The sequence below is a fragment of the Tachypleus tridentatus genome, chromosome 7 (genome assembly GCF_004210375.1).
Source record: "Tachypleus tridentatus isolate NWPU-2018 chromosome 7, ASM421037v1, whole genome shotgun sequence".
In the NCBI taxonomy this organism is placed as follows: domain Eukaryota; kingdom Metazoa; phylum Arthropoda; class Merostomata; order Xiphosura; family Limulidae; genus Tachypleus; species Tachypleus tridentatus.
The window spans coordinates 96,045,633-96,117,721 of NC_134831.1; the positions used below are offsets into that span (position 1 = coordinate 96,045,633).

Genomic DNA, 72,089 nt, shown 5'->3' on the forward strand with positions numbered 1-72,089 from the left:
TCATATGATAAACTAATATAACTAACATTACTAGCACGTGGTATTTAACAGTTGTCGTTCGCTAACTAATATAACTAACAACACTAGCATGTAGTGTTTAACAATTGTCATATGCTAACTAATATAACTAACAACACTAGTATGTACTATTTAACAATTGTCATATGATAACCAATATAACTAACAACACTAGCGCGTAGTGGTTAACAATTGTCATATGCTAACTAATATAACTAACAACATTGGCGTGCGTTATTTAACAACTGTCATATGATAACTAATATAACTAACAACACCAGCGCGTGGTGTTTAACAATTGTCATATGCTAACTAATATAACTAACAACACTAGCACGTAGTATTTAACAACTGTCATATGATAACTAATATAACTAACAATACTAGCACGTAATAGTTAACAATTGTCATATGCTAACTTATATAACTAACAACACTAGTATGTACTATTTAACAATTGTCATATGATAACTAATATAACTAACAACACTAGCACGTAGTCTCTACCAGTTGTCATATGTTAACTAATATAACTAACAACACTGGCACGTAGTATTTAACAATTGTCGTATGCTAACTTATATAACTAACAACACTAGCACGTAGTATTTAACAATTGTCATATGCTAACTAATATAACTAACAACACCAGCACGTAGTATTTAACAATTGTCATATGATAACTAATATAACTAACAACACCAGCACGTAGTGTTTAACAACTGTCGTGTGCTAACTAATATAAGTAACAACACTAACACGTAGTAGTTAACAATTGTCATATGGTAACTAATATAACTGACAATACTAGCACCTAATATTTAACAATTGTCATATGATAACTAATATAATTAACAACACTAGCACGTTGTATTTAACAATTGTCATACGCTAACTAATATAACTAACAACACTAGTATGTAGTATTTAACAATTGTCATATGATAACTAATATAACTAACAACACTAGCACGTAGTATTTAACAGTTGTTATACGCTAACTAATATAACTAACAACACTAGCACGTAGTGTTTAACAATTGTCATATGATAACTAATATAACTAACAACACTAGCACGTGGTGTTTAACAATTGTCATTCGCTAACTAATATAACTAACAACACTAGCATGTAGTGTTTAACAATTGTCATATGCTAACTAATATAACTAACAACACTAGCACGTAGTATTTAACAACCGTCATATGATAACTAATATAACTAACAGTACTGGCGCGTAATAGTTAACAGTTGTCATATGCTAACTTATATAACTAACAACACTGGCATGTACTATTTAACAATTGTCGTATGATAACTAATATAACTAACAACACTAGCACGTAGTCTCTACCAATTGTCATATGCTAACTAATATAACTAACAACACCAGCACGTAGTATTTAACAATTGTCATATGCTAACTTATATAACTAACAACACTAGCACGTAGTATTTAACAATTGTCATATGCTAACTAATATAACTAACAACACCAGCACGTGGTATTTAACAGTTGTCATATGATAACTAATATAACTAACAACACCAGCGCGTAGTATTTAACAAGCTGTCATGTGCTAACTAATATAAGTAACAACACTAACACGTGGTGGTTAACAATTGTCATATGGTAACTAACATAACTGACAATACTAGCACCTAATATTTAACAATTGTCATATGATAACTAATATAACTAACAACACTAGCACGTAGTATTTAACAATTGTCATATGCTAACTAATATAACTAACAACATTAGCATGCATTATTTAACAACTGTCATATGATAACTAATATAACTAACAACACCAGCACGTAGTATTTAGCAATTGTCATATGCTATCTAATATAACTAACAATACTAGCACGTAATATTTAACAATTGTCATATGCTAACTAATATAACTAACAACACTAGCACGTAGTATTTAACAACTGTCATATGATAACTAATATAACTAACAATACTAGCACGTAATATTTAACAATTGTCATATGCTAACTTATATAACTAACAACACTAGCATGTACTATTTAACAATTGTCATATGATAACTAATATAACTAACAACACTAGCACGTAGTCTCTACCAATTGTCATATGCTAACTAATATAACTAACAACACCAGCACGTAGTATTTAACAATTGTCATATGCTAACTTATATAACTAACAACACTAGCACGTAGTATTTAACAATTGTCATATGCTAACTAATATAACTAACAACACCAGCACGTAGTATTTAACAATTGTCATATGATAACTAATATAACTAACAACACCAGCACGTAGTATTTAACAACTGTCATGTGCTAACTAATATAAGTAACAACACTAACACGTAGTAGTTAACAATTGTCATATGGTAACTAATATAACTGACAATACTAGCACCTAATATTTAACAATTGTCATATGATAACTAATATAATTAACAACACTAGCACGTAGTATTTAACAATTGTCATACGCTAACTAATATAACTAACAACACTAGCACGTAGTATTTAACAATTGTCATATGCTAACTAATATAACTAACAACACTAGCATGTACTATTTAACAATTGTCATATGATAACTAATATAACTAACAACACTAGTATGTAGTATTTAACAATTGTCGTATGATAACTAATATAACTAACAACACTAGCACGTAGTAGTTAACAATTGTTATACGCTAACTAATATAACTAACAACACTAGCACGTAGTATTTAACAATTGTCATATGATAACTAATATAACTAACAACACTAGCACGTAGTATTTAACAATTGTCATTCGCTAACTAATATAACTAACAACACTAGCATGTAGTATTTAACAATTGTCATATGCTAACTAATATAACTAACAACACTAGCATGTACTATTTAACAATTGTCATATGATAACTAATATAACTAACAACACTAGCACGTAGTATTTAACAATTGTCATTCGCTAACTAATATAACTAACAACACTAGCATGTAGTATTTAACAATTGTCATATGCTAACTAATATAACTAACAACACTAGCATGTACTATTTAACAATTGTCATATGATAACTAATATAATTAACAACACTAGCACGTAGTATTTAACAATTGTCATACGCTAACTAATATAACTAACAACATTAGCACGTAGTATTTAACAATTGTCACATGCTAACTAATATAACTAACAACACTAGCATGTACTATTTAACAATTGTCATACGATAACCAATATAACTAACAACACTAGTATGTAGTATTTAACAATTGTCATATGATAACTAATATAACTGACAACACTAGCACGTAGTATTTAACAATTGTTATACGCTAACTAATATAACTAACAACACTAGCACGTAGTATTTAACAATTGTCATATGATAACTAATATAACTAACAACACTAGCACGTAGTATTTAACAATTGTCATTCGCTAACTAATACAACTAACAACACTAGCATGTAGTATTTAACAATTGTCATATGATAACTAATATAACTAACATTACTAGCACGTAGTATTTAACAATTGTCATTCGCTAACTAATATAACTAACAACACTAGCATGTAGTATTTAACAATTGTCATATGCTAACTAATATAACTAACAACACTAGCATGTACTATTTAACAATTGTCATATGATAACTAATATAACTAACAACACTAGCACGTAGTAGTTAACAATTGTCATATGCTAACTAATATAACTAACAACATTAGCATGCATTATTTAACAACTGTCATATGATAACTAATATAACTAACAACACCAGCACGTAGTATTTAACAATTGTCATATGCTAACTAATATAACTAACAACACTAGCACGTAGTATTTAACAACTGTCATATGATAACTAATATAACTAACAATACTAGCACGTAATAGTTAACAATTGTCATATGCTAACTAATATAACTAACAACACTAGCACGTAGTCTCTACCAATTGTCATATGCTAACTAATATAACTAACAACACCAGCACGTAGTATTTAACAATTGTCATATGCTAACTTATATAACTAACAACACTAGCACGTAGTATTTAACAATTGTCATATGCTAACTAATATAACTAACAACACCAGCACGTAGTATTTAACAATTGTCATATGATAACTAATATAACTAACAACACCAGCACGTAGTATTTAACAACTGTCATGTGCTAACTAATATAAGTAACAACACTAACACGTAGTAGTTAACAATTGTCATATGGTAACTAATATAACTGACAATACTAGCACCTAATATTTAACAATTGTCATATGATAACTAATATAATTAACAACACTAGCACGTTGTATTTAACAATTGTCATACGCTAACTAATATAACTAACAACACTAGTATGTAGTATTTAACAATTGTCATATGATAACTAATATAACTAACAACACTAGCACGTAGTATTTAACAATTGTTATACGCTAACTAATATAACTAACAACACTAGCACGTAGTATTTAACAATTGTCATATGATAACTAATATAACTAACAACACTAGCACGTAGTATTTAACAATTGTCATTCGCTAACTAATATAACTAACAACACTAGCATGTAGTATTTAACAATTGTCATATGCTAACTAATATAACTAACAACACTAGCATGTACTATTTAACAATTGTCATATGATAACTAATATAACTAACAACACTAGCACGTAGTATTTAACAATTGTCATTCGCTAACTAATATAACTAACAACACTAGCATGTAGTATTTAACAATTGTCATATGCTAACTAATATAACTAACAACACTAGCATGTACTATTTAACAATTGTCATATGATAACTAATATAACTAACAACACTAGCATGTAGTATTTAACAATTGTCATATGATAACTAATATAACTAACAACAGCAGCACGTAGTATTTAACAACTGTCATGTGCTAACTAATATAAGTAACAACACTAACACGTAGTAGTTAACAATTGTCATATGGTAACTAATATAACTGACAATACTAGCACGTAATATTTAACAATTGTCATATGATAACTAATATAATTAACAACACTAGCACGTAGTATTTAACAATTGTCATACGCTAACTAATATAACTAACAACATTAGCACGTAGTATTTAACAATTGTCATATGCTAACTAATATAACTAACAACACTAGCATGTACTATTTAACAATTGTCATATGATAACTAATATAACTAACAACACTAGTATGTAGTATTTAACAATTGTCATATGATAACTAATATAACTAACAACACTAGCACGTAGTATTTAACAATTGTTATACGCTAACTAATATAACTAACAACACTAGCACGTAGTATTTAACAATTGTCATATGATAACTAATATAACTAACAACACTAGCACGTAGTATTTAACAATTGTCATTCGCTAACTAATATAACTAACAACACTAGCATGTAGTATTTAACAATTGTCATATGCTAACTAATATAACTAACAACACTAGCATGTAGTATTTAACAATTGTCATATGATAACTAATATAACTAACAACACTAGCACGTAGTATTTAACAATTGTCATTCGCTAACTAATATAACTAACAACACTAGCATGTACTATTTAACAATTGTCATATGATAACTAATATAACTAACAACACTAGCATGTAGTATTTAACAATTGTCATATGATAACTAATATAACTAACAACACTAGCACGTAGTATTTAACAATTGTTATACGCTAACTAATATAACTAACAACACTAGCACGTAGTATTTAACAATTGTCATACGCTAACTAATATAACTAACAACACTAGCACGTAGTATTTAACAATTGTCATATGCTAACTAATATAACTAACAACAATAACACGTGGTCTGTGACAAATATCAGTTGCTAACTAATACATTTATCACCACTAGCACACATCCAGATAGTTCTATAAATCACAATATTCCGGTTCTACTGTTATTGTTTCATCCCTACAAAGTCCATCCTTTAATATTTTATATATATTTTGGGACAATAGTTCTAAACCTACTGAGATAGTTTAACGATTTCGATTCTTTTCTTTGTGTAAATATTAATACTTTTATCTTGAACGTTTTTATAACTACGTCATTCTTTATTTTTTTCTACTGTTCTTATTAAATAAAAAATAAGATAAATGAACCTAAGATTTTGAAGTTGAGTGTGAAAATAACATGTAGCAACAATAGAAAGTTTATAGAAAATCGATTACTTCTATTTTTAACAGCAAATTATTTAAAAAGTTACTCTGTTGACAGTTTACACTAGATTTGTAATCGATTTTAAATCGGTCTGGGCCAAAATTTTATAACTATATTGTAATGAGTATGTTTTAATATATTTAAATAAACATCTACATTAATTTTTTAAGTTCTTTGTTAAACGCAAAAAAGTTACACGAAGGGCTTTGCTCTGACTGACAGGAGTATTGAAACCTAAAATTTAGTGTTAAGAGAACCCCGACGTAGCACTGAGCTACTGTAAACTTGATTATTCACCCATAATTATTATTTATAAGTAAGTCTCAATACTTATAACGAATTCACATATAAAGAAACCAATACGCGATACAGCAGTGTTTTGTGCTGCCATCTAGTAGCAAAATATCGTAAAGTGATGATGTTTGAATTATATTGTAACTCAATTCGTTTTAGAAAACAGTGCTGAGCACAAATTCATCGAACATGAAAATTCGCACATTTTTACTGGTAAAAAAATGACTTGTAAATTACCCACAGTTTTGAACAAATGTTCTAACAGGATAAATTATACGAATACGTAAAACAGGTTGTTTTTTTTCGTGTTCAAGAAACAAAGTTGAAACGTACAGCTGTTGACTGATTCAGAGTGACACTTGAGAAAGAAGTGTTTCTGAGCTGTTTTTGTAGATTAGTTCTTCAAAAGTTTCTCTTCGAGTATCATTCTGAATTAGTCAGTTGTTGTCTTTTACAGGTTTGTTTGTTCGTCTAACAGCTGTCGTGTGAATTTTATTACATACCTTCAATGTAGATTAGATACCTTTGATAAAATCTGCAGGTCTTACCCTTGTAGTATTGGAAAGGGTGTCTTCTGTAGTACACTTACCTCATTACTTTTACCTAGTCTCGGAAAGTGTTCACCTTCTAAAGTCAAGAATCGCTCAGTTTATCTGTTTGACATAAAAAGCTACTTTGACATCCACAAATACTTAATGTTCATCACAGTACCGTTGTGACTTGGGTTTGAAACCCACAAACATGATTACAGTACCATTATTACATGGTTTAAAACCCATAAACATGAATACGATACCAATGAGCAGCTAGTATCGCGTAAGGCAGCTCAGTGATTAGCATAACAAAGTTAAAGGGTAAAGTCCAGATTTCGATCCCTTCACTTAGCACACTGCAGCTTCATGAGAATTAAAGTTTCAAGAAATACGTAATTCTTGAACATGCAATTTCTCTTGTTACCTCCCGACTGGTTGGCGGAAATAACTTTACGAAATAAATTCAAAGTAATAAACACAAGTTATATTATGAACAACTGAAACGCTACATAAATTGTGTAGTGTAGCCAATGAAACAAAATATGCTATTGGTATACCTAACCATAAACATACAAAGATCTAACGAGAGCACCATAATACAAAACTTGAATCTTCTTCATGGTCAACCAGATCTTCAAACAATAACAACCACCATTAGAACTAACCATAAACATATGAAGATCTAACGAGAGCACCGTGATACAAAACTTGAATCTTCTTCATGGTCAACCAGATCTTCAAACAACAACAACCACCATTAGAACTAACCATAAACATATGAAGATCTAACGAGAGCACCGTGATACAAAACTTGAATCTTCTTCATGGTTGACCAGATCTTCAAACAACAATAACAACCATTGGAACTTCCTTTACCAAGATAAAAGTTTGCCCAGTGCCACCACCATCACCATGTCAGTGTGGTTGAGCCATCTGGATCAAGGAGAACCAATCTCTTCTACCACTACCATCACCGCTTCAGGGTGGTTGAGCCATGTGGATCAAAGAGAACCAATCTCTTCTACCACTACCGTCACCGCTTTAGTGTGGTTGAGCCATCTGAGTAGAGGAGAAACAATCCCTTCTGTTACCACCTACACCATGTCAAGTTTATGACTTATCTGGGTCAAAGAGACCTACTCTCTTGTACTACAACCATCAATATGTCATTGTGGATGACGCATCTGTGTCAAAAAGAATCAATCTCTTTTGTTACCACCTTCACCGCATCAGTGTGGATGAGTCATCTAGGTCAAGGAGAACCAGTCTGTTCTGTTACCATCTTCACTTTGTCTTGTGGGTGATTCATCTAGGTCAAGGAGAACCAGTCTGTTCTGTTACCATCTTCACCCTGTCTTGTGAATGAGTCATCTAGGTCAAGGAGAACCAGTCTGTTCTGTTACCATCTTCACCCTGTCTTGTGGATGAGTCATCTAGGTCAAGGAGAACCAGTCTCTTCTGTTACCATCTTCACCCTGTCTTGTGGATGAGTCATCTAGGCCAAGGAGAACCAGTCTCTTCTGTTACCATCTTCACCCTGTCTTGTGGATGAGTCATCTAGGCCAAGGAGAACCAGTCTCTTCTGTTACCATCTTTACCCTGTCTTGTGGATGAGTCATCTAGGCCAAGAAGAACCAGTCTGTTCTGTTACCATCTTCACCCTGTCTTGTGGATGAGTCATCTAGGCCAAGAAGAACCAGTCTCTTCTGTTACCACCATCACCATGTCAAGAATCAAAAGATTTTGTTTCCATCGTCAAGAATCTAAGCTGTTGACGAAGAAGCACCAGTTACGTTCTTAGAACTAAATTGTGTTAGTGGAAAACAAAGAGATAAAAAATATTTATATTGAACGTTTTTCAGATACAGTCTCTCGGTTCCAGTGCTTGAAATTGGTTTATATGCCTCACACATGAAATTGACACGTGGAAATCGAGAACAGATTTTTTTTATTCTCTCGGCGTACCAGCAATTTGTAAAATGGTTTTCAAAAAGTTTCTGGAGAAATGCCAGATAAATAGTTACTCGGCTGTGATATTAGTCCTAGAAAAGCTCAGACACATAATTTACTTTCCGAATGGTAAAAAAAAATAAGTATTTGAGAAGCTGCTGAAGGAAATATCTCTATAAATAAAAAAAAACCTTCTTCAACAATTTATATTAGTCAACCACTGGTTATCAATACATTACTACAAACATCTTACGTTAGTCAACCACTGGTTATCAATACATTACTACAAACATCTTACGTTAGTCAACCACTGGTTATCAATACGTTACTACAAACATCTTACATTAGTCAACCACTGGTTATCAATACGTTACTACAAACATCTTACATTAGTCAACCACTGGTTATCAATACGTTACTACAAACATCTTACGTTAGTCAACCACTGGTTATCAATACGTTACTACAAACATCTTACATTAGTCAACCACTGGTTATCAATACGTTACTACAAACATCTTACGTTAGTCAACCACTGGTTATCAATACGTTACTACAAACACCTTGCATTAGTCAACCACTGGTTATCAATACATTACTACAAACATCTTACGTTAGTCAACCACTGGTTATCAATACGTTACTACAAACACCTTACATTAGTCAACCACTGGTTATCAATACATTACTACAAACATCTTACGTTAGTCAACTACTGGTTATCAATACGTTACTACAAACACCTTACGTTAGTCAACCACTGGTTATCAATACGTTACTACAAACACCTTACGTTAGTCAACCACTAGTTATCAATACGTTACTACAAACATCTTACGTTAGGCAACCACTGGTTATCAATACGTTACTACAAACATCTTACATTAGTCAAAAACTGGTTATCAATACGTTACTACAAACATCTTACGTTAGTCAACCACTGGTTATCAATACGTTACTACAAACACCTTACATTAGTCAACCACTGGTTATCAATACATTACTACAAACATCTTACGTTAGTCAACCACTGGTTATCAATACGTTACTACAAACATCTTACATTAGTCAACCACTGGTTATCAATACGTTACTACAAACATCTTACGTTAGTCAACCACTGGTTATCAATACGTTACTACAAACACCTTACATTAGTCAACCACTGGTTATCAATACATTACTACAAACATCTTACGTTAGTCAACCACTGGTTATCAATACGTTACTACAAACACCTTACATTAGTCAACCACTGGTTATCAAGACGTTACTACAAACATCTTACGTTAGTCAACCACTGGTTATCAATACGTTACTACAAACATTAATGTTAGTGGAACACTGGTTATAAATACTTATTTTACATGTTTTATGAAAGCTGTCATTGATAACGGTGAAGTTACACTATTAGAAAGTAATATTTTCCACAAAGATTCTATACACACTTGCTGACGCCTGGTTGCTCTGTGTTTGACCTCACAACGAGTCAGTAATAATTATATCACGCTTGCGTCATTATACCATTTCTTTTAAATGAGAAATAAGTTATTACTTGCATATGAATTATTGTTCTGTTCTTGTTGGATTTCTCGTAAAACTACTCGCTAGATGTCTCTGTTTTGGAAGTGATAGACTGAAAGAAAGACAGCTATTCAACATACAACTCTAGTGTTAATTTTCACCAAAGAATAGTTGAACTGATAGTCATTTTATAATGCCCACACGACGGAAAGATGAGCATATTCGATGACTGGGTTCGAACCCGTCACTCGTACATTGCCAGTCCACTGGCCCAGGTCATGGCCTGTGAATAAAAGCAAAACATCATTTTAAATTTTAATTTAGTTAATTTAACACAAGCATCAAGATTAAATAACGTCAGCTGTTTCTTTATTAAAGGTAATGTGACCTGGTTTATTGCACACTAACACATTTACACGTGCATGAGTGTAGCATTCCTTCTTGCACATCCCGTCGTGTAATATGTAGCATACTACCTTATGAGCCTATAATGTAAAGTGCTCCCCGCTAGTACAGCGGTAAGTCTCCGGATTTACAACGCTAAAATCAGGGGTTAGATTCCCCTCGGTGGGCTCAGCAGATAGCCCAATGTGGCTTTGCTATAAGAAAACACACAACAATGTAAAGTGTCAGGTACTACCTTATAAACTTATAACGTAAAGTGTATATCCGCTCTCATGAACCTATAATGTGAAGTATAGTATTCCACTTTATGAACCTATAATGTAAAGTATAGTATTCCACTTTATAAACCTATAATGTGAAGTATAGTATTCCACTTTATGAACCTATAATGTGAAGTATAGTATTCCACTTTATGAACCTATAATGTGAAGTATAGTATTCCACTTTATGAACCTATAATGTAAAGTATAGTATTCCACTTTATGAACCTATAATGTAAAGTATAGTATTCCACTTTATGAACCTATAATGTAAAGTGTAGTATTCCACTTTATGAACCTATAATGTGAAGTATAGTATTCCACTTTATGAACCTATAATGTGAAGTATAGTATTCCACTTTATGAACCTATAATGTGAAGTATAGTATTCCACTTTATGAACCTATAATGTGAAGTATAGTATTCCACTTTATGAACCTATAATGTAAAGTATAGTATTCCACTTTATGAACCTATAATGTGAAGTATAGTATTCCACTTTATGAACCTATAATGTAAAGTATAGTATTCCACTTTATGAACCTATAATGTAAAGTATAGTATTCCACTTTATAAACCTATAATGTGAAGTATAGTATTCCACTTTATGAACCTATAATGTAAAGTATAGTATTCCACTTTATGAACCTATAATGTAAAGTATAGTATTCCACTTTATGAACCTATAATGTAAAATGTAGTATTCCACTTTATGAACCTATCATGTAAAGTATAGTATTCCACTTTATAAACCTATAATGTGAAGTATAGTATTCCACTTTATGAACCTATAATGTGAAGTATAGTATTCCACTTTATGAACCTATAATGTGAAGTATAGTATTCCACTTTATGAACCTATAATGTAAAGTATAGTATTCCACTTTATGAACCTATAATGTAAAGTATAGTATTCCACTTTATGAACCTATAATGTAAAGTGTAGTATTCCACTTTATGAACCTATAATGTGAAGTATAGTATTCCACTTTATGAACCTATAATGTGAAGTATAGTATTCCACTTTATGAACCTATAATGTGAAGTATAGTATTCCACTTTATGAACCTATAATGTGAAGTATAGTATTCCACTTTATGAACCTATAATGTAAAGTATAGTATTCCACTTTATGAACCTATAATGTGAAGTATAGTATTCCACTTTATGAACCTATAATGTAAAGTATAGTATTCCACTTTATGAACCTATAATGTAAAGTATAGTATTCCACTTTATAAACCTATAATGTGAAGTATAGTATTCCACTTTATGAACCTATAATGTAAAGTATAGTATTCCACTTTATGAACCTATAATGTAAAGTATAGTATTCCACTTTATGAACCTATAATGTAAAATGTAGTATTCCACTTTATGAACCTATCATGTAAAGTATAGTATTACACTTTATGAACCTATAATGTAAAGTATAGTATTCCACTTTATGAACCTATAATGTAAAGTATAGTATTCCACTTTATGAACCTATAATGTAAAGTATAGTATTCCACTTTATGAACCTATAATGTAAAGTATAGTATTCCACTTTATGAACCTATAATGTAAAGTATAGTATTCCACTTTATGAACCTATAATGTAAAGTATAGTATTCCACTTTATGAACCTATAATGTGAAGTATAGTATTCCACTTTATGAACTTATAATGTAAAGTATAGTATTCCACTTTATGAACCTATAATGTAAAATGTAGTATTCCACTTTATGAACCTATCATGTAAAGTATAGTATTCCACTTTATGAACCTATCATGTAAAATGTGGTAACCCTTTATGAAAATATGATGTAAATTGTGTCATCCTACATCATGAACCTATTATGTAACTGTGAAGTAGGTAAAAGGGTTAACTTAGCTATTAATAGCTTATATAACTCTGAAGTAGGTTATGGGGTTAACTCATTTATTAACAACTTTTTATCTAATTGTATGGACCAGAAACAGAAGAATCTTGCAAATGAAATCTAAAGATTTAAATATGTACGTAAGAAAACTAAGATTACATAATGATTATTACACATTGTCTAAATAATCGAGTTTCCTAGGGATTAATAACATTTTCGGCCGCAATCCCAATAATATCTCATAATTTCCAACCAGTTTAACAGATACAAATTATCCGTAAATCTATATACCGAGTTAATGATGCCAACTAACATTCATGAATGTAAAAATTAATTTGCATATCACTCAACTTTATTCTAAACAATGTAACCGATAAAATATAGTAAAATTAAAGGCAAGAAAGATTTAAAGATAACAAAAAATCATAACAAAAAACTCCTTTTTGTTTCGGGAGTTCTATGCTACCTTCCCACACAAGAGGCCAAATTATACTTATGAGCGTTAATTTATTTACAGAAATTCAAATTCTATCAACATACACAATGAAGTAAGTTAAGCCTACTTTGGAATCGCTGTTGCGTGATCTAATTATCGTGTTTTATCTTCATGGCTTCAACAGTAGTGATCATTGTAGTCACAACATTCAGAAACATCTTAACGACAGCCATAAAGAATGAGCTACAATAGTAAAACTGATTAACAGCACGTCGAACATTTCGAACTTTTATAAAATAATGAAACACTTGAAGCTCAAAGATAATGGTCTGTGCCTACTTATGCTACGACAATTCTGTATACCTTCTACGTGATTGTTTGTTTTGAATTTAGAGCAAAGCTACACAAAGACTATCTGCGCTAACCGTCCCTAATTTAGCAATATAAGACTACAAAAAAAAAAAAATAAATCAGCGAGTTATTACCACCCACCGCTAACTCTTGAGCTACTCTTTTACCAACGAATAGTGAAATTGACCGTCACATTATAACACCCCCACGGCTGAAAGGGCGAGCATGTTTAGTGCGACGGGAATTCGAACCCGCCACCCTCAGGTTACGAGTCGAACGCCTTAACCCATCTGGCCATGCCAAGCCGAGTATTTCAACATGTGTTTTGATATTCAGCGATATAGAATAGTTCTATCTTGGACATTGTCGCCTTGGAAATACAAGTAAAAGGCGTGAAACATACGTTTGTGATAATAATTTTCGTTTTTTCACGATGGAGCAAAGAGAATAAGAAATTCTAAACATTAATACTGAATAAACCGCTAAAGCTTTGTCACATTATAAAAGTAAATTAATAATTAGACTGTGGAATAAAAAGTTTGCTTTTAGGCTGAATTTCGCGCAAAGCAACTTGAAGGCTATCTGCGCTAGCTGTCTCTCATTTAGAAGTGAGAGGCTAGAAGAAAGGCAGCTAGCCAGCGCCATCTAGAATCAACTCTTGAGTTAATTTTTCCTAATAAACAGAAACACTAAGCGTCACGTAATGACGCCCCCAAAGCTGAAAGGGCAAACATATTGTGTGCCAGAATTCGGATCTGCCACCTGCAAATTGCGAGTTGAAGAAGAGATATGGTTCTAATGATCTTTAAACGTTATTCACAATAGAACTTTGTTTCACTAAAGAGTTATATAGCTGTGCCTAATTTTGAATCATCAAAAGGAATGCATCTATCTACTCAATAACACCCACCACTAAGTCTCTGCACAAATAGAGAGATTTCACCGTCCTTCTTACAATACAGTCGAGGTTTCAAAAAAGCGGAGCGAATTTTTGTGCCAACGGGACACAAACGTAGCATTCACATTCTGGCACGCTAACCACTAGACCATAACCTGCGTACTTTATAATCTAAACAAACAATAGGAAATTCAACTACTTCTATAGCTTAAAATTAGAAACAAAAAACAACAACAATAATTTACCTGATTATGATATAATCGTAACAATGTTGGTAAGATTTTTACTGATATAAAGTCATCCAAACCTTCACATTTCAATTTACATTAATAAAACAAACACACCATCAGTTATTTGTTTAATAATAGTCTGTAAGATATAAGTACACTAAATAAATCTCATAGTAATAATAGTTAACTATACCTACAACAATTATATGAAATCTTTGATAACGAATGAACTTCTTCACAATTTACCAAAATAAACGCAAAAACGTAATGACAAAAATATCACTAAATATTAGCTTCTGTCTTGTCTCTAAACTGTCCTGTTAAATCTAATGTTCTTGTACTAAAAGGCTGGTACAGAAATTCTCAAAACAATGATCATAAGGAACAACAATAAGCGATAAAGGCATGTTGAAGTTTATGTCACGTGTAACTTAAATTCACGACGTCAGTGCGTCTCATAAACTACGCCATACAAAGCTGCGAGATCTTCAATGTTGAACAGCAGATTTATGCTAAATCATTAAAAAGTTAAATATGTGAAAAAGAGCTCTAACATCCGTCTAAGATTAATCCTTAATATCAAAACTCGCCATATCACGTGAGAATTTCCGTTAGAGAATGGGGTTTTGGTTTTCACTAGTCTTCTAGGTATATATAAATAAAACGTTCCCAAACTGCCACAACAACAGCAGATATGAAACAAAAGTCGGTCGTAAGTTTTATTGCGGGTCGTCTCACGGAAACGTATGAGCAATTGAGCTCAGTATTGCTGTAGTAACAGAAGATGGAAAGTACACGCGAGATGCTTCCGCAGCGACTAGTATTTTATCAGCTCAAGTCACTTTACGTAATAGTTACACAATATCATTGTAGAAACCCCAGATAACGACGTACGTTATTTAAAGGTAATATAAGTCGTCAAAACTGAACGTCCAACCACCAGTTCAGTGACTTAAAACAACATGGAGTAGCTCGTTGGTTTTTATTCGATCAAAATACTTCATCTATTTTTACTAACTGCACTAACTGTTTTTGTTATTGTTTTAATTTTAAATACTATATTATTATAAAACAAATATGCAAATTATTGGAAGTAACGAAAATTTTAAAGTATATTAACTTACTAAAAATAGAGGGCGCCACATAAGTTTCTTACGCATGTATGTGTATTTTCTTATAGCAAAGTTACATATAGCTATCTACTAGGCGAGACGAACCGAACCTCTGATTCTAAAGTTTCAAATCCAAAGACAGGCTCCTGTTCCATGTGTTCCAACAGGAAATTTTTTTTAAAGCAGGAGTATTCTGGGTTTTTCCAAAGATATACTATTGAGAAACCCAACATTTCAAAGGCAGTTAATATCGAACGTTTAAAAACATTTAATGTGGAAAATTTGATAACTTGTCTTAACTCAAAATTTAGTAAAAAACAAATGTTTTTCTTAATAGTCACAATTATTTATGCTACTCCACAAAAATGAATATAAAAAAGAAGTAAGAATCAGGTAAAGTTATTTAAAAATTTATTTCGGTTTAAATACTACATAAATAATGTAAAGTAAAAATATTGATTCCTGAACATTACAAAACGTTTACCAATGTGAATTTCAAAGAAGAAAATACGGTAATTCTCAAAATGGTGTGTGTGTTTTCTTATAGCAAAGCCACATTGGGCTATTTGCTGAGTCCACAGAGGGAAATCAAACCCCTGATTTTAGCGTTGTAAATATAGACTTACCGTTGTACCAGTGGGGACCTCAAGTGGATGGAGTAGCAGAACAAATTTTTTTTAGAAGAAGATAATTAATAAACAGAAAAATTTTTGTTAATAAAATTATGCTTTCCTTGGCTATTTGGCTTACATTTTTATCTTTCTTCTGTGTTAATTGTAAATTTCGCTCCATTTCTGACATCCGTGTGCAAATTTTACTTCTGATTCTAAGAGCATATCCAATTAAAATATTTTATTTGTTTTCACTTAAAAATGATCGTAAAAAAACGTAAATCATGACAGTCACAAGACACAAACAAAATCTAATTAATTAAAAAGAACGACATATGCCAGTCACTCTGTGCATGCGTGTTAGCTAACATTGAAACCTTGTATTCCTACTGGCTAATTGTACTGTGGTAATTTTACGTTTATACAAGTGCAAAAATGATCGTTCAACATGCATTATTCAATATGAGTGAAAAACTTCATTTATAAACTTAACTTTAAAGATAATTACCGTATTTCCCGACATCGAAGATGCACCCCCATTTTGCCTAGCTAAACTTTTAAAAAACCAAAAGTTAAGCATAAGGTCGCAGTACTTACACCAATTTTACCAAGATATTTTGTTTCATGGATTGTTAGTCACTTAGGGTACATAAATTCTCCTGTACAGTCTCGTTTTTTATAAGCTATATGCTTATCATATCTACGTGTAAAACAGTATACCTTATATTACCAGTGGAATATTTGTATTATTATTAGTATTAACGTAATTACCAAGCCTGTTTTTACTCATTTATTATTTAATACTAAATAACTTGTACATTTCATTCTGGGTCGTATACAGGGGCTTGGATTACTATCTGGTATCGAAACGCTTCCTCTAGGCCTATGAAAAACGTAACCTTCGGCCTGGAAGACGCAGGGTAAATTTTTGAGACTTATTTTGACGATAAAATGGCGTCTTTGACGCCGATAAAAACGGTACTTCAGTAAAATAAACAAATAATTAAGGAAATACATTAAATGAACTATTTATCTTCCCTTTGTTGATAAATAATGCCATACAATTACATCTGAATACAAATTCCAACAAAAGCCTAAATTTCGATAATTAGGCCTAAAGTTCAAACACGTTTCACGCAAGAAATACCAAATTACCTGCTTGCAAAATTTAGGGCAATCAGACTGAGTAGTCGCTGCCACAATTTCTTTCGTTTTCGATTCTCTACGGCTAACACACTGCGCACAAGAAAACAAGCTTCAGAAAACACTCTGTAACATAAATTTTGTTCCTGGAGAGTATGTGTTATTTTTTAATTACTTATGTTGTAAAAGTACAGAAAATGGCCATTATTCCCTTCAAACTTCGCTTTTGTGACCTGGATAATGAAATTTAGAAAATAGGTTATTTATATATGCAAAAACGGCTCGTTTGGGCTGAGAAAACACTTTTACATAGAAGAGCGAACAACGTTTCGACCTTCTTCGGTCATCGTCACGTTAGGTCATCGTGAACCTGACGATGACCGAAAATCGTCATTATCAACAAGTGGGTTTCTCGTCATCACTGAGAAAATAGGTTAATTTCTAAATGTCGTTATCCAAGTCATTTACACACGGTCTGAATAAAACAACATATGAAACAAGATTAGCATGTATTTATACTAAAGTTATACAAAAATGTTTATAAGTGAGTAGTTTTTCGAGATTTGTGACTGTAATGTAAATCACTTTCACGTAACAGCCCCCAAATATGGTCTCCCATCATGTTTTCGTTATACACTCTCTACTAGTGGCGTTCAAAGTCCACCAGCATATCTTGGAAAAACTCTCGCCTTGCTCCTCTTAGCATACTCCCACGTTCTCCTTGAATTTATCAAGATGAGCATCAAGGATATGGACTTTCAGGGACATCCTGCAGCTCATTTTGCCGTAGTTCTTCACCAGAGCCTCAACCAGTGCCACATAATTTTCGGCCTTGTGATTGCCTAAGAAGCCCTGAACCACTGCAACAAAGCTGCCCCAACCTTTTTTATCTTCCTACTGAGCTTCTTGGAGAAATCTGTGTAATCTAGGATCTTCTTTATTCCAATGAAGACGCCAGCTTTGACCTTTGCCTCAGACAGCTTAGGGAAGAAGTCTCGAAGGCTGCAAACTCCTTATCAAGAGCTGTGACAAATTGTTTTATAAGACCAAGTTTTATGTGCAATGGTGGGGACAACACCTTCTGGAGGTCTACTAGTGTCTCACACTTGACATTGTGCCTCCCCACAGAGATGCTGTCATAGAGTACTTTTTCGCTCTTGTCTTGATAAATTGGCCACATACATAGCAGAATACGTTTGGAGAATGCTTGCAGCTTTTTTATGTCATCTCTGATAAAATCAGATAGGTCTATGTGTTCACTTAGGTAGCTAAAACTAAAGTGATGTGGTGAGTGGTGAGCCCCTGTGTGTGTGTGTGTGTATGAAAATTCATGAAATTCTACAACATTCTAGAAAGTTCTTTGAAATTCTCTATCATCTACTCAGCACTGAATCTACCTGGAATGTTCTGGAAAATTTGAAAATTTTATTATCCAGGTCACAAAAGCAAAGTTTGAAGAGAAAATAGGTTTTTCCAATTTACTTTAGGCATAAACAATTGGGAATTAACACTTCCTACCCAGGAACAAGAAAATGTAAATAAATTTGTTACATAATGTAATATACAAATAACATTTAGAAACATATACAAAATGTACAAAACAAACATGGGTGCGTTTGTTTTAATTTCGTGATGCCATAATTTTTAAAAAAATGCTCTTTTATAACGTCACTCTTAAAAAGATTACAATTTTTTAAAACCTCACAAATCAAAGATGGCGATCACCGAGAAATACAAGGTATTTTTTACAATTTATACAATAAAATATTTTATACAGGGTTATACCTTTTCTTACTTTAAATTAATTCTACTTATTAGGTTTTTGTTTCATTCATATCCAAATGCATAATTCAGCAACAGTATTATTTAACGAATTTATTTAAAACAAACTCTTCTAGTATATTTAGTATTCTACTTAATAATGCTACATATTAAAAAAAAAATCATTAGGCTTTGGCTCTTGTGCTACAGCACACGCTTATGTTACAGTTTGAGGGTGTCATCCCAATTACTTGCAATTTTTATTACATATATATTTTTGCTATAGAATATTTCAGCAAATACATTCAGTACATGTATCTCGTATGACGCACGAGTTTATCTCCTAGTGAATACATTGTAATAAACACCAAATATTCTATCCCTGCCTTGGTTCAGACATATAAAGCTGAAAGCCAGGCTTTGATACATGTGGTAGACTCAACAAATATTCTATTGCATAGCTCTGCATTTGACAACGACCTCCATCCTTTCTAAACATGATCATATTAAAAACACTCATTTGTAACTTTTTTCAAGGACTTTCTCTGGAGACCTGTCACAAGAGGATGGCTATTTCAAATTAATAAATATTAATTTTCTAATGATGATAATAGGGATAACTTACAGAGATTGAAGGTGTTTTTGACCTGGAAATATGGTTGGTAATTCAGTGAACATTTTGTAAAGAACGAACTTACTACATGTACTTAGTCTCTTCTTTTTTGAACCATTGTTTGTTTGTTTGTTTTGGAATTTCGCACAAAGCTACTCGAGGGCTATCTGTGCTAGCCGTCCCTAATTTAGCAGTGTAAGACTAGAGGGAAGGCAGCTAGTCATCACCACCCACAGCAAACTCTTGGGCTACTCTTTTACCAACGAAAAGTTGGATTGACCGTCACATTATAACGCCCCCACGGCTGGGAGGGCGAGCATGTTTGGCACGACTCGGGCGCGAACCCGCGACCCTCAGATTATGAAGCGCACGCCTTAACGCGCTAGGCCATGCCAGGCCCCTTTTTTTTTTTTTTGAGCCAAGTTGAAAAAATTCAAACTAGAATATTAAGTAGGGTTTCTATGCAAGTCAAATCTGAGAATTAATCAGCAACTCGAGTGGTTATTCAGTTTTCATTAACAGTAAGATGACTTAAACTGTGGTCTAGTTATTATTAAATATATATGGGCACCTTGTATAAAAGCAACAGTGGGATTGACACCCTATCCAAGAAATGATGGTATAGCTTATAAAACCTTGGTTTATACACACATTAAATCTACAATTATTCTATTGATGTTATAGAAAACAGTGGTGTACAAATTATTATTCACCAGTACTGTAGTAGACCCAACAAACTTCCTTTCTCAGACACTTCATGCAGACTTTCTTCCTTTCTTAGATATTCCATGTTAACCTCCTTACTTTCTTAGACACTCAATGTCAACCTCCTTCCTTTCTTAGACACTCAATGTTAACCTCCTTCCTTTCTTAGACACTCAATGTTAACCTCCTTCCTTTCTTAGACACTCGATGTCAACCTCCTTCCTTTCTTAGACACACTATGTTAACTGTTCCTTTTTCAAACACTCCATGTGAATCTCCTTTTCCAAGACACTCCATGTTCTCCTTACTTCCATATACACTCAAAGTTAACGTTCCCTTCTCAGACACTCCATTTTAACATACAACACTTACACTAATCTCTACCATGCTAGTATCAGAAACATAAGAGTTCTTCTGCTAACAATACTTTGTAAGTTATATAATTCCTGAATATATGTAGAGCAAGCATAAAAAATTAACCAAAATTTCTCTCATTACAATTCAGACACAAAAATTACCTAATGCAACAAGAAAAATGTTTGATGTTTATGTGTGAATGTAACAATCAACATTTATTTTTGGAAAACTGATGAAAATGTTGTCATCTTCACCAAGACATTTGGCCACTCCTCATCAGTTACATCTACTTCATTTGGCCACTCCTCATCAGTTACATCTACTTCATTTGGCCGCTTCTCATCAGTTACATCTACTACATTTGCCACTCCTCATCAGTTAGCTCCTCATCAGTCACATCTACTACATTTGGCCACTCCTCATCAGTTACATCTACTACATTTGGCCACTCCTCATTAGTTACATCTACTACATTTGGCCACTCCTCATCAGTTACATCTACTACATTTGGCCACTCCTCACCAGTTACATCTACTACATTTGGCCACTCCTCATCAGTTACATCTACTACATTTGGCCACTCCTCATCAGTTACATCTACTTCATTTTGCCACTCCTCATCAGTTACATCTACTTCATTTGGCCACTCCTCACCAGTTACATCTACTACATTTGGCCACTCCTCATCAGTTACATCTACTTCATTTGGCCACACCTCATCAGTCACATCTACTACATTTGGCCACTCCTCATCAGTCACATCTACTACATTTGGCCACTCCTCATCAGTCACATCTACTACATTTGGCCACTCCTCATCAGTTACATCTACTCATCCTCATCAGTTAGATCTACTACATTTGGCTACTCATCAGTTAGATCTACTACATTTGGCCACTCCTCATCAGTTACATCTACTACATTTGGCACTCCTCATCAGTTACATCTACTACGTTTGGCCACTCCTCATTAGTTACATCTCACATTTCACTCCTCATCAGTCACATCTACTACGTTTGGCCACTCCTCATCAGTCACATCTACTACGTTTGGCCACTCCTCATCAGTCACATCTACTACGTTTGGCCACTCCTCATCAGTCACATCTACTACGTTTGGCCACTCCTCATCAGTCACATCTACTACGTTTGGCCACTCCTCATCAGTCACATCTACTACGTTTGGCCACTCCTCATCAGTCACATCTACTACTTTGGCCACTCCTCATCAGTTACATCTACTACATTTGGCCACTCCTCATCAGTTACATCTACTACATTTGGCCACTCCTAATCAGTTACATCTACTTCATTTGGCCACTCCTCATCAGTTACATCTACTACATTTGGCCACTCCTCATCAGTTACATCTACTACATTTGGCCACTCCTCATCAGTCACATCTACTACATTTGGCCACTCCTCATCAGTCACATCTACTACATTTGGCCACTCCTCATCAGTCACATCTACTACATTTGGCCACTCCTCATCAGTTACATCTACTACTGTATAGATTTTTCAATGATTAACACTCGGATTCTGGTTTGAATTTTTTCAACTTGGTTCAATATAAGAAGAGACTTAGTAGATGTAGCAAATTCGTTCTTTACAAAATGTTCACTGAATTACCAACCACATTTCCAGGTCAAAAACACCTTCAATCTCTAAGTTATCCCTATAATGGAGAGACTGGACCAAAATTCTGTACATCACCATATCAGCAAAGAAACTGGCAATAATATTTCAAAACTATTTTATTTCTATTAGACAATCATATGAAGAATGATACAGAACATTCATAATAAGTAACTACACATTTCATTTATATTCATAATGCTGGAGAAATACTAAAATATAACTTCTGTTAATCCATGAAAAACTTCTACAAGGTGGAATTAATCAATTATATCAAGAGGTCTCTATTAAGCGAACATGAAAACACAAAGGTGGCTGTCAAAAGATTTAAATTATACGATAATTTATTTTCCACCAACAAATGAACTTAACCCTTGCAAAAGATTAATGTAAAGACTGTGTTCAAAAGAAGAACAGTATTCCGACAATTTATCGGCAAATTCATTGGAAACTCCTCTTTCTTCTAAAAAATTCATCAACAAGTCATACAGGTACTGAAAAGAGAAACAAAATGAAGAGGCAATTAAAAAATATTAAAAACATTAATTATCATTATTAGTGTAACTACTGTTCTAATTCTATCAACTAATCAAAACATGATCACAACAAAACAACAAAAATGACATTTCATATTGAAGTTCCATGCGTTCACTTCACTTCAAAACGATCTTACAATTGTGGGATACAAAATTCCCACTGAATTTTTTTTTCCTAAAAAAACAGGGAACCACTTTAGAGAAAGTACTTTTGTATTACATGAGATAATTTTAAATGGTTTCTTAACAGTTGCATCTAGGATTACATGGCTGATGTAATTCTATAAGCCTTCCAAGTACTTCCAATCATACATCTGTTAACCTAAGAAAAACTTAACCCAACCCTTTCACACAAAGCTTGTACAATATACATATATACACATTTCCAATATAACTTTTGATACATCTTTACCAAATTTTATAATTTTAGAGAACACTATAAGTTTTGTACACAAAAAACAAGATTTTTAACGAAATATTTTCCTACAGATTTGTTTGTGAAAATATCGAGTCCGTTTCATTCCTAAGTCCAAGTGTAAAGTGATTTCATGTATTCATTAAAAAAACTATTCTTCATCACAAAACTCTCAAATATTATTTGCTTAATCTCTAAAACCTAAAAACATTTCAAACATTAGTTTTTAGTCAGACATATTTTATTTTCTATACCCTAACTATGTGGGGGGTTATTTGACCAACCTCATAACCGAGGTTCAAAGTTCTTATTTTATATTCTAGCTTATCAGTATTGGTAAGTTGAGTTCCTAATTTGTACAAAACTATTAACTTAGTATTTTGAAATCACAAAGTCTAATTTTAAACAGTGCTGCATATTAACATACCATGTGACTCACTAAAATTTATATTTAGGTGTGTTCTTTTCTTATTTACTTTTAAATTAAGAAATTAACTCATGTATAATATTAAAGTTTGAATTATAATACACAGTTTGGTTCCAGATTTATTGATAAGTTCACAAAATAATAATTCAATAAGATTTTAAATGCAAATCGATGAACATGATGACATGACTTTTGACCCAGACTTGACGAAAAAGGGTTAAAAGATTAAGATAGTTTTCATAACACCATACATATCTGTCTATTTTGAAATCTGACATATGAAAATCTTAAATACGTGGCTCGTCTTGTGACTGGTGAAGTCTTACTTTTGTAATTGCTATTGTCTGAACTTATTAACGTGCTCTTCTAATATCTTACTTTATTTTTTAACATACATTTTCTGTACCATAATGCCCAAGATGGACAAAGAAGAAAGTGCTTTCAGCTAAATAAATGTGAGAAAAATACCTCTTGCATGCAGTAGTTTTATATTTTTAACTTTATCTAAGGTTTCAGGAAAAGACAAACGAGATTATCACAACATTTTGAGGTTTCATGACACAATACCTCTCATATGCTATCCATAACTGCACTTCTCTCTCTCTCATTACAAATCACTATATACTGATATGATTGCAAGTTTCCAGATGAGGACAATAAAGATATTGCATTGTTTCTTCTGCCACTTTTAATACAGTAAAAAAACAGTTATTTTTAGCTTCCCAATAGTACTCCTTAGATCTCAGCTTAACCAAATAACACGTTCCATTTACACTACAATGCCACTATATTTACCCCATCCATTATATCTCCAGAAACAGCATAAGTTGAATCCTTGAAATCTCCATCATACATGCATATTTCTGTTATCTGGAATGAATCAGCTGAATAAAAAAATAAACTTATTAGATTAGGTTAAAGACACACTAGGTTAAAGGCACACTAAATTAGGCTAAAAAAACAACTGATTACACAAATAACAAGTTGATATGCAAAAGATTATATTAAAAATTCTATGTTGTCAAAAGAGCAAAAAAAGCATTAATTAGCCTAAACAATAAATTAGGTTGAACATTAAAATACACAAACTGGACTATAAAAATAAATTAGGATAAAAAAGAAAAAAAATTCACTAATGAGGCTCAACTGAAACACAGTAGTTTAGGTTATAAAATTTTAATTTATGCTTGTATAAAATACAAAAAAAAGTTTATTCATTTCACATGCATATCCAACTGTGTTCTTTCCTGTTTTCATTTTAAATATGCAAATTTTGTCAACTGTGCACTATTAATCTTTGTAACTCACAGCAAACCCCAGTCTCTTCCTTCCCTATATTAATAAAGTTTTACTTGCTTTGTATTAAAATGCATAAGCCACTGTTCACTTGTCTTTTATGTAATGATCCTTTAGACAGATGTTGTTATAATTGTAGATCTTTGACGATGGAGTTTGTAAGTTTTAAAATATCCAGATGTTACACATGTTCTATTTTATGATCTTCTTCTTACCTGTGTTCCTTTTCATATGCTGAATCTGTTGTTTAAACCCATACTAAAAAATCAGTTAACTATAAATAAGTCAACACATGAATATGTATTCAAGAATCTCGTTAATTTATTACACATTAGAAACACGGTCAAATATGCAAGTAGAATTCAAAACAATAGATAATCATTCACAGTATTAATACCAGTAATTTTGCCTGCTTTCCTGAGTATCAGCATATTTTATATTGTAGCTGGCCAATAGGTTCAATCTGACCTGCAGAGGCATTTTTTTCAGCCAACTGGTTTTATACACTTTTATCTAACCAAAATGGCAAAAGAAAAAGTGAAACCTTGACAAACAAACCAGTCCCATGATGGTTATAAGAACTTTCTTCAAATGTTAAGTCAGCTATTTACTCAAATTTCACAGTATTAACTGAGGGTTTACAGAAATAGTGAGAATTATAATTAAACACATTTTGAATGAATTTTATCAAGTCCTTAGTCCTGGCCTGCAGACTGCACCCTAGGTAAGACGGTAGCCATACTTTCTTTACATTCTAAAAATATGTTCATTACCTGAGTTACCTCCACATAACAGTGTAGTGTTTTAATCATTAAACACAGTGTAATTATTTTTATGTTGGTTTTTCTTGTTAACACCTATTATTCTTTAACCCCTTATCACCTCTACCTATAATATACACACACAAACATATATAAGATGTCCCACACACCATTTAAGTGTCTCATGTCTGGTTTGTTATGGTCTAAATGTTGCTATAGTAACCAAAAACTTTTCCACAGATAATTAATGGGTTAATTTTTTTTTTCAGAAGACTCAAGTATTACTCATAAATATAACAAATCTTTAAAAAACATCAGCCTTATTAAAATCCATAATTCATATTAGAATTATTCAATGTTGATATAACACACCGATGCAGAAACAAACACGAGTAACATTGCATGAATTTAAGCCTCGTTAAGGTAAACTGTGTCGTACTAACATTTTTGGTCAAAATATAAGTATTTCATATTGGTATCCAAAACAGATATTTCTATATCATCTAATAGTCTTTTAACCGTACATACAGAGAGGTGTTCAACATGATCTCTTGCAACATGGTATTATAGATTTGATATCAAAATTATCTACTACTTATTTTACTCTGCATTGCTACGATACAAACAGTTAACATAAAAGAGTAAACAATATACAGGAATACTGAAAAAAAACTGTATAATAGACAATAGAGTCACACAAACAATTTTCAGACACCCTGACTACAAATATCTTCCTACTTCATCCAATTATTTGGCTTCAATAGACTTGTACACTTTACTAAGATAATGCTGCATTCTGTATATCAGATACATGTAAGAAATTTGGAATTACAGTCAATATTCCTTCTTCAAAACAGTTTTGGCCCATTAAACTAACCATATGCACATTTTAATACACACACACACAACAAATTTTGGCTATCAATTTTTTTTACTTTTGTACTTAAAAACAAACAAACTGATTTTTCTCTTTGGTAAAAGGGAAATTAGAAATTCACTATCCTCTAAGTAAAACAAGCCTGAGCACAAGTGTCTGCAATAAACTGCCCCATGATGGCTCAGTGGTAAGCAGGGGTGTAGATTTTTTACACCTGATGGGGGGAGAAGATTTTTGCAACCACTTATATGGACTGTTCCATTTGTAAATTGGTAATATCTGATTATGTGAACCTGAAAGCTGTAAACATGCAGTCACAGAGTAATCTTGTTGCCACGATACTTGCATGTATACTTAAGCCTACTGACTGATACTTACGAACTATCGCTTAGATCTATGCCCCTGGTGGTGAGTTCTATAACTTATAATGCCAAAATACAATGGATGCAGTCAAAATAAATGAAGTGGACACAGCTTGTGTGCCTTTGTGGTGAAGAATGTACAAGATTATAACTAATTTTTAACTGATGTCAGTAAATGTTTTTTTTGATACACAGTGTTTAAGTTCACTAAAATTAAGTAGTTTTCTACTTTTTGTATCAACCTCACAGACCACTGTGAACAAGTAATTTCTATGTCTCTTTAGGCCTAAAGGACAGATATTCTTTGAAATGCAAGCAAAAATGATCAACAAACTTGAAATATTTTACCAATGATACAATGTTGCAAATGAGTAATAATAACCTGCTTTAAGAAGAAAATGTCTTATTTATGTAGGAGTTAATCAACTAAGACTTGTTACAAACATCACAAACTAACAATGAACGGACTTACATAAACGTAACATTGTGTGTTTTAAAGAATGGCTACTGAACTGATCAAACCCTGATCTGAAAAACAGCCAATCAAGGAGTTTTTAAGAAATCGGACAGAATGAACCACAAAACTAGGAAACACGTCCATGGAACTTAATTGTTGAATACATGACCTGGTAACAATATGAATAAACTCCAGTTTTACAAAACCAAAGAAGTAATTCTACATACAGACTAAAGTTTTTAAATTTTTATTGAAAATTATTTTAATTAAGCAAATACATCGAGGAATGAAAGGAGAGCTCTCTCTCTTAACATTATGCAAATCACGCTTCCTGTGAGAAAATTTAAAAACATTTTTACACAAGTAGCTTACAGATAAGTACTCACAATATGTATCATCAGTCTGGTCTTCAGTTGGTACGTCAGAACTGTATGTGCAAGTAAATGCAAGGGTTTTACCTCCTTTTTCTACCTCAACATTGAAGTTTGGCTTTGATTTCATCTATTAAAAACAAAATATGGTTTTATTCCAGTAACAACAGTTTCCCCACAACATTTAATAAATCACAATAATTCAGTTTCATACTGTTTAACTCTGTAACATTACAGAATTAAAAAATATGGAAAACAAATTAGTTGTCATTCTTACATCAAAACAAAGCTGAATGTTAATTCAAAAAAAAAGTTTTAGACATTCAATTTTATGAACGAAAATTTGTAAAAAAATTATGTTTTAAATTTGGGTCAATTTTTCAAATTAAAGCATTCAAGCTTTTTTACCTCTACCATCAAAAGTGGATGGATGTTACGTTAATCAGCCAGATTTCTCAAAAACAACTGAAAGGATTTGGACTATGATAGAACATAGAAATAATTAGCTATAAATTCATATTTGTTAACATATGAACCAAATTTTCACTACTTTTGCCATATAACTCTAAAACGACCAGATTTTGATGAAACTTGGTTGAACTGAGTAAAATATCATTCCTCGCTGTCGTGCCAAAAATGGTTTGTATCCATTGATGAAAACAGATATCCTGATACATTTTCATATTTTTTTAGGTCCAACAATAATCATTACTGTCTGATGTCTCGCTAGTTTGAGGATAAAGCTGTAGTATTCTAGCAGGAAAATTAAAACTGTTTTGAACAATAAAAGGGACAATTCATCCAGGAAACTTTAACACAACTGTAGTTTTATCACTATTTAACTAATCACTGTTTCTAAGCCAAACTGTAACAGTGTGATGTAACTGCATATATCAGCTTCAAGTGACAGACTAGTGACCTGAATGCATAATAAAAGCACTTTTCAGTTCTCGGACAATACTGTGTCCAGTACACCAGTAAATTGTTTTCACTTGTGTCTGGTCTGTGTGAACTTTTGCCAATACTGTGTCCAGTTTGACAAAAGTTCACACAGAGATCAGACAAGAGTGAAAAAAATTTACTTGGTGTTCTTTTGCTAGGAAAAAAAAAAACTAACATCTTTTGCCACAACTAACGGACAGCTTGAGTTTTCATTCTAAAAAAACTATCATATTATACTTCATATTCTTTCACAAAAAACACAACATCATGATTGAAGTAAAGTAGGATAAGTTAAATGTGAAGTTTCATTTCACTGACAAGGCCTTGTTTGTCAGAGCTTAGCAACCGAGGTAACTACTTGGATGGACAGAGCAAAATTACTTAAAACAAATTGTATAAACAAAACCCATACATGAATATAAAATGCATTTTAAATCTGAAGCAAATAGAGCCTCATGTCTAACACTCTAAACATATGCCAGCTTGTTACAATGGATCAAGTTAGTTTATTTCCCGAGTCCTTATTAACAAAACAAAACTATATATGATGTCTTCCAAATTTAAAAAGTTAAAATTTATAAATTTGTATGAGTTTCATACAATTCCACCCAGAAACTTTTTTTCAAAATTTAACAAATTGAACAATTTAACTAATGCATTGAATAGATGACCTCAGTTTCATATTTAAATTGCAACCTAAAAGCAGCTGATCTAACACGTAACTAAAGAAACACACCAACTAAATATCTGTTAAGGCTCAATGCTTTAAGAATTTATCAGCTCTAAATGTTAGGGGTATATGCAGTATTACAAATTACACCATAACTGACACCATTAAGTGTTAAGCAAGGAATGATAAAGTGTGTGTAAGTTGATCTTGTTGTAATAACCCAATACCTTATATATCAGAAATGATCTTACTGAGGACTATCTCCTTAACCACATCCAACTGACATCGGTCATTTTGATCAACTTTGTAACAATGAAATATGTATGCTACAACTCTAAAGATGTGTATGTATTCATGAAATTTGGCAAGTTTTTAGTACATATTACAAGTTTGATGTATCCAAAAAATATATTTTTAAGCAGGTACTTCTGCTAAAGGTTTATCTGTGAAGTTTCAAAGCATTTACTATGTCATTTTGCTATGTCTTTCTATCTTACAAATTTTCATAACCTTATAAATAAACATCAAATGTTCATTTCTGGTTAAACTTTACAAGTTATTTCTGATTTTTTGAATGCCAACTGTAGATGGATCACTAGTATACACTGAAAAGTTTAAAAAATATCAAATAAAATTAATACAATTTCTTTTTCTGTGCACTGACTGGTGTTATTAATCAGAAACATTCAAATTACTTATCTTAGCACATTTAACTAGTAATCACTTTTCGTTCATTTCTACATCAATTTTCTGTCACTTTTATGGATTTATTACCATATTTGTACAACTGGAGCAATAATCCTTACATAAAAAAGGAATCACTGTGAAAATTAATTAGTCATTACCCATAGAGGTAACACAATTTTATTCCATATTTCACATGGATATTTGAGCTAGCATAACCTGGAATATTTTATTTTCCTGAAGTAGGGTGAGGCTGAACTAAGAACTTTGATAATCTTTACATCTTACTTACCTTTGTTAGAAACATAAAACAAGGATTTATAGTACTCCCTATGTATTTAAATTGTCTACACTTCAGTACAATTATTTAACATTTTATACTAAGCCTAATTTAATTAGTCTCACAAATTTGAATGCCCAAAAGAATGTGTATTTTTCAAATAATTGTTTCAGAACAAGACTTACCCAACACTACAATATCCTCACATTACTGACATTTCTATAAGGTAAATATTTTACCTCAGTAAAGGAAAAACTTTATTATAAATGGGTTTCAACAAGATCCTGTCATCTCAAAAATTCTATTCAAAAAAGTGAGTTTCTCATTATCAAGAGCACAATATCTACTTACTTTTAAACTCAAAAGACAGGAGAACCCTAATCAGTGATGTCGAGAAATATATATGTAAAAACTGCTTGTTTGGGTTGAGAACCTCATCGTAAAATATTTTCTCAACCCAAACGAGCCATTTTTACATATATACAGGAGAACCCTCTCTTTTAATTGGTTATTAACTACATTAAGATCATTAACAAAAAAAACACACCCTCAAACGTCAGAGAGATGGGGAAGGAACCTCGGACAAGTTTGATGGGGAAGGAACCTCGGGCAAGTTTGATGATATTTCATCAATTAAAGAAGACAAAGTTTAGGTTTTACATTATTGCTTGTAATTAAATACAGTTTATGTTAGTTTGGTATCACAGTTGACCACTAGACAAGTGTAGAATATAAGGCTCAGACATATATTTGACAGAAAAATGAAGTTTGAGATTATTTCCTAAAAATTGTTTTTAATTTACAAATTAAAGTTTAAACGATAGACACTTTAATCATAAACTACATTTTCATGACAAGTTCACACATGTATAATAAAGCTGTTTAATTCACTTTTGAATATAACACTTTAAAAAGCCACAACATATGCAGTTTTAATCATGAGATAAACGGAACAGAGGTAAACTACTAATTATTATTAATATGTAATTCCCTATAAGCATGATCTGACAAATCTGAAAAAAAACAAAAACACTTTAAAGCTGTTTTATATTTATCATGTCAAGTTCAGGATGTCTGGATGTTTGACCTACATATCCAAGTATATTATAAAGTTGACCTGAACTACATGTACATAAACCCTACTACCCACCCAACAGTTATACACAACAAACCCTACTATCCAACAGTTATACACAACAAATCCTACTACCCAACAGTTACACACAACAAACCCTACTACCCAACAGTTACACACAACAAACCCAACTACCCAACAGTTATAGACAACAAACCCTACTACCCAACAGTTATATACAACAAACCCAACTACCCAACAGTTATAGACAACAAACCCTACTATCCAACAGTTACACACAAAAAACCCTACTACCCAACAGTTACACACAACAAACCCTACTACCCAACAGTTACACACAACAAACCCTACTACCCAACAGTTACATACAACAAACCCTACTATCCAACAGTTACATACAACAAACCCTACTATCCAACAGTTACATACAACAAACCCTACTATCCAACAGTTACACACAACAAACCCTACTACCCAACAGTTACATACAACAAACCCTACTACCCAACAGTTATATACAACAAACCCAACTACCCAACAGTTACACACAACAAACCCTACTACCCAACAGTTATATACAACAAACCCAATTACCCAACAGTTATAGACAACAAACCCTACTACCCAACAATTACACACAACAAACCCAACTACCCAACAGTTATAGACAACAAACCCTACTACCCAACAGTTACACACAACAACAACTACCCAACAGTTACATACAACAAACCCTACTACCCAACAGTTATATACAACAAACCCTACTACCCAACAGTTATATACAACAAACCCAACTACCCAACAGTTATAGACAACAAACCCTACTACCCAACAGTTACACACAAAAAACCCTACTACCCAACAGTTACACACAAAAAACCCTACTACCCAACAGTTACACACAAAAAACCCTACTACCCAACGGTTACATACAACAAACCCTACTACCCAACAGTTACACACAACAAACCCTACTACCCAACAGTTACACACAACAAACCCTACTACCCAACAGTTACACACAACAAACCCTACTACCCAACAGTTACACACAACAAACCCTACTACCCAACGGTTATATACAACAAACCCTACTACCCAACGGTTATATACAACAAACCCTACTACCCAACAGTTACACACGACAAACCCTACTACCCAACAGTTACACACGACAAACCCTACTACCCAACAGTTACACACGACAAACCCTACTACCCAACAGTTACACACGACAAACCCTACTACCCAACAGTTATATACAACAAACCCTACTACCCAACAGTTACACACGACAAACCCTACTACCCAACAGTTACACACAACAAACCCTACTACCCAACAGTTACACACGACAAACCCTACTACCCAACAGTTACACACGACAAACCCTACTACCCAACAGTTACACACAACAAACCCTACTACCCAACATTTATATACAACAAACCCTACGATCCAACAGTTATAAACAACAAACCCTACGATCCAACAGTTATAAACAACTTACTGCTCCCATTTCAGGCTCCTTATCTTGATTAGGATGAATGTCTTGTGATTCTTCAGCGTCAACAGAGTGGTTCACATTGAGTTTAACAATAATGCTATAAATAAGCAAACAAAACACAATTGGTACATCAGACATACTCTTGTTATGAACATGCTTTATATTCATTGTGAGTAAAACCTATACACAAGATAGGTGAAGATATAGATCCATGTTACCTCTCTTTGGTTAACTTATGCTCAGAATTACTGATGGGGTAATTCTCTGAAACTATTATTACACACATGGATCAAAGTGTAACCTAAACTGGACCTCCTTTGAACTTACACTTCAAAATAAAACAATCTTTAGAATGCTAGGTTTATTTATTATTTATTACAGCTGGTATATTTACTACCTTTAAATTATTACTTTAATTTCATTTATTTTATACACAGAAATCAAGGCTTTTCACTTACTAAAACTATGTACAACATTAAATTCATAATTATTTTGACTTCTCTACAGAAATGGTTAAAGTGGTTGGTTGGTATTTATAGGAGCAAAGCAACAAGGATGTCTTGCCATACAACTGGTAAAAAAAGTAATAAATAAAAGTAAAATTATTAAAATACATAGAATCATGTTAAAACAAAACAAAGTTCTATTTTTGAATTAAAAACTTAAATGGTGGTAAAATGGTTAAAAATTTAAAAACACAACTGAGGTGGACAGTGTTGCCATTGACAATGGCATTGTCCAAAGTCAAAGGTGAACCCATAGTAAAAATACTTCTAAAATGGTACCTTCTCTCATGGTCGTAACAATGGCATGACAGTAAAATGTGGGCTCTTGTGACTTAAGTGTCACACAGATCACCCAATAGTGCATCTGTCCAAGATAAAAACAACAAAAACCGATGAGTTAAAGAACTTTGACCAATTCATAGCCTAACTAGGATAACTTTCTCCTTCTGAACCTTATGAAAGCAAGACAACCTAAGTCCAACAGAAAGTTTTATCTGGAAAAGCTTATTATCATGTTGCTCACTCAAAGTCAACTGTCAACTGGCACAAAGCCAAACCTTGAACACAGGTTATACAACAGTTTACAAACAGTTAAACAACTGTTTAACCCAACAACAGTTACACACAACAAACCCTACTATCCAACATATTTTTAAGATACAAATAAGCAAACAACAAACCCTGCTACCCAACAGTTACACACAACAAACCCTTCTACCCAACAGTTACACACAACAAACCCTTCTACCCAACAGTTACACACAACAAACCCTACTACCCAACAGTTACACACAACAAACCCTACTACCCAACAGTTACACACAACAAACCCTACTACCCAACAGTTACACACAACAAACCCTACTACCCAACAGTTACACACAACAAACCCTACTACCCAACAGTTATACATAACAAACCCTACTACCCAACAGTTACACACAACAAACCCTACTACCCAACAGTTACACACAACAAACCCTACTACCCAACAGTTACACACAACAAACCCTACTACCCAACAGTTACACACAACAAACCCTACTACCCAACAGTTACACACAACAAACCCTACTACCCAACAGTTACACACAACAAACCCTACTACCCAACTAGTAGTTTCAAGTTTTCTGAAAGTTGAAATATTCAGAAATATTTTTAATATTCATTAAAGTAAATGAATAATCTGTTTTAAAGATTGAGGGTCTTTTGCCAGAAAGACTAACAGGTAAGTACAAGAACCACTGTTAGCCACCTGAAGTTGACCTTTCCAGTCCTGGTTCCGGGTTATGTGATACACAGGTCAACTGTGATGTTAAGAGTGCGTAACATCACACAATCTGTCATTTCTATAGAAAGAAAACCATCAAAAAGGAACTGTATCGGGAGGTTTCAGAAATGTTTGTTGGAAGGAAAAACATACAGGATTGTTAGAATCAATCACCACTTTGATGTCATCCAAATTGGAACAGAAACCTTGACAGTTCCACTGTAATAAAGTGGCTATTTTTACTTATATGAAGGAGAATTGGATGGGAAGCCCTTCTGTTTTTGATCATGTCATTTCTCTTTATTAGAAGGTCTATTGACCTCCATGGATCCTGCCCTGGGTTGAGTGGACAGGTCTCTGCCAGAAGAATCTTCATTGCAGTGACTGAGGGTGTGAACAAATAATTACTCTGCATCTCAGGACCAAAGAAGATGGACCTGATGCAATGCCAGAAGCCACAGTCAGAGGAATTAGATCCAGGGAGCAACTGGAAAGAATGGTGAGGGATAAAGATAGGTGTTAATATTGACTTGTCATCTTTCTTAACCATGGAGCTTCTTCACATTGATTGACTGATTGATTTAGTGTTTTATAGCACAAAGCAGCTAGGCTATCTGCACCAAATGTCCAGTAAAAAGGTAAAATAAATTAAATGTAGTAAAATACATAAAAGGAAATGAAAGTAAAACAAAACAGCATTGAAAAACAGAAAAAGCATAAAACCACTGTTGACACCTAGTGTACAATGTTAAGAGAGAAAGCAGAGTAAGAGAAGTTGTAAAGTACTTACTCTAGCAAAATGGTAATGATCATAACCCACCAGGAAGACTAACAGGTAAGTACAAAAACCACCGTCAGTCACCTGAAGTTGGTCTTTCCAGTCCTGGTTCCGGGTTATGTTGTTATAACAGCCATTATCAAAAGGTAAAATAAGAAAAGTGTTAAAAAGACATACAGCAAGATCGTAATAAAAATTAGCCAAATGTCCTCTAAAAAGGTAAAAGTAAATGTAGTAAAATTTGTAAAAGGAAACAAAGGTAAAAACAAAACAAAACAAAATGGCATAAAACCAATGTTGACATCCAATGTACAAAGTTGTAAAGGACTTTCTCTAGCAAAATGGTAATGATCATAACCCGCCAGGAAGACCAACAGGTAAGTACAAGAACTACCATCAGTCACCTGAAGTTGGTCTTTCCAGTCCTGGTTCACATGGTTTGAAAATGAGTCTGCAGGAGATACACAGAGATCTATCTGCACTCCCACTGTAACAGAGTGCAGTAGCATACATTCAAGATGAAGAGGTAACAGTAACTTTCAAGCCTTGGGGTAAGAAATGTTGTCAACCATTTTCAAATGCTGTATCTCTTCTTCCTCCACCCACCTAGAGCAAAAATGAAAGTAAGAGAGGTGAAAGTCACTTCAATTAGCACAAAGAGGATCCATTTTGTTCCTGTAGGCATCATGATCCTTGCCACCGCAACAAGAACACATCAAGGAACCATGACATGACGTCTTCAAGTGACTGACCCATGACATGACGTCTTCAAGTGACTGAACCATGACATGACGTCTTCAAGTGACTGAACAATGACATGATGTCTTCAAGTGACTGAACCATGACGTGGGAATCATCTGTTTGAAACATACAGCCACAACTTGCAACTTAAATAACCTGCCTTGACAACAGTAGGTTGATGTGATGATGTAAATGTCATATTTAGGATGCTTGTCAAAATCATAATTCCATCATTGTGAGTGGAATTACATCTTGCTGCAGAAACTCCTTGGGTGAAAAAAACCAGTGAGGAGTTCACTCTGTTTTGAAGTGGATGTTTCCACCAAGATGTCCCCAAAACATAGCTTTCTGGCTGACTTAAGAGAGCCAGTAAGTCCCCCTAGTCCCTTCTGAATAAAAAAGGGAGACATTTACCCTAAAAATCTGTTTGATAAAGAATGTAATATCAGAAAGTGAGATACGGAGATTTAAGAAGTTGAAGATTGCTGTTCAGAATCTTCAGGATGTGGTCAGTTATCAATGGTAGGTTTTTATTATTTTTTTATTTTGAGTTAGGGAATCCATAATAAAGAATATTTTGGCACCCACTGACCGTGGAGTCGTACAAAGGGACACACTAAAATGCCAAAAAAGGACACTGCAGCAGCACCAGGGTTTCATGAGCACTATACCCAAACACCAGCATCAAATAGTACCCACTGGTATTTGGTTGACCTTAGCTCAAGTGGAATGGCCAACTGACCCTGAAGGAGCCATCCATCTAAAGGAAATCAAGGCCAATGTGGTGTGTTAGGGTTGGACCCCTCAACCACCAGGATCCTCTCCTTCCCTTCATGGGTCATCACACACAGCAAACATGTTAGTGGATGTTTAGATCCCAGAGGAAGTCAACTGAATGTACAAAACCTTCCCTGAGAGGTGCCCTCACTATGCACAACAATCCACACCAAGAGACGTTTAAAGTGAATGGATATCACTAGCACTATCTACACAAGCAAATAAAATATCATTTCATTCAACAGCTTTTGCTACATCAACTATACCTTACTTTCGTAACATCTGGATTTCCAGAGTAATGGTTATTGTTCCTATTTAAGTTTTTATTTACAAACTTGTTAACCTAACACTTCAACATTGCACACAGAACTTACTGAATCTTCTAGCAATTTCCTAAGCCTAAATAGCTACATGTATATGATTCTTAGATCCATAGGTAATAAAATATTCATAATGCAGGTCCTTTAAACAAGAGTATTACCACAGTTGTCCATCTCTTCACTATTTTTGGCATGAAAGTATCAGCTATGCTAAAATGGAGGAAAAAACTAAGGCTTCATCAGAACTGTTCTCAGTTAAAACTTTACATAAAAAATATTTGGAGTTTTTTAGTTCTTTTTATCAGAGATAAATAATTAAGTTTTTATTATATTAAACACTGATTACATCAATTATTGTACCCTAAATCCTACTACCACGAAATTATAAGACAAAACACCAAAACTACCAAGCATAAGGTAAATTAATTAACAACTTTATTGATGTATGACAGTTATAAGTCACAGTCCTAAGTCATCTAACTAAATAAAGATCTGAAATATTTTATTGCAGTACAGAAAATGCTTTTCGTGTGACCTGTGCCTTTCGACTAATACCAAAATATTAAGATTTGTACATAATATAATTCTAAGAACTTATAATATGACTGAATAAAAACCAATTACTTCTCATCATTAAATTTCTTCGTCAGGGTAACATCAGATCCATCCGTTTTAATATTAAAATCATCAATTTTTGTTAAGTTGGAACTTTTGTGGGCTTTCTTCTCTGCTTTTATCTCTTCTTCTAAGAACTCCATCAAGTCTTTGTCACCTACAAATAAACGGAGAGTAGCTAATACACAAAAAAACTGTAAGGTCATGCAGGGTCCTACATAGACAACTAGCATAGATGTACTATGAATCTGTACAATCACATCACCAAGACAAAGTTAGGGTAAGAATAATCCAATCTTTCAAGAATGATGGTTTGATATTACAATTCAAAGGAAAATAAATGTTAAAGTTTCCACACAAATACACATAAAATGTATAGAATTTTCAGATGTCAGATGATTATAGTTTGATGGTAATGATAAACTGTGGAGAAACTATGTTGCGAGAAAGCAAGATGGAAATGAAAAAAAACAAAATGAACCAGTTAACTTTGTAATGAAATTTCACTGAATCTTTAAAAAACCTCCAAATAATGAAAACACAAACAATAAAATTTCAGCATTACAACTGAATTTAAGATTGTTTTGAGAATTTTAAGTAATTTAACTAAAATCCTTGAGCTACTGTGAACTAATTTTATTTTTTTCACTCAAAAATATTGTGTTCATAAAATAACTAGTTTTACTCGCTTCACCCACACTACTGTGTTCACTACGACAAAACTAACTAGTTTTACTCGCTTCGCCCACACTACTGTGTTCACTACAACAAAACTAACTAGTTTTACTCGCTTCACCCACACTACTGTGTTCACTACGACAAGACTAACTAGTTTTACTCGCTTCACCCACACTACTGTGTTCACTACAACAAGACTAACTAGTTTTACTTGCTTCATCCACACTACTGTGTTCACTACGACAAGACTAACTAGTTTTACTCGCTTCACCCACACTACTGTGTTCACTACAACAAGACTAACTAGTTTTACTCGCTTCACCCACACTACTGTGTTCACTACAACAAGACTAACTAGTTTTACTCGCTTCACCCACACTACTGTGTTCACTACAACAAGACTAACTAGTTTTACTTGCTTCACCCACACTATTGTGTTCACTACAACAAGACTAACTAGTTTTACTCGCTTCACCCACACTACTGTGTTCACTACGACAAGACTAACTAGTTTTACTCGCTTCACCCACACTACTGTGTTCACTACAACAAGACTTTTCGTTAGAACATCAATGCCAATTGGTATTGGGATTGACCGACCTTTTTTACAAGCCAAGAATGCTTTTACCTGGGTGGCTAGCCCAGATGGCAACCATATATAACAAGCAGGTTCAGCAAAAGAAATTAATCTAAAACTTCAGATTGTGAATTGAGCACCCAAACCATCAAGGTATGTGAAAACCATGGTCAGAATTTTAGGGCATAAACATTTAACCAGAATTTTTTAAAATACTCAGCAACAGACATTGATATAAAATTTTCATCAAAAGTCACTGTTGTGCAAGAAACTATTATTCAAGTGGAAACTACACAGTTAGCACCTGTAGACTGGAACTTATTGTTATTACTTTACCATAGTTTTAAACTGCTGACACAATTTAGTTTAAATTAATAAATCTTGCAAATTTATGATCCTTTCACACCCATATGTGGGGAGAAACTAAAACTTAAAATCACCATTTCATTTTCAGGAAATTAGGCTACATAAAGAAGTAAAATTTTTAGTATCTTGAGTTTTCAGAGAAACAGAAGAGAAGTTTTTAAGTACCTCTTTAAAAGAAAGTTAACATCCTTTTTTTGTGAAGTCTACTTTGTTTCATTTTTTCATCAAAACAATGCATAATTTATTACAAAGAAAAATGGCACAATGAACCAACTGTGTTCAATTTTTATTCAGAAATCTTATTTATATGATTAAAAAATGATACTTCAAAAAAGGAAAAATATCACCAAAAATAAATGTGGTGGAAGGAAACTGGAAATAATAAGCACAATTTGTTTTCACTTGGCCTTATTCACTCCTTTTTAGTCTTTTCTAGTCTATTACTGTCTCTATTGAGCTACTCTTAAGAATACATATTTACTCCCTATGAATAAAAGAAAAACGAAGTAAATCGAATACTGGGTGTGGTATTTACAAACATGTTTGTGACTGTTTTACCAATTATAGTGATAATTTTTGTTTTATATAAGTGTATTCTTTCATAATTACTCTATTAAACTGTTATTTCATAACTATTTGTTCAGCGATTTAAAAAAAATTCGTTGTCATTACTTTAGTAAAATTTATTTTAAATTAGCATTAGTATTTTATAAATTATATATCTTCTGCCTATCGTTTGTGGGTAATACACAGTACCGACCACTGAAATGTATCTGACTTACGAAACTCGGTTCAGAGGGATCCCCCTACATTATTTGTCGCACTCACCCCCCTCCATTCCTTAATCCGGCCCTGAAAAGCTATAATTACCTATTTAGACTAAATAAATACAAAACAGGACAAAGTTAATACCTTTTGTGTGTAATCCATTACATCCACAGCTACAAGGTTTACAATAACTAGCCTGAACGAACAAACCTTCCAAAGAATCTTGCTTCTTACACAACACAGAAAGCGATCTCGTGAAATTTCTAGACGTTTCATTGACTAAACCCAGTCGTCCTACTACAAAATTTAAACTACCTGATTTAGCAGGTTTTTTCAATCCATTTATACATTTTGTTTTTGAAATTACGTTAAGTAAACTTCTTCCAAAAGTATTCATTGTTAATAGCTTAAAATAAGCTTAAGACTTAAATTCGGAACAGCTTCACGCTTCCACCATGTGCCGAAAGAAAGAGTTCGTTATAGATGGCACTACAATGGTTATTAAAATTTTCTACATAATAATTATATTTTTTAAATATATATATATATATATTCTTCAAAACAAGAAACGCAAAAGGGATATTTTTGTTATTTTAAAACGAAATATATGTAATAACGTTACAAGCTCAGAGTATGCGATGTTACACGTGTTAAGGCACTGATTGTCAGACCAAAATGACAATAAAAGTTGTGCACTTTGAAAACGGTGGAAAACATCGGATTTTTCGCCAAAACGCATGCGTGTCCAATAAATTTGTTTCAGAGATCTGCATGTTCTGCAAGTGCAACATGTGCAAAATCCCTATAAAAGTGACGGGTTCTCGGTTTCCATAGCTTAGTGTTAAGCCACCGACACGCAATACAGTTACGCCAAGACTGACTGAAGCACAACGCAACAACGCCATTGGTCGCTTGGAAGCAGGCAAATCTCGATCAGATGTTGCCAGAGCTGTGAATGTCCACCCAAGAACCATCACAAGGGTATGGAATCGTCACCAACAACATGGATCAACTCGTGACCGTCCACGATCTGGCAGACCTCGTGTGACCACACCCGCACAAGATCGCAACATCCGGTTACGTCACTTTCGGGATAGGACCACCACTACGACGTCTACTGCCTCAACCATACCAGGGCTGCGTAGGATTTTCGATCAGCCCGTACGCAACCATCGACGAGATTCTTAGGCCTCATGTGCAACCCATCATGGTGAACGTCAACGACGTTTTCTAACATGACAACGCCCGTCCTCACACAGCCCGACTCACCACTGTCTTCTTGAGACACCACAACATCAACGTTCTTCCCTGGCCCCCCAGATCACCAGATTTAAACCCCATCGAACATCTTTGGGACAAGTTGGACCGATGTCTGCGACGGCGACAACCTCAACCACAGACTCTACCTCAGCTTGCAGTAGCTTTGCAGGCTGAATGGACAGCCATTCCACAGGATGTGATTCGTCATCTCATTGCTTCCATGGGCAGGAGATGCCAAGCAGTTATTGATGCTCATGGGGGACATACTCGTTATTGACGTTGAATGACGTTAAACTTCACCTAGTGAGCGTGGACTTCGCCTTTTCAGACTTTGGATGTTCAGCAGTGAATGTGCAAAGTTTCACACATGTTATACAGAATAAACTTGTTAACAATTTGTCTCATATTTTGCTTTTCGCGTTTCTTTTTTTGAAGAGTATATATAAACGGCTGGTTTGGGTTGAGAAAATTTTTTTATGTAGAGGAGCGAACAACATTTCGACCTCCGACGTTGTTCGCTCCTCTACATAAAATTTTTTCTCAACACAAATCAGCCATTTTTACATATATATATTTCTCTACAAGTGGGTTTTCTCATCATCACTGATTATTTTTTAAAATGCTAAAATGTCAACAGTTTTAATAGCACACAAATTTCAACTCAGAAGAATGTTATCTTGATTGATTTATGTAAATATATATATGTATATACTTAAGAAAAAATTATGGAACTTATAAAACATGAAGGTTTGAAAATATTTCCGTACAGTCTTTCCACAAATTGCATGGTATTGGGTTAAATATGTATTTTTGACTATGAGTTTAAGGCATATATTGTTGGCAAACTGTCTTCACTCTTGTCTATCGGCTCATAATAGGGATAGCTAGTACAAATAACTCTTTTGTAGTTTTGCGCAAATTTCTAAACGATACAAACTTTCACTTCCTTGTAGAGAGAGACAGTATGTACGTTAACTGTATATAGAAATAAAGACAGGTAATATTTTCTCGACTGCTAAAGGAACTACAAATAAAAATGTATACACATTATAAGTTATAGAGTGAGATATAAAAATTGGAAGTTAGACAGCATAGCCCTTAGCAACGGGCTTAGACGATCACCGTAAGAAAAATGATACGTAAGCAATCTAAACAGAGAGCAATTATGGTTACTGTAACTAGCGGTACGTAGCGATCCTTACTAAAGTAAAACTGTTTCTCTGTTTTTGAATTTTGCACAAAGCTACACAAGGGCTATCTGCGCTAGCCGTCCCTAATTTAGCAGCGTAAGATTAGAGGGAAGGCAGCTAGTCATCACCACCCATCGCCAACTCTTGGGCCACTCTTTTACCAACAAATAGTGGAATTAACCGCACATTATAACGCTCCCACGGCTGAAAGGACGAGCATGTTTGGTGCGACGGGAATTCGAACCCGCAACCCTCAAATTACGAGTCGAACGCCTTAACCCACCTGACCATGCTGGACCAAAGTAAGCCTTCAAGTCAAATGAACGTAACCTGATATTTTTTCTCAATGAGTTAAATATATTTCAATATTCATTATTGGAGAGCTGGGCGCAAGTCAGGATTATCACACATATATTTTTTTCTTGTTTCGAATATTTGCGTGCTAGCATTCCTAATTTTGAACTTGTAGACTGGATGAAAAACATCTAGTGAATAGCACACACCATCGACGCTTGTTCTATCTAAATTAAACAGTAGGGTTTAACCTTCATTCACATAACGCACCACAGCTCCAAAATGCAAATAGCGATTTTGAGACAGTTGAACGAGACCTCTGAACCCTCGAATTTATATTCCGGTGCATTAACTCTAGGATACAACGAACCCATCACGGTTGATAAAATAATTCATTTTTCTTCACCTCTTTAGAAAGCTGAAATATATGAGTATTGTGGTAGCACAAAAAAAAATTGTACTTACGTATCCTACGCCAGTACTTTAAAATTTACTAAAACTTTAGGTTGTGAAAGGGAACAAATGTAGTAACGGGTTATTTTTCAGTATTTAAAAGTGCTTTACTAATAACTGCATTCGATTTTTGTCTTCTCACTGATCAGTCGAATATATCTGTGGAGAAGCACGATATCTTAGGTAAAATATTTAACATGTACATTGAACGTTTCTGGAATTCTTAACATGATCGTAATGAATCTTTAAGTAGGTTCTGTCCTTTTTACAATATGTTAAATAAATACTCTTTAGTGCACATAAAGCTTAGAGGAAAAGGAAGCACCCTAAATACAGAAAGAAAACTTATTTGTAACTTCAGAATATCAACTACATAAAAATTCCTATTTTGATAAAAATAATATTCATCTTATTAAGATATATTTGATTTAGGGTTTATCTACAAAGTTAATCACTGGTTACCTACTAATAATTTCTCTAATTTTGAGCTGACAGATTATAGACAAAGCATATCAGTGAACAACACCAACCACCAACTATTATCTGATTCAGATGAAGACAGTGGAATTTGATCATCACTCTTGTGGCGCACCCTTAGTTTAGAAATGAGGAGCACATCTTTGCGACAAGAGATCAGAACCATGCATAGTGAGGCTAACAATCGAATACTCTAAACATTAAGAAACTCCGCGACTCTCAGGTTACGAGACGAACGCCTTCACCCACCTGTCAAAACCGAAAAGTAATTTCCAAAATGATATCATCCACACCTTTTTCTCGGCACCTGGTACAGAATTACAGTTTCAAATATCATTAACTGTGACACAGATGAAAACTATTATTCCATTTACAGCTGCTAGACCTTCGTGGACTACTTCAGTTATACTACTGCCTCATAAAGTTACGAAATTCAACAAGTTAGTTTAACAGCATTAAAATAAAGGAATAAGTTAAAAGGGTAATATGGAAGACTTACCAAAGACAGATTGTGATTTTAAAGCTTGGTGGTTAACAAGCTATTCACTTCTCTGTATTTTTAAAAGGGTCAGCTTTCATAATATTAACAATTATCCGACAGAAAGCGATAATAACTACTAGGCAATGGACATCCCTCTATCGAGCAGATTTGGAGTGTCACATCAAAAGAAAATTTCTCAAAGAAAGTTCAGGAACAGAATAAGGTGATTTTTATTATCTGAGTAAATGACTGTGTCTGTTACACACTTTTCAAAAGTGATTAATTTTCAGTGACATCACACTTGCTATGAAATGCTAACCAATATTAATACATCTATTCCACACCAACTTTATATTGGATGTTGTTGTCACGTCGCTTGTAGACTTACATATTCCATATCATTTTAATATAACGCATTCAACTATTTTTCTACAATTAATATAGGAAAAGGGCATCACAAGGTAAAAAAGTCGACTAACCGTATTTTATATTTTCCTACGATTCGTATTTGTTCTAAAGACTTATAAGAATAAAACTGATTTCTGGATTTCTCAAGTCAATCAAAGCAACAATAACATCATAATAGCTTTACAATAGCAATGGGCGTGGCATAAAAAGTTATGGTTTCGGCTGCAGCACGTAAGGTCTGGAGTTTCAGAGGTGACGCCATTCTAATTTATAGGTACGTTACAAAAAGAACCATTAGTTCCATTTTTCAGTTCAAATAGCTGGACAAACACCCCTGTGGTGGCTGGTACCGTTCTCTGGCTACCCGTCCTCTGGACAGTAGCTCAAAATTTAGAGAATCATTTTATGCATTTTCGCACCAGGTACCTCTAGATCAGCGGTTCTTAACCTTTTTCAGTGTTTGCACCCCTTTCAAATCAGTAATCATTTCTCGCACCCCTGGAGAAATATAAAGCATACTCTTATATAAAAATATAGATTTGCTTTAATTATTCATGGGCATCCTCGCACCCCTTGGGAATCATCTTCGCACCCCCTAGGGGTGCGAGCACCCCTGGTTAAGAACCCCTGCTCTAGATGATCCAAATCAAGCATTTTGAATTATCTATAGATACGCACTTTAGTATATTTTATTGGCTAGTGTGTTTTTCACAGTCAATGCGTGTGTCTGTATACACACATATAGATAGATATACAGAGATAGTGCCGGTATAAAGTTTTATACATTCCGTCTTAAACTTTTTCCGCCGACAACCTTCAACACGAATATTACAACTTTGTATTACTTTCGTTGTATCAATAAACATACTTCATTAACGATATTATTGAGTAATTACCAGCACTAATATATATAAACTACTGATGCACAAAAATTATAAAGTTTATAGAAATGTTTCTACTTTTTCTTCACCACCGACAATTTTGGACAGGACAGTGACATGATTAGAACAAAGTTTCCTCTATAGTAGAAAAACTTGATAATAAAATGCTGGTTTTACTTTGTACCCCACATAGCTCTTTAGATCATTCTTTCTGTCAAATAAATTCCATATTTGTTGGAATCGTGTATTTTGGACATTAGTTCTTAAAATATTAAATTATTCTAAATTAGCGATTTTCCAGATGATGACGTCAATGTTATTGTAAATTTATTGTTTTTGAAGATTGAATTTCCCAATGTTTATTTTAAAGCAAAGCCTCATTGGACCATCTGTTTTATTGTTTTTGAAGATTGAATTACCCAATGTTTATTTTAAAGCAAAGCCTCATTGGACTATCTGTTTTATTGTTTTTGAAGATTGAATTACCCAATGTTTATTTTAAAGCAAAGCCTCATTGGACCATCTGTTTTATTGTTTTTGAAGATTGAATTACCCAATGTTTATTTTAAAGCAAAGCCTCATTGGACCATCTGTTTTATTGTTTTTGAAGATTGAATTACCCAATGTTTATTTTAAAGCAAAGCCTCATTGGACCATCTGTTTTATTGTTTTTGAAGATTGAATTACCCAATGTTTATTTTAAAGCAAAGCATCATTGGACCATCTGTTTTATTGTTTTTGAAGATTGAATTACCCAATGTTTATTTTAAAGCAAAGCCTCATTGGACCATCTGTTTTATTGTGTTTGAAGATTGAATTACCCAATGTTTATTTTAAAGCAAAGCCTCATTGGCCCATCTGTTTTATTGTTTTTGAAGATTGAATTACCCAATGTTTATAATTATTCTTTTGAACTATTCGAATCTCAGTGCACCTGCATGTTCTGTCGTTATTGAAAAGTTGATTTTCAAACGGTTTTACTGACCGTAATTCTCTAAACACCACCCAATTCTATAGGCAGGTAATCGTGTCTCGTATCTGCTTATCTAAAGTATGATTTACTTCCAGATACACTTTGTCAGTGATGATGTATTTATACAAAATTTAAGACGCTGCTTAAAAGCATTTAATGAGGTATATGAGCTAAGCAGGTAGGTCAGAGTCTTCAAGTTCCAAACATAGTTATTCTTAATTAAAACTGTTGACCAGAAAGAGAAAAAAAAATCGGTTTGATGTACATATTGTATTCCTTATGTTACGTACTGTAATTTATCTCGGACGAGTCTCCAATCTATTAATTACTATACTACGTATTAAAATTTAAAATTTCAAATACCCGGATATTTATAATATTTGTTTACAATATTGATACACAAATTTGTTTTATTAACACAAATATATTTTTATATACAAACAACAATACAATTTATAGTAACGGTTATAACAAATAATTATTTATATACAAAATTTTTACAAATTTAAAAACGATATTAAATCTATCCTGTCCGGAACTGAATACTTTATCGGTGATTAACGAGACAAATTAATTTTATTTTTGATACTTAGTTCTATTTCTCACACGTGTGTTTTCTCAACGACAGTATTTAACGTCTTCTTAGAAATACTAACATCCGAAGTTAATTCACTGAAGTTTGTGATATTAGAAATGTATAAACGTTCCTGATCAAGTATCTTTAGTTTTCTAATTAATAAGCGTTTGTCACAATTATAGCTTCCGATGCTTGTAGTATACTAACTGTAGTAAATCTACAACATCACTGTCTTTTGACGCGTCGGTTTATTAACTTTAGGCAAAGTTCTAGAAAATCCAGTCGGCAACAATATTCGTAAAACATATATTGTTGATTTTTATTCTCGAGAAATTTCAACAAATTTAGAGAACAGGTGTGACTTGCGCAATACACATCTAACAATATAAGTTACGTGCGTTATATATTAAACTGAAAGAAAATAAATGTTAATATAATATTAAATCCATTACACCTCCCTCCTTAGATAATTCAAAATTGGTGTTAGGCTATTTTAACTCATGTATTATATATACATACACATTTGTAACAATACATTAAATATAATACATTGTCAAATAATTGTCAAATACATAACGCTATTAATACAAATAACCTTATGATCAGGAAATTACATAGTACGTGAAAGTGCTTAAACACAAGTGTTATAATTTTTCGCTTAACACAATAAATAATCATACGACTGAGGTGTTCTTCGAAAGCTGGGATAGATTTCAAAGGAGCAACAGATATTTTTCTGATGAGGTTTTCCGACCACTTGATAGGCATGACACGTTTTGTCTAATTTTTGGCCAAAAAAATGTCTAATAATTTTGTCACATATCTTGTTCGCACCTAAATCACTTCCCACGGGAAGTTCATGGGCAACGTCCAATATTCCAGAACGATATGCTTTTGGAACAACAATTTGATAACCTACAGCCCAGTCCTCTGAAGCTGGTACATTTGGTGGTCTCCATTTTCTCAAGAGCACAACATTTTTGAAATATTAACCATTTAGAACTTTCTCCAGTTCATCCTTTTGTGAGCGTATATTTAAATAGTAAAGAGATCCTCTTTTCACTCATCGATTACATTACTTCTAGCAAACAGAACTTCATCAGTTGAACCAGTTCCCTCACGCTGATCATTGTCACTCACCAATGAATTGTCAGTAGAACAATCAATTATTTACAAGATCACCATCGGGTCCAAAAAATGTTGGAGACAAGTCAAAAATGTCATCCTCTGAAGACGTGCCTGTTAATTTGTTTTTGGCCTAATTTCTTAGACTGATTTGGAGTCACAGCGCACGCGGTAGAAACGTTTGTATTCTCCTCAACAACATCATCCTAAGGTGAAACAGCGGTCAGCTCGATAACCATTTCGGGTTTGGCAACAAATTCCCACCCAGTCAAACTGTTTCCTAATAATAAAGATACACCACTGATTGGCACAGTGGGTCTTAGTTCAACCACAACTGGTCCCGAAACTAGATATGATGTTATATGAATGTTATTAAGAGGAACATTAACAAAGCCACCCCCCCCCCCATACTCTGAAGAATAGCAGACTCACCAGTGATAGAACTAGACTCTAAATGGCCGTGTACATTCTACCAACAATGACTGAATCGCCACAGTATCACGTTAAACGTGTATGAGTATGTGCTTGACAGTATCATTTATCAAAGACACAGAACAAACAGAACCTTAACCACATCAGCCTTTTTATCAGTGGCCAAATCAACAACATTGGATGATCTGCTAAATTCCTCATTTAGAGATAATTGTTTTAATTTGTCAAAGCTGTTGTCAGTATGCATAGAATTACACCATCGATTAAAAGTAACTTCCATATAATAAGTTTTATTACCTTGCTTACGATAACCTCGAAACTTTTGGTAATGAGCCTCTGGTACTAACTTGCATACTTTGATAATAGCCGCTTTAACCTTATCATAATCTATACAATCTTTTAGAGACAGAGCACCAAAAACGTCTTGTGCTTTACCACTCAAAGTAATAATAATGACCATGTTTTGTTAGGCAACCTTCTCACAACATTTAAAATATTTATCAACTTCATTTTCATTAACCGGTGTTACTTTAGTATAAAAATTAAGTTTAAAGTTGTCATTTGCTTTGGTCGATCGGAGTTGAGTCTAATTTCCACTTATTTTAGGGTAATTTCTTTCTCGGCTTCGATACGGGCTCGTTCGGCCTCGAGACGTGTATTTTCTCTTTGGACTTCGATAAAGGCTTGTTCAAGCTCGATTTGTTTTAGTTCTAATTTAATTTCTAACTTATCTTTATCACTCAACTCTGGTTGACTAGAGGAGACACCAGGTTATTCCTCTAGATACTAAAACTGAAAAAAAAAATAGATATTAAAACATGAAATCAGTTAAAACCATTACTCTTGACCCATCGCTCAACTGAAAGTGCATAGCTTATTCAGCAGATAAAATAGGTTCAAACCAGGGGTCCACGCGCAGTCCTATTTCTAAAATAAAAAGAATTAGAAATTAGTAAAGTTTTATGTCACGAATAATATTAGAATCAATAACACTTCCATTAGAACCCACGAAAAGCAGAATTTCGGTATAAATAAAGAATCTATCGAGAAATAAATTATAAAAGAGAAATATTAGAAGATAATAATATTTTCAAAGTTGTTGTCTTAACGACTCATATCCTTTAAACATTGATTTTTGTAAGTACCCAGATTACTAAATTTGCGTGTTTGAAGAACACAGACTCTATCAGCATTGAACCATAAGATACTCTTGTAATATAACCATATTTTCCAAACCGAGGTTTTATACAATAACAAATTCGGAGTAGAAGTCTACTCACATTTCTAACGAGTATAGATATAATAATTTTGTTTAACAATTAAATGAAATACATAAACGCACTTTGCTTTCATTCGATATTATGAGAACATATATAAAACAAGAGCGATGCCCGTGTGGTCATCTGTCATTTCCGGTGTTGGTGTTGCTTTGTTTTCTCAATCAGTCTTAACAAAAGTTAGTAACACCCTAAATAATAACCCCTTAAATAGTACTCTGGTGAGCGACAGGATTGCTGTTCAGACATCAACCTCCCCCAGGAGGCCACACATGTACCTTTTACGCCTCCAGGTTTGTGACCAATTTCAAACAATGTACTTAGAGGTTTTTAAGAAGTAACAAGAGAGAGTGGGCGTACAGATTCGACCTACTATCGTTACATGGAGAGAAGTTTCTTTTTGCACACTTCCGTGAGCTTCACACACAATCTTAATCATTGATTCGTCGTGATGACGTTTTATCACAACGACCAATAACAGATAGTTATATTTATGACATTGTGTTTACGTATCTTCTCAAAGTTTCTGGTGTAATTTGATCCAGTTCTTCTTAAAGTTTTATCCAGAGGGTTTATTTAATACACAGTTCCTAGTTAGGCAAGCATAAAATACAGCAAATCCTAGATTTACTCAATGGAGTTAATTATCTGGACTTTGCAGCAACCCGTTCATTAATTAGATCTCCCGAGTTTTCTTTCTTTGCAAATAAATTCATTGTTTCTTGGAAAGATTGTTTTGATTCTTAAAACATTAAACTCTGTCTAATCAATTTCTTTCCTCAGAGAATACCACGATGAATTAATATACTGTAGCACTCATGATGATCTATCTTTCCTCCACTTTGGTGACGGTAACCAACACCACTTACAACAGATATTAAAGAAACCATCAATCACTCTTCTTCGTGCCTTACTAAACGCACGAGCCACCTTCTTCTGCAACTTCCAAGGTTAAACTTTCCTGTCAAAGGAATGTCTCCTACTGTTCCAAACTCAAGGAAATATATTTTTTCGCAAAAGCTCGACTCTTTGCAGTATTTTTTGAGCACAATAGGCTTTCTTGCAAATATTCCTCAGAGTCTACGCTACCGAAACTTTCCGGAAATCTTCCTTCTTTGAAACTGTGTGCGATTTATTATTTAAAGTATTTATTTTTGAATAATTATTTGTTTAATGTATTTAAGGGTTTTACTTCTTCGGGTTTCTAGATATCCAAAATCTTTCTCAGTGGAGCTTTCTTCCATCCCTTGTCTTGTCTGTTGTTATAAGACAGGGTTTCTTACCACTATGTTTAAACACAGTATAGAGAGGACAGGAACATTTCGTTAACCCTAACCAGCAACACAAAGATTGGGCTCGGTCAAAGGATCGTTAAGTTTGTTTATAATTACAAGACGTATTAATTGTACGTAACGGTTTAATAATTTGTTAATATACCTGCATTAGAACCTGAGAATGTTAAAATGTCAATTTTGTGTCAGTGATAACTGATACAAAAACTAAAATCAATGAGCAGAATGTCTTGAACAACCTTTGAATATGTACTAAACTTAATCAGTGTTGGTAAGTTGCTTTCCCAACAAAGTTGTACATTGAACACGTATCATATCAATGCTATGAATAAAGTGATAAAAATAATTGCTAGGCCTATTTCGAGGCCTTTCAACATTTCATACTTAAATTTTTTTTATATAAGCACAAATTAATACAAGAAAAAGGGTTTTATGACGAACTGACATTACTCTATATAATGATATATCCAAATGTACAAGTTAATGTTGGAATGTTCAGTTGTCTAAATCAATGAAACAAACACACAACGTTTAGACCACGTCACCAAGGACCGTTTTAAGTACTTTTTATCAGACTGCTCTTATTAAGACCATTAAGCGTTAGAAGAACAATTATATATTTTACTAGAAGCTGAATCAAACAACACACACACACCAGTTAAAGGTTAATAAAATCTGTATTGAATAAAACACTAGTTAAATGTTATCATTGATCGCACTTACATTTAACTTCAATTTAGTACTTTGTGATTGTTGCCAACACTGCTTCAACAGTTTCACTCTTCTTCATGTCAATTGTCACCAACACTGCTTCCACAGTTTTTCTCTTCTTCATGTCAATTGTCACCAACACTGCTTCCACAGTTTCTCTCTTCTTCATGTCAATTGTTGCCAACACTCCAACAGTTTTTCTCTTCTCCATGTCAATTGTTGCCAACACTCCTTCAACAGTTTTTCTCTTCTTCATGTCAATTGTCACCAACACTGCTTCCACAGTTTTTCTCTTCTTCATGTCAATTGTCACCAACACTGCTTCCACAGTTTCTCTTCTTCTTCATGTCAATTGTTGCCAACACTCCAACAGTTTTCTCTTCTCCATGTCAATTGTTGCCAACACTCCTTCAACAGTTTTTCTCTTCTCCATGTCAATTGTCACCAACACTGCTTCCACAGTTTCTCTCTTCTTCATGTCAATTGTTGCCAACACTCCAACAGTTTTTCTCTTCTCCATGTCAATTGTTGCCAACACTCCTTCAACAGTTTTTCTCTTCTTCATGTCAATTGTTGCCAACACTGCTTCAACAGTTTTTCTCTTCTCCATGTCAATTGTTGCCAACACTCCTTCAACAGTTTTTCTCTTCTCCATGTCAATTGTTGCCAACGCTCCTTCAACAATTTTTCTCTTCTCCGTGTCAGATGTTGCCAACACTGCTTCAACAATTTTTCTCTTCTCCATGTCAATTGTTGCCAACACTGTTTCAACAGTTTTTCTCTTCTCCATGTCAATTGTTGCCAACGCTCCTTCAACAATTTTTCTCTTCTCCGTGTCAGATGTTGCCAACACTCCTTCAACAGTTTTTCTCTTCTCCATGTCAATTGTTGCCAACACTGTTTCAACAGTTTTTCTCTTCTCCATGTCAATTGTTCCCAAAACTGCTTCAACAGTTTTTCTCTTCTCCATGTCAATTGTTGCCAACACTCCTTCAACAGTTTTTCTCTTCTCCATGTCAATTGTTGCCAACACTGCTTCAACAGTTTTTCTCTTCTCCATGTCAATTGTTGCCAACACTGCTTCAACAGTTTTCTCTTCTCCATGTCAGTCACCGCCATGTCACTTTCTCCGTTTTTTGTTTTTGATATACCATACTCAGAAATGTATTGATAAAGTAATATTAAAAGTATTCAACTTCTATTGGCCGTAATTGCCTTAAATAGCTTTATACCGATTCACGACATTTTTGGCAATAATGAGTGACGAATCTCCATACGGTCTGACACGAAATTCAAGGGTTTGCTTGTCACCATATTTAATATGGCGACGTCCATAAGCCAACAGCTCGCCACAGTCCTCAGTGAACGATCGACAATCGAAGACTTTTCGATATCTCGTGATCTGGACTTACTGTTTTCCCACTCTATATGGGTACTTTTGTTTGAAACTTTTGAGATGATAATATTTGGTAACGTACAAACTTAGCGTACAAATTAGTTTATGTATTAAAAAAACCCGACATTTTTCAATGAACAGCTTTATTCACAAAATTGACTTGTTTTTGAAACGGTTTTACAATACACGGTTTTTTGGTTTTGTTTAGGTAAAAGCGCCGAGTTTAGTTTAAAACTGCCTTTTGCCTTTGTTTGGCATCTGCACTGAATCATCGTGCCAATTTCTTTGAAATTGGCAAAACTATGCGGCCACGTATGTAAAACTTTTTTTTTTGACCACTAAAATTTGTAAGTCACTTCCATGTTTGTTTGTTATTTTATTGTTGTTGGGTGTTTTTTTTTACTTTTAACCAAATCCACAATGTAAGCCCAATACAGTATGTGAAATACTTTTGTAATTCAGTGTGTGTTTACTTTTAAACAAATTTACCCTGTGTAAAATATTATTACAAATTAGTAAGTAAAAGTCAAATGCTTAAAAAATACAAATTTTCCAAAACAAAATAAAATGAGGCGCCACCGTCTGTAATGAGAGTCTTACATTAAGCCTTTTGCTATCTTCAAGTTGAACTGTGGTCACACTTGTTTTATTCACATTCATTTCTTTCCTTTTTCTTCTAATGGATGAATTAATCAAACGATTTAAATATTTAAGAAATGTACGAAGAGTAAAGATATTTGATTAAAGAAATATTCTGATTCGGTTAACTTGTGTTCTTATGTGAAAAATTTGTTACTTAACAAACGTGTTCAGTTTTTTAAACACCTTGAAATGTTAGAAAAAAAGATTTTTGGAAGCTCATTGATAAGATAAAAACACGTTAGTCCTCCACGAAACAATGACTGCACTTTTGAACATAAAACGTTTTGACGTTAGGTGGCGCGCTATCATCATTATTCTCAGTGTATTATTTACTGCTCAAGTAACGCTTTCAAAACGACTTTATGCTCTTTAGTGTTTCAGTCTTTAAATATCCCAGGATTCAGATGTGTGGAGACATGAAACAAAAATATGTAATGGTCAAGACTGTTTGATTTCTTCAGCACAGGGAAATATCGAACTTGGTAAGAAAAACCTGAAAAAGATAAAACATTCCATAAATACCTTAAGCAGTAACTGTGGTGCTTGGTTATTTTAACATCACAGATCTCTCCCACTTTAATACAATCTAGACAAACTGTAAGATAACTAATACTTGAGAGTAAATTGAATTCTAAAGTCCGGGGGTTTAATTCCCCTGCATGATGCAGAGTACAGATAGTCCAAATGAGTGAATTTGAGTTAAAACAAGTTACACTTACAAAGGAGAAATTTTGATAAGAAAATGGCTAATATAGCTTAAAAGTACAAGATGGTTCGGGTGTTGTCATTCACCACAAACATCTTAGAGTATTTTAGATGTATAAATACGTAAACTTGTTTATATACAAAAATACACCCTTTCTTACATGTTCAATCTAAACAATTTGCTATGCCTTACATTGCTGTCAGAGATGCTTGTTTTTCCTTCGTCTTGTAACGAAAGTCCTTCTTTTAACCAATTTGCCTATTTATCGTGTGATTATCTCAACGAAAGTCATTATATGGCATTAGATATAACCGCGCTTTCAGTGTGATTACTTCTCATCTAAATGGTTTAAAAATTATAAATCTCCCTTTTTTACTTAACCCTAACGTTTGATTTTAAAATATTATCAATAAAAAGCTAGAAATGGGAATAAATTAGTTTGTTGTTCAAAATGTTGATTATATTAGTATTAACTTGCTCTTTAACCGATTAGTATTAATTTGTGATTAAATGCGCCATTTAAGTTTATTATTTACACTTTACAATACAAAATGTTTTAAAGTTTTGAAGTGAGCCGTCTAGAGATTTATTTAGTGTAAAAATATCAAAACGGTAAACATACACTTAAATTTACAACGATACGTAATATTTCAGTTAAAGTCCTATCATGAAGTAAATAAAAGAAAAAAAGGACTTCCACCAGATATACCATAAAATGACGTCAGTATAGCGGGGCTTTGGAAAATGTTACATTAGGGTAGAACGGTGCCTTATTTCTGTCTGCTGGGTAAAAGAAGGTATCCTCTGGTGGCAGAACTGGTACATGTGGAATTACTGGATAACTGCATCTCCAAATTCGTCCAGTAGGTGGCGGTAAGTAGTAAATCCGATCTTTTGAAAACATGATAGTTACAGTACATAAATACAACTTTAATAACCATGTTTTAATTAAACAATCTTTAGTATGGATAATTTGCTTCTCTAACGAGCAGCTAGTGAAAATATGTTTGATCTTTACCTAATTATTCAGAATAACACAAAAAAAATTGTGATGTGTGAAACAGGTACACAGAACAGTTTTCATTCAACGATGATTTAACAAAAACAATTGTTGGAGAGAACGAACACTGATCAGGAAAGTGCACCTTCTCAAGTGTGTTTGAGAATAAATATTTGTTTACGAAAAATATACTTAAAAGAAAACAAATCTAATGCAACTCATTTAGCTCAAGCAGAACACAGAAATTAAGCATTTAATTAAAAAAAGATTAAGTATTGTAGAAAGCCTGCAAGAAAGTGAAAAGTACTTTTTAACAAACAATTTAAATGCCTTTAAGTAATAAAATATCACAAATTACTAGTACACATAAAGTACACTAGACGGAGCCACTTCTACCAGTTAAGTCGGTGTGGTCAGGCATGCCACAGTTCATTTACGCCAAGCATAACTTTGAATTTCATTGTTTCGCAGTATTTTGATGACGTGTTAGATTACCTTTATTACTCATTCAGCAAGGTAAAACTGGTTAAGAACGTTTCGTTATTCTAGAGACAGTCAGAGATATCTAGTGGCGATCTAAGTCTTCTAGGCCTAAAACAGAAAGCAGCAGTTTGCAAAAGACCAAACCACACGAGAGACAACTAACGAATTGATTTACTAACTACTTGTCACGGAACTAGATAAATTTTACTAACAACGCTGTGTTTATATGGTTCCAACTCACAGATCCATTACTGCTAATACTCTTAACAACTACTCTTTGTAGAAAAACAAATACTGCATCATCCGAAATCTCTATACTTAAAACAGGTAGGCTAAAATACTTCCAACGTATATTCAAGATTCAGCTCTTCACATGCAGGTTTACTAAACCCTAAAAATTTAAACTTTTCCTTTTAATTATATAAATTTACACTACTTGTGTTTCAAGCAGGCATTTCTCCTAGTTGTATTATTCATAAAATAATACTTAAATTAGCCGGTTATTAAATATAATGTATTAAAAATGAAAGAGGTGGAATAGTTATAATACAGTAGCTAAGCAACCTAATTTTAAAGTTTAAAAATAAAACCGTACGACGAACAATATTTGTCTTTTCCATGTTTTGGAATAAAATTTCAATTTCTCTTGAAGTGTTGAGTTTCGTGGCAGCAATCTCTATCACAAAGTATACTACGCAAAACTGCCTATTTTCCATACTGCCAATGGCAGTTGTTCACAGTCAAGGCAAGAGGGATGTGTCGAAAACATTTAATAGATTGGTTTTGGTTGGTTGATTGGTTAGTTTGGCGTTTTATGGCGCAAAGCAACTAGTTTATGTACGCCAAACAACCGGTTAAAAATTAGAAATAAAAGTAAAAATTATTAAGATACTTAAAAAGGAATTATGTTAAACAAAACAAAGTCCACTTTTATTAAAAACTTAAATCGCGTTAAAAAGCCAATAGCTCTTAAAACATTTGTGAGGTGGATAGTTTCATTACAATGGTAGCGTCACTCACAATCGTCACAGCACAACAGTAAAAGGTGGACTATTGTGACTTTAGTATCACACAGACCATAGTTTGATATACTGATCCCAAATTAAAAAAATGAGTTAAAAACTGACCAATGTGTAGTCTAGTTAGGACAATTTCCTCCTTCTGATCCTTATGGAAACAAGATGGCCAAAGTTCAATACAGGATTTTATTTAGAAGAGCTTATGTTGCTCACTGCTGAGCCTTGAATACAGGACTGCAGTGATGTTGCCAGAGTAGACAGACTTAGCTGCGGACAGGACTGCAGTGATGTTGCCAGAGTAGACAGACTTAGCCGCGGACAGGACTGGCAGTGATGTTGCCAGAGTAGACAGACTTAGCTGCTGACAGGACTGGCAGTGATGTTGCCAGAGTAGACAGACTTAGCTGCTGACAGGACTGGCAGTGATGTTGCCAGAGTAGACAGACTTAGCTACTGACAGGACTGGCAGTGATGTTGCCAGAGTAGACAGACTTAGCTGCGGACAGGACTAGCAGTGATGTTGCCAGAGTAGACAGACGTAGCTGCGGACAGGACTGGCAGTGATGTTGCCAGAGTAGACAGACTTAGCTGCGGTGTTAGCGAGTTCGTTCCAGTGAATACCAGTGTAGCCCGGTATTAAGAACTGGAATAGAAGATGTTAAAGAAAAATTGTCCAGCCGGGTTTGAATATTGGCGAGAACAGGGTAAGAAGTAACGTGAAGCGATTCCAGGGCCAGGTAGATAACTAAGCGAGTTGGTATAAATTGTACAAGTATTGCTTAGCTTCTATGTGATCCAGGGCAAGGTAAATGGCGTACAGTTCGGCAGTGAACATAGAAACTGTAAAGGATATTCTGTGTGCAACTACCAAACTACAACAAACCATGGCAAAGCCCATGACGGTACTTCCAATGATGACTGAAAGAAAGGTCACATATAGGTACAGTAATAAACAATAGTTGTATGAGCTGACCAGCAGATACAGCAGTGTCATCCAAGGATACACCCAATTCATCCAACTGTGCCTAGATACAAAGGCCAAAAGGAACGATGGCAGATTGCCGGTTCTGAAAAGGCATGGCCCACCAAGGAAGGAAAACACAACCACAGGTGGGATGCTGTGATAAGGATGAAAGTTTCGAAGCATACAGTAAAGACAGTTACAAACGGCGAAGGTGTAGAGGAGATTCATGAGACTGTGTGTACAAGCTCTGGACTGGAAAAGGACGGAAAGCCCTCGTTCAGAGCCGAAGCCCATGATGATGAATGGGGTCCAGCATCTTTAAGGCCGAGGTTCTGGCAGAGCCATAGACCAGAGACCCATGATCTAGTCTTGATTGAATAAGGATAATAGATTTTTAGCATAGAACATAGATCTGCTCTGCAAAAGGTGGAAGAGAGGGCACGAAGGATGTTCAGTGCCCTTGTACATGTGCCTTGTAGCTGCTTTATATACGGTATAAATGTCAGCTTATGGTCAAAGATAAGTCCCAAGAACTTTGCCTCAGTAACCACGAGAAGCATAACTTCACCAACATGGAGTTCAGAATCTGGATGAATAGCCCGTTCACGGCAAAAGTGCATGCAAACGGTTTTAGAGAGAGAAAAGGTAAAATTGTTCCCTGTGGTCCACTACAGTAAACGATTGCGGGAAGCGTGTAGCTGCAGCTACACTAAGTTCCTGAAGGAAAGAACGGGAAATGTCGATCCCACACGTACATGAAATCGCCAGTCCATTAAAATTTTTAAAATAAAAATGGGCAAATGGCCACGCAACCCATATAAGTGGAGATCTCACAAAATGTTATACCTCCATGTGGCATCACAATCCTTCTCAAGGTCAAAGAATACTGACACAATATGTCGATTGAGAAAGGTTTCTCTGATCGACGCTTCAAGTCAAATCAGATGGTCCATGTGGGAGCACTGCCATTGGAACCTACACTGGGTGGGCAATAGAAAGTTGTTTGATTCGAAGAACAAAACAAGACGAGTACTAACCATCCACTTTAAGGTCTCACAGAAACAGCTTGTCAAAGCAATTGGATGGTAGTTTGAAGAAATCTTGGGATCATTCCCAGGCTTAGAAAAAGGTAGGAAAATAACCTGGCGCCAAGCATCAGAAAAAGTATTCTCCTACCAGATCAGACGATCAGACCAAAAGGAAAGAAGTGATCCATCTGCCTGAGTCTTGACGGCTAAAAAGATTGGGGATGAAGCAGAAGTGCTAGATATCCAGAAAAACTTTTACCAAAAGTATTGGCAATGCTCTGAGTATCAGCATCTTCCTGGCCATTGGTAAGCAAAATCAAAAGAGGGACAGAAGTATACTGCCTACTGACCTTCCGAATTTTGTCATTTTGGAACTGGTGGTAGGGGAGATGCGAGTTGTGAAGTTAATCCAAGATTACTTCTGGTTTTGGCGTCTAAACTGTCAAGCATGTGCACAGTCCTGCTGAAAAGAAATGCAATTCAAAAGTGTGGAATATCTACGAAAGGTATCCCAGGCTCGTATTTTGAGCCTTCTGTGCCATGTGGCAGGCATGAACGAGAATAAAGTGCAAAACGTGTAAAGGTTTGAGGAATACATTGAGCAGCTGCCTGGATAATACAGTCAATCACTGCTGCCACACAGTTATCCATCGATAGGTTACAGACAACGATAGAATCAAGTTATGAGAGAGCAGTGAAAAGGGGCCAGTTGGATTGGTCCAGTTTTCACTGTGGCATGCAGGTCATGTGGCATCCACCATAGCCAGTCTCTCTCAAAATGATAAGAAAATGATCACTGCCCCGTGGGTTACTGTCAACTATCTATGAAAAGTGGGTGAAAAGTGAAGTGGAGCAGAACAAAGAGATCAATAGCAATAAAAGACTGGCATAAAAATAAGTATAAGAACTAGTATCGAAGAGAGAAAGGTTGTGATCCTAGAGTATAAGTTCTATGAAGCGACCCCTCCCATCAATATCAGTATCTTCCTAGAGGGGATTATGCCCACTGAAGTTCCCTAGAATTAAAAAGGGAGATAACTATTCAACGAGAGCATCATGGTCTGATTGGTCATAGGTCTCTCAACGACACAGAGAATACTGATATTCCAAGAATATTCCAAGGAAACACAACCTCCAAGGGTGTGTCTAGTGGCAAAGACAGGGCGAATATATGCTGATCGACCTGTGGTGCCATCTCTCCATGCACTCGCCCATCACACCTGTAATTTCTGTACAAAGAAAACTATTAAAGGGTTACTGTATCGTCAGGTTTCAAAATGTTTCCTGTAAGGATAGACAAGTTGATAGGAATCAATCAGTGGCTTGATATCTAAATTAGAGCTGAAACCTCAACAGTTCCACTATCAATATGTCAATTTTTATTTACGTGGAGAATTGAGCCGAGAGCTCTCCTGTTTTTGACCACCTCTCTTTTTTTTATTACAAAGAGGTCTATCAACCTCCATGAATCCTGCCATGAGTCGACTGGGCAGGTCTGTCATTAGAAGATTCGGGCAACTGAGAGTGTGAAAAAATAATCGTTCTGTATCTTATGGCCAGAGAAGAAAATAGACGAACCCAGAACCAAAGGAACTGGATCTAGGGATCTGCTGGAAGTAATAGTTGGGGCACAGATGAGTGTTGACGTTGATACAACTTTAACCCTGGAGGGTAAAAGACGTTTTCACGTGGTTTGAATAGGATTCTTTTCGTTTGTTTGTTTGTTTTTTAAATGTCGCACAAAGCTACACGAGGGCTATCTGTGCTAGTCGTCCCTAATTTAGCAGTGTAAGACTAGAGGGAAGGAAGCTAGTCATCACCACCCACCGCCAATTCTTGGGCTGCTCTTTTACCAACGAATAGTGGGATTGACCGTCACATTATAACGCCCCCACGGCTGAAAGGGCGAGCATGTTTGGCGCTACGGGGATGCGAACCCGCGACCCTCAGATGACGAGTCGCACGCCTTAACACGCTTGGCCATCCCGGACCTGTAGCAGTGGAACAGAGTGCATCAGTATATGTCCAAGATGTTGTGGTAGACACTAACTTTCGAGTTTCACGTAAGAATATTATGAACCATTTTCAAATGCTGTACCTCTCTGTTCCCACCAACCCAGGGCATAAACAAAAGTAAGGTGGTTGAAAGCCACTACAATTAACACAATAAGGCTCTACTTTATACTCATAAGCATCGTGGTCCTTCCCATTGCAACGAGCATGCGTCAAAGAACCACAATATGATGTCTGAGTGACCAATCTGCTGATATTGGAAACATCTAAGAGGGTTAGGATTATATGGCCATACTTTGCGGTCTAGATAACCTGCTCTGACAGTGGCAGGTGGACGTGGTGATGTAAACGTCAAAATTAGGACATTGGTCAGCATTACAATTCCATTTTTGCGAGTGGAGATACGTCTCACTGCAAAAACTCCTTGGGTGGAGAAACCAGCGAGGATCTCTAACTGAGGGATATTCTTCAAATACTTCTTAACAATAATTCCTCGTGACAAATTCAAAGTAGCACAGGGAGTAACCTCAATGGATGCATCTCTAATGACCTTCGAATACAAGAGGAGTTCACTCTGTTTTAGAGTGGATGTTTCCACCAAGATATCTCCAGAACACAGAAATGTTTCCTGTAAGGAAAGGCATACAGGATGGTAGGAAGCAATCAGTGTTTTAATGTTACCCAGATTAAAACATAAACCTTAACAGTACCATTGCATCAAGGTAGCTATTTTTATTTATTTGTAGGCGAACTGGATGGAGAATTCTTCTATTTATAATCACGTCTTTTTTCTTTACTATATTATTCGAAGGAGGTCTATCGACCTCCATGGATCCTTCCTTGGGCCGACTGGGCAGGTCTTTGCTGTTGGAAAAGGATTACAGTGACTAAGGATGTAAACGAATGATCGTTTTGCATCTTGAGGTGGAAGAAGATGTATCCGAGGAAATGCCCGTACCTGGAACCAAAGGAAGTGGATCTTGGGATTTGTTGGAAGGTATGAAAGGGACAGAGATGGATGTTGAAGTTGATTCATCAACTTTTTAACCATGGAGGTCAAAAGACTTTTCATTTGTTTTGAGAATGATTCTTTCGGAGACAGAAAGAGATCTGACTGTACTCCCACTGTAGTGCAGCAGCATAGTCCGAGATGAAGTGGTGGACAGCAACTTTCGAGCATCAGGATAAGTGTAATGTTATGAATCGTTTTCAAGTGCTGCACCTCTTTCTCTTCCAACCATTTAGGGCAAGAACGAAAGTAGGACAGGTGAGAGTCATTGCAATTGACGCAATGTGGGTCTGTTTCACACTCATTGGCATCATGGTCCTTGCTACTGTAATGAGCACACATCAAGGAACCACGACATGACGTCATTGAGTGACCAAACTGCTGACACTGGAAACATGGGAGAGGGCTTGAAATATATGACCATACCCTGCAATTAAGATAACCGGCCTCGATGGTGACAGGTGGACCTGGTGATGTAAATGTCAAAATGAGGATATTTGTCAGCAGTGTAACTCCATCTTTGCGAGTGGAGATACACCTTTTTGCAGAAACTACTTGAGTGGAGAAACCAGCGAGAATATTCCACTCGGGGACGTTCTTCAAATCCATCTCAACGATAATTATTCGTGATGAATTCAAAGTAGCATGAGGTGCAACCTCAATAGGTATATCCCCAATTGCCTATGAATGCAAGAGGAGTTTACTGTGTTGAGATGTGGGTGTTTCCATCAATATATTACCAGATCGAAGCTTCCTTAGTGACTTTGAAGAGCCAGCAACTCACTCTAGTCTCTTCTTAACGAAAAAGGGGAGGCATTTGCCCTAAAGGTTTGTCTGAAAGAGAATGTAGGATAAGAAAATGAGGTACAACAGGTGTTGAGGATTGCTGCTCAGAATCTGCAAGACGCGGTCGCTTACCTATGAATTATTTTTCACTATTTAAGTTTTTATTTGGAGGACCCATAAAAGAAAAAGGAAATTTCGCTACCCACTAACCCCACCCACCATGGAGTCCTACAAGGGGACGCACTATAATGTCAAATAAGAAACTGCAGCAACGCCAGGGTTTCGTGAGCACTATACTCAAACATCAGCATCAGATACAATGTCCACAACACCTGTTGAGAACATCCAACACTGATACTTGGCTACTGTAGCCCAAATGGACCAGTTAATTGACCCAAGGGGGCCTCCCGTCTACAGGAATTCAAGGCCAAAGTGGTGTGTTAGGGTTGGACCCCTCAACCACCAGGTTCCTCTCCTACTCTTCACTGGTCGCCACGCACGGCAAGCACGTGAGTAGATGCTTAGATCCCAGAGGAGGTAAATTGAAAGAACAGAACCTTTTCTGGGAGGTCCCCTCACCACGTACAGGAATCCATAGCGAGGGGTTTGAGCCACTTAAGTTCTAGTCAAATAATTTTAAGTAAGTAGTATGTGACAGTAGAGATTGACACGGATTACAAATAAATCACACGCTGAAAAAGCACACCATCAAATTCCCAAAATGAGAATTCAATGTATTTGTTACGATAATCAGATACACTAATAATACCTTAGAAAGGACGCTAATATTTCCGGTATAACGATTCAAAAGTTTCTAATGCAGCAACTTTGTTACTACCTACCAGTGGAGCTTGTGCCAAGACATCTCGGACTATCGCTACGTTTCTTACTTCACTGACCTTTGGGTTTCCATTTCCGATAAAAAATTATATCCGTACAAGTAAACATTATGCACGTACTCAAATATCCTTTCAATCCAAAAGATGGCGCTTGATATCGATGGATAAACAAACGACAGTTTCTAAAGGTAAAGTATATACCTTATTCAGGTGTAACATAAAAGTAAACAAACGAGTTTTAAAAATGAAGTAGGGATCCTGCTATAAAAAGTAATGAAACAAATCCAATATGAGCATAGTTAGAGGCCATAGCAGGTGAAATAGCTCCTCTTATATGTGCAAAAACATTTAAAAATTAAGAAAAGCGCGAGATTCAGATGCCATTAAGATCAAACAATTTCGGAAAATCAAAAAATAAGGGGGCTCTACCACCTCATTATGGATTATTTTTTCTTGCTTCCTTAGATTTCTGCCTACGCCCCTGATCCTAGTGGTAACATCTAGATTTATATAACGGGACTTTGCTACGACAAGGCACTGGTGCGAGTGTATAATGTTATACAACATACCTAAATAGTGTTAGTTTTGCAAGCCAAAATTGCTTTTATTTAACTTTCTTCTATTTGAACAGTATAGGATTAGTGATCCAAACAAATGAAGCGACAGTGTGAAATCTTCTGCAGAAATCACTGTCTACAACTGAAGTTCGTAAGTTTTATGTGCTTATCGGAAATGACAGTAAAACTGAACATTTGTGAAACTTTTTTAAAGCACCCTCTATCAAGCCCACATTTTCCTGAATAGAACTTACAATTATCAATGTTCTTTTGGTGTAGGCCGAGGTCACATTAAAAATAACTATGGGGATCCTTTTATAAACATTTTCTATATATATTGTAACAAATATTAGTATCATCCATTTCACTCTTAAAAATCAACTTTACTTTTTAAAAGGTGCGAACTACAAAAAAAGACTTTTCGGATATAATCCTAAACACTGGAGCCGAGACTATATAAATTGTACTCGCGAACATTGATCGATACGTTGAAGCAGAGTCAAAAGAAATACGGCAACTCACAACTTGAAGCCATTTCGGAACCAAAAGATAAGGACGCTGTTGTAAATGGATAGCAAACTTTTGATTTATCTGGATTTTGTAGCATTTTTGGTGTAAATTTGTCAATATGATAAAAAGGAACGATTTGATATTTCATCGTATTGTAGCCAGTACTTAATGGCAAACAAAACGTTGGATTCATATGAAATACAAAGGGTTCGCTAGACGAATAACCTCAGTGTAGGAGACAGGAGATATTGGGAGAAAGGTGCACTGCCTCTTTCTCGAATAATTTACAATTTTTATTTTGCGATCTTCTCCCATGACACACAGTTCGTACTTTTCATGTTAGTAACATTGACTATCAGAGGCAAACTTCACAAACCTACAATAACAAATCAAAAATGTATTTATTAAAATATTAGAATTTTTGATCGTCCAGATCAAAATAAAGAATTGTGGCTTGGCGCCACCTTTTGACAACGAGCTTCTTAACGATTTTCTTAACGAGCTTCTTCACGGTCATACTTTTACTTCCTAGTTTCTCACCATCTTTTGCTATTTAACTTTTCTTCCTTTGTGCTCTTAGTTTTTCACAATAAATGTGAAGGCGAACATTTTATTTCTTTCACAAACTTCTGTTTCATGTCGTGGCATCCTGGAAGGTGTATACTAGCTGTGTGTATTTGGCCTCTTTCAGTAACAACGTCTTTAAATTGCTTGACTCATTGAATTTTGTCTTAGGATGCCTCGGAATATTAACTCAGTAGCTCTTATCACATTAAAACACTGTAAGTGACAAACTAAACATTTTCTCATTGAAATCTTTTAACATAATACAACTCGCAATGTTTCGACTGTTTTAACTTTCGATACACAGTAACTTGCAAGACGGAACAAGCTGTTAGTTACAGGTGTGTCATGCAACCCTGTATTAACACCTTTATGTTTTGGTGATAACTTACATATTTGGAAGTTTTCGGATACTGTACGATACCCATCATCTTCAAAAAGCGGACTTGAATTCTAGCGCAGATGGAGTAGGGTTATTCAGTTGGATTGGACTGTAAATATTCTCCAGACAATCTCATGTTAGTCTTGATGTAAAAAGAAGCTTGTGACCTGTGTTCACAGTTCTTCTTGCAGCTATAATACCGATGTTGTTGATAAAATTATACCTGTAAGAGTGTATTCTTCTTACTTCATGTCTTTATGACCAACTGTTTTGTGATGTTCAGGATTAAAATAACTTAAAGCCATCGCTTGATACTGACTCGACACAAGATCACATCAGTGGTTTAAATAGTTTAAAGGCCATGCTGTTGTTCAGTTTCGATCAAAATGGGAAAAGTTGCAAAGTGAGTTATTAGGTTTAGTGCCTTTTGAACTCATTTTCAAAAGGTGTGGGATTGAGGGCTGCAGCATGAAGGTTTGGAGCAACTTGGAGTCCTTTACATGCTTTACACTTCACCAGATTTCAAATAATGTGAAACAATAAAATGCTCTCCAAGTGTAATGGTATAGCTATTAACCGCTGCTACCTTTAGATTATTAATAACATAAGGAACATCTGTTAAAAAGTATATCCACTTGTTATCATCACTTGGATGCAAAACCTCGTTAACTATACAATAATATTTCCCTTTGCCAATGCCAAAATTCTTACACATGGCACGATAAACACTACCCACATCAGTACCAACTATATGCTGATGATTTCTAATGCTTTAGAACACCTTCATTTGTCAGCACAGGGACAGGTAACAGTTTGTTTCCCTCTGGAAGGGATACCCTGTAGCCTGCACATTAATGACAACTGTTTGACCTGAAAGTGTCATCTAGTAGTTTCCTACGGCAAGCATCATACTCAATATCAGCCGAAATAGCAGTTTCATCCGACGTTAAGCAACAAACATGTTCTTCAGGCTACATATTGGTTGCCTTTAACTTTTAAAAAAATCAAACTTGTGACAAAAGATACCGGGTTTGAAAAATACATGTTTTTCCAATTCTTCACTGGAAAGTTCTCACTAAAAGTTGGTGTTGCTTTAACATTCAGTGAAAAATTATATACAGTGGGCTCACATGCAAATCTGATATGCAAATCTCTTTTAACAGTCCCTCAATTCCACTTAACTTCCTCATGCTAAGGAGCCAGAATCGATTGGAGAAAGGACCGTGGATAATGAAGATTCTTGCTTTAATTTGTTTTTCAGAAAATATTTCTTCCTTCCACAGCTTGTGCAAATTCCCCTCGAATTTGCACAATCTATCTTCCAGCTCACCTTCTCTTATTGATGCAGCCACTCCAGGTTTGGTCAATTTAGTATTTTCGTCTTCATCTGCATTTTCTTCAACTGAAAAAGGAAAACCCCTATGGTTCTTGGACAGTAGTATTAAGTTAGTAAGGTATGCCACCCTTATAGGAGAACAGTAATAGTTTCTCACATAGGCCTATTTATTTTAATACAAAGCACCTGAAATTGAATGGTTGCACTCTTGCGATAATCCAAAGCCACCATTTTACTTGATGCATTACATACATTTGCCACTGAATTTTATTCCATACCTTAACTTAGATTTAACATCTAACATTTAAAGAGCATTCACGCTACTGCTAATACTTCAGAATTGAAATAAAATGATTCATAGCTCTGATTAAGAAGTGGCCATTACTAGCATCTTATCAAAGTAAAGTGGTAATTTGATATTACAAATAAGCCATTTCCTCTTCACATTATGATTTTCTTTTTAAGCTTTCATAACTATTTTAAAGTGAACACATATATTTAAAAATATTCTTCCCTCTTTCGCAAACTGTGTTCAAACAGTGACTGTAGAAGTTAAAACAATTTATAAATTAAGTTCACACATTACTTCTGTAAATACTAAAATTCAAGCAAATATAACAATACTATAACCTGTTATTAGTGGTGCCTGGTGAGATTTTGTTGAGTTCAGTGGACATTTTACGAAGGCGACTGTCCTTTATTGACTAAGACTAGGCTAGGAGTTGTATGCCCATTTTCAAGTTAAGTAAAAACATGACGCCCTTGTATAAGAGATGATATTCCAAAAGACTGCCCTAAAACTTAACTTTAAATTTAGACTGAATAACCACTACTTTATCACGAGAGATTACAGCCATTTGACACCAACAAGTCACAAGGCCTAACGTTAATTTACACTAATCTAGGTCAAGCTACTCACCTCACAAAGCTGTAATTGATAACGATGCTTTCCATTTCAAATGGTTCGCCGCTGCTTTCCATACTTTCTTTCTTGTAGAAAGATTTCAAACACTTTTTCATGCACAACAACGTAGCATTTTCCCCCTCAGCAACGTTAGTCAAAGTTTTTTCATTGCTCATGCAAGAGGCGATTGAAATACAATTAGTCTTTATTAGTGTTGATACATTGAAGGCTTAGCTAACCTTAAGTTCCAAAAATCCCGAATACTAGGACAATATTCAAAACATTCTATAATAAAATTAATAAAAACTGAAATTTTATAATATATTGACAAAAGGAACTGTTTGTTCCTTCGAAGCTGTCCTTGTACACCTACCATTCAGAAAAGTACATTTAAACCCACTTTTCAAAAAATCATACTTATCCTTATTATTATCCTTATACTTATTTAAACTCCTCTAAAGTTAGGCCACCATTACTGCCGTTGGCAACTCATTCCATAAGACAATCACCCTGTCAGAAATATAAAGCGGTTTTAACTAAGAGGTAAAATTATAATAATTTCGCCAGAGGTCCCAAGATGTAACCATCACTACAGTCAATTTTTGACTAACCTTGTAGCACAGTGCACCCCCACCCCCTTCTAGGAGTTCGAAAGTAAATATTATTCTATGTGGTTGGGCGAGCTGGCCTTGTCTAAATGTATATTATGATAAAGAAGGCGTTGTACGTAAACAGTAGAATTTAGCCCTGTAATTTACATATGCCATAACCCACACGTAATTTACGAGGAAGATAAGTTAAATGAATTTCTAACTTTCTCACAAGTTTCCTCGATGTAGATGTAGAAGTAAAAAGTCTCCAAACAACTAGCCGACAAATGTACTCATGACATGATCGTTTTTTTCGCCTCACCCGACACCCACGCCTGCAGGCATAAAGAGGTGTTCAAATCACAAAAGGAACAAAGTCCAGTCAACTAAACTGGTGTTGTTGTACTCAGGTATTTAAAAAGAAAATTTTCATCATTTGCTTTTCCGATGAATAGACGCACGTTTCTTGTACTGTCATTATAAGTGGAATGCTTGCATTATTAAGATAGTCTGCCAAAAGAACATTTTAACCCTCAAGTTATCAGGAAAGGTGTGAACTACATGGGAAGAATGCAAAACAGCACTCAAGTTAGCACATAATTGAAAATAAATAAAATGAAATAAACTTCGTGATTGTTGTGAGAAATTACTACTGCTTTTGAAACAAATTGCGATGTTTTTTTTCACATTAAATTCTATAAAAATAATCACTGGATAACGTTGTAAGTTATTGCTGATTAACGTAAAAAATAAAATCTAGTATTTTATATCGTATTATAGTCCAAGTATTTTCCATAAAAGATAAGATAGATCATTAATTGAATATTAAGCAAAATGTGGAGCAGAAATCACATGACGAAATCTGCAATATAGAACTTTTACTTTATCCATACTAGGTGGCACGGCAGTCTAAAAGTTTGCTAATAAATTGGTACTGTGACTTCAAGCAAACGCCGTATAATTTGTAAATTCTTACAGCTGTATAAACGTAAAATTTAGTATGAAATATTAACAATCATTTATGGGAAGAAAAAGTAAAATGTAAAAATACATCATAACTCAATATCGTTAAAACTTACGCGTTATTAAAGTAAAGATAACGTCAGCCTACTCGACGAAGGGTAAGTCTACACACGTGAATATTATTAACCCTTAATTATACGAGTTAACTATAGATCAGAATTAAAAGCTGTCAGTGAATGAAGACAATTTATATCACCAGCTTGCAATGAAATAATTCACAGGAACTCGTAATAATTACAAAACATCAGAACATTTTGATAGATGCTCTCATTATATTAAATACTAGCAACATTGAGGAAAATACCAGTCAATAGCGATTGTTTAAATGCTGGAATTTGTAAGGGAAGTGGAATAGAAAATAGGCGTCCTGTGAATTGTGAGTCTAACCCAGTCTTACATCAATGCAATTATTTGTATAATACATGAGCAATAAATAATTGTATTCTTAGTTTAACAGAACGTTCTAGTCACCATATTCAGCACCAAAGGCAAGGTTACCGATATCTATCTTCCCCTCAAATTAGAATTGTATAAATTTTCTATCTAACATAAGTAAGCCTACAAACAACCTAAAAACACTGTATACTACGTAGTAAAACAACTACAAATTATGTTCACAAACGAACTTCGTCTAAGGAAGTTGTTTAACATGTAAATCGCCTGAATCTTGCCGTTCTTACGCGACGGCTCTGGGCTAGGAACACCTGTAGATCTGATTTATTTACGACCTTTCCTATCAATAAAAAAATATACACACACACATACGTACGTACACACATGTTAAAAACTTGCGCGTTATTTTTATAAACATCATTTCGTTTTCTTTGCAGATAGTTTCCAAATATATTTCTTTACTCTTGGCTGTTAACAGAATTAGCCGTCCCAAATTTAGCAATGTAAGACTAGAGGGAAGGCAGCTAGTTATCACCACCCACCGCTAACTTTTTGGCTACTCTTTAACTAATAAATAGTGGAATTGACCGTTACATTATAACGCCCCCACAATTGAAGGCACGTTTGATGTGACGGGGATTCGAACCCGCGATCCTTAGATTACGCATTCTTATTTCAGCATATTACTATTCATAACAGAATATCATGACGAACAAGAAATCGAACACCGCCAACAAGATATGCTACGACAGATCTTACGTACTTCTGAATTTAGGGTAAATATAGTTGATAAAATTAAATTCACAAGAAAAACTTAACATAAAAGGTACATCATTCATTGCGTCATATTTAAAACGAACCAACTATTAAGAAATTGTTTGGTCTTCCTTTTACCAGTATTTGTCCTTTAGAACTTTCGCACCTGGTATGGTTACGAAAACCACGGCCACCTGCTTTTTCTTCTACTTACAATTAAAACTCAGTGAAACCGATAAAACAAATCTCAAGAATAAACCTTTTAATGGTATGTTTGTTTCGTTTTCTCCTAAAATCAATATAGACAGCCCTCACCACAGTATGTTTTGTATATTTCTGAAAAACGGAAGTATGTACAAAGACTTA

General features: G+C 34.5%; 2 protein-coding genes across 4 annotated transcripts in view; both read right to left on the bottom strand.

Annotated features, from left to right (window-relative positions):
- Positions 1–23,013: 23,013 nt before the first annotated feature.
- Positions 23,014–41,469, bottom strand: LOC143256246 (complement component 1 Q subcomponent-binding protein, mitochondrial-like). The gene is made up of 6 exons (XM_076513192.1): positions 41,137–41,469; positions 38,613–38,760; positions 33,600–33,693; positions 28,430–28,544; positions 25,086–25,174; positions 23,014–23,406 (listed from the first exon to the last, which is right to left on the bottom strand). Exons 1-6 carry the CDS (start codon positions 41,387–41,389, stop codon positions 23,257–23,259), a joined length of 849 nt encoding a protein of 282 aa, XP_076369307.1. The 5' UTR covers positions 41,390–41,469; the 3' UTR covers positions 23,014–23,256.
- Positions 41,470–54,360: 12,891 nt separating this feature from the next.
- Positions 54,361–72,089, bottom strand: part of LOC143256247 (metabotropic glutamate receptor 2-like) — a 23,090-nt gene continuing 5,361 nt past the window's right edge. For 2 of the 3 annotated variants that reach the window (XM_076513193.1, XM_076513194.1), the window contains exons 3-4: positions 56,277–56,458; positions 54,376–55,354 (exon numbers count right to left, since the gene is read on the bottom strand). In XM_076513193.1, the coding sequence (XP_076369308.1) occupies positions 56,289–56,458 (170 nt within the window). In that variant the 3' untranslated portion in view covers positions 54,376–55,354; positions 56,277–56,288. Of the gene's footprint in view, positions 55,355–56,276; positions 56,459–72,089 lie in introns of all 3 variants that reach the window. The other variant, XM_076513195.1, reaches the window with a different exon arrangement.

What these genes read in the sequence shown, in the direction of transcription:
- LOC143256246 (XM_076513192.1), bottom strand. Translation starts at nt 41,389, where the DNA reads ATGAATACTTTTGGAAGAAGTTTACTTAACGTAATTTCAAAAACAAAA. An exon ending in AAGAAATTTAATGATGAGAA is followed by an intron (nt 33,694 to 38,612) that starts GTAATTGGTTTT and finishes GCTTATTTATAG; the next exon opens with CATTATTGTTAAACTCAATG. An exon ending in CTGGAGATATAATGGATGGG is followed by an intron (nt 23,407 to 25,085) that starts GTAAATATAGTG and finishes TTCTCTTTTCAG; the next exon opens with TACCTGTATGACTTGTTGAT.